The sequence below is a fragment of the Benincasa hispida genome, chromosome 11 (genome assembly GCF_027475165.1).
Source record: "Benincasa hispida cultivar pf3 chromosome 11, pf3_genome.v1.1, whole genome shotgun sequence".
Taxonomy (NCBI): domain Eukaryota; kingdom Viridiplantae; phylum Streptophyta; class Magnoliopsida; order Cucurbitales; family Cucurbitaceae; genus Benincasa; species Benincasa hispida.
The window spans coordinates 66981283-67053371 of record NC_143488.1 but is presented as its reverse complement, the minus strand read 5'-3'; the positions used below and the strand labels follow the sequence as shown (position 1 = coordinate 67053371).

Below are 72089 nucleotides of genomic sequence, written 5' to 3'. Positions count from 1 at the left end.
AATGAGAAAGGAAGAAAAATAAGATCAATTGGTAGAAAAATAATTAGATGTGTGCAACCCACCCAAATATCAAATCATAAGTTGTGGTGTAAAAATTTTTCTTTCTAAAAAAAAAAATATGTTTTAATCATTGATATTCATTTTCTATGATAAAGACATTTTGTTTATAGAATTCCAAATTTTTTGTCAATACTTATTTGGAGAATTAATGAAGATTCTCCTTTCTAAATGGCCATTTTTGTCCTTTTACATGAAGGGAAATTTTCATTATCACAAGTAGAGCAAGAGAAAACTTTACACTATTGCCACATGTATAAAAGTGTATCACCAATAATTTTTTTAAAATGTAGAATTTGTAATTTTGACGTAAGTGAATATAAATAACAATAATATACATACAAAATAACAAAAAATGTATAAGTTAAAAAGTTAATGATGTGAACAATTGACTAAATCATACAATCTATTGTACTATGTCTTAGTTTAGAGGTTGCTTTATGTCTTCCAAATTTTGTTGTAATACAAACCAAAGTGCTTTGTTATGTTATTCCCTTTTTAGTTTGTTTTTAACCCCAAAAAATGATAACTTAAAGTTCAAAACATTATAAAAAACCATCATATTGTCAAATCCAACATGTTTTTTGAAATTGCCACTTGTTGACACAAGAACTATTAAAAGAAAATTGATTGAGACCAAATTTTTCTTCAAAGATTTGGGTTTGACTTAAATGAAAGGTGAAGATTCTCTAATTTAATCCTAATTTTCATTTTTTCTAAAAAAAAAAAAAAAGAAGAAGAACTTGAAATGTATAATCTTCAAACAGATGCAATTCCACAAATTTAAGAAAAAAAACAAATTATTACATGAGAATGTTGCAATTTGATTGCCAATTTTACACCATTGGATTTTTTTCTATTTATTATATACTTTTTACTAATTTTTAAAAAATCAAACTAAATTTTGAAAACTAAAAAAATAGGCTCTACTTAGTAATTATTTTCGGCCAGTTTGGTAATTATTTCGTTTTTTGTTCTGAATGTTTGAAAATTAAGTCTATTTTCTCTTCATTTCTTATCATGATTTATATGTTTCTCAAGTATAATGGTTGACTCTTAGCCAATTTCTAAAAACAAAACAAGTTTGTAAAAGCTATGTTTTTTAATTTTTAAAATTTTGTTAGTTTTTTAAATAGTTGGTAAAAAATAGATTAGATATGAAGAAATTTGGAGGTGGATGTGGTGTCTATAATCTTAATTTTCAAAAACAAAAATTCAAAAACCAAATCGGTACCAAATGGGGCATTCGTTTTTGTTTTCAGTTTTTTAAAAAAATAAGTTTAATTCCTCTCAATTTATTACCATGATTTGCATCTTTCTTAATTACAAAACTCGAATCATTAACAAATTCTAAAATAAAAACAAGTTTTTTAAAATTAATTTTTTTTAGTTTTCAAATTTTGGGTTTGATTTTTAAAGCATTCATAAAAAATAGATAACAAAGTAAGAAATTTAGAATTGGAATGAGTATTTATAGTCTTAAATTTTAAAACAAAAAATAAAATTAAAAAAAAAAAGAAAAACAATAGTTACCAAAAACAGACTTAGTTTTTTTTTTTTTTATTGAAATTTTGATAAGAATGATTCAACTCGTTTACTTTAGAGATATGCGAATTATGATAAGAAATTGGAGAAAATATACTTAATTCTCAAAAATTAAAAATCAAAGTCAAAATGGTTATCAAATAGACATAATTTTTTTTAGAAGGGTATAATATATTTATTTCATAACATATTTCTATTTAATTTTCAAAACAAAATCCAACCTTTCTCTTGACACTATTTTCTCTTTGAGATTTTTTTTTTTCTTTCTTTCTGTTAACTGTTCTCTCTTCAAATTTATCCACTTTTTTCTGTACAAAATTTTCTCCCTGAAGCTTTTATTTCCCTTTTTCGAATTTGTCCTTTTTTTCCCTAAGATAAATTTATCCCATTTTTCATCATTATAATTTAGGTTTCTCTCTTTACTTTTTAACATTTTTTTTATTGCTTTTTTTATCTTTACTCCGTTACACTTATATTATTCTCACTAACGTAAACTAATTCAATTGACATATGTATTTGTTGAAATGCCTTGAATCTGTTTATCTTTTCTCAACATATTTATTTATTTACAGTTATTTACGATTATGACCCTAAGGTTAGAGTAGTGCGCTATATAAACTCTCTAACCCTAGAGACACCGTTTTGATGTAATTTTTGAAAACATTCTCTCTAATAATATTGTTCTCCCTCTACCCGTGAGCATAGCTATCACACTGTTAGTGAACCACGTACATCTTTGTGTCGATCTTCTCTATCTCTACGTTCCTTTTTGTGTTCTTTAATTGTCGATTTCGTAACAATATTTGTTAACAATCAAGAGATCTGTTTTGTTCGAACTCCTCCACCTCTATTGCACTAAGGAAAATCGAATCACTTCCTCTACATTTATTTATCTGTTTGAATTTGCAATTTCTTGTCTTTACATTCTTATCTCTCTTAAACATATCATTGTTTATATCTTTATAATATATTTTTAAATTCGTCCTCAAACATATTTATTTTATGTTCTTTTGAAAATAGAAATAAATTAAGAGACGGACTCGTTTTTTTTTAAGCATATAATAAAAAATTTTTAAAAAATAGAAATACGAGGAAAAAAAATTAATTTCAAATTTATAGTCATGTTTATTAAAATGGAAGTAAATTTTCAAATTTACATCTAACATTTATTTGACTTCTCTCTCAATAATTCTTCCTACCCAACAGCCTATTAATTTTCTTAGTTTCAAAATTTTATTCATACCCACAATGACTTTTCTTAAGCCATTAAATACCAAACAAAGATATTTTATCATCATGATTGTTTTGGTAGTCAATTACTTTATTATTAAAAACGATATAAAAGGCCACAATCTAAAAAAGAGAAATTAAATGAAAAATAAAAAGTGAATCGATAATTTGCTTTTTTAGCAATTGGAGGAAATAAAAACCCATTTAATTAATTAAATTATTTTTCTACAAAATTGTTTTTTTTTTTTTTTATCAAATTTTGAAATGTATGTATTTCTAACATATTCGATAAGTCTTTAAGAATAAGTCCATTTAGTCTTTAAATTTTTAAAATGTATAATTTTTAATCTTCAAATTTTCAAAAAATAGATTTTATAAAAATCTTGAAGTAATTATTATTATTATTATTTTAACTAATTATATGACATTTTAAATCAAATTATCTCATCTCTAAAATTATTATTTTTATTCGAAATTAAGAAGAAATAATAACAATAATTTGTAGACCTATTACACCTATTATAAAAAATTTAGAGAAAAAATATATTTTGAAAACATAGAGATCAAAGAGACAATCTCAAAAACTAAAAGATTTACAGAGACAAAATATACATATTCTTGGACAATACTTGGGTGTATCCTAATATGCATCTATGTTTATATATTCTCTCATCACTCACACCAAAAAATAATTAAAATATATTTTTAAAAAATTAAGAAGAATTTCTTATATAAAAAATTATGATTTAATAAATTTTTGTGAAATATACAAAGATAAGTGATGTCCGAGATGCAACAAAATATTTTTCTACTTACAAACTCATAAATTAAAAATAAAAAAATAAAAAAAAACATTGGAGAGAGAAATTAATATTAGAAGGCGCCAAAACTCAGAAAACGCGGGAAACGTATAGTGAAAGGGAAAAAAAAGGGAAAGGCAACCAAAAGGTAAAAGTAAATTTTGTATTTGAATTATAATTTGGCTTCAAATTTCAAACTTCCCACGTGTCACCGACGTGGATGGGTCCCACAGCTTTCCCTTTGCTTGTCTGGCGGCTCGGTTGATTCACGGGCTGCTTTTTATTAAACTAATATTCCTTTCCTTTGGTTTCCTACCAACACCAGTATGTGTGTCATTTCCAACTCATACTTTTTTTTCGTACCCTTTGAATTTCAATTTTCAACTCACCAACTCTTTTTAGTCTCTCAATTTTCGTAAAAGTACAACTAATCTCTAAATATTAGTTTACTATTATGAATATTGTATTAGAAAATAAATGTCCATTACTTAGTGTCTCAAAGTCTATGTGTCACCATTTATGTTGTTCATGTGTCTTGTAGCTATTCATGCTTCATGTCCATGTAAGTCCATATCCTACTTGTCACTTTGTCTATAAATAGTGACACTTGGTGGATCTTACAATCACATATATTGGTGAGAATTACACCTCCACTAATTTTCATATTATCTAATTTCATGATTAGGTTATTTTATGTTTTTAGTTATTTTATTTTATAATTTTAGTTTTTAATTATTTATTATTATTATTATATTATATTTTTTATATTCGTATTCTCGTTGTGCTCCTCAATTTCATAACATGTTATCAACACGAGTTCTTGTTGTTTTTTCCACTAAAAGTAAGTCCTATAGGTATGCCAATTTTTCCCTCTTCGTTATAATCAATAAATTAAATGTTATTTTGCATATTCAATATCTATTAAATTTCTAACATAAGTACACTATTTTATGATAGTACTGTCATGACAAATCTCAAAAAACTAGAATTTTCTGCCATTGATATTAACGACAATAATATTTGTCATGGGTACTTGCTATGAATCTTGTGGAGACTATTAAAGAAGAAAATACAATATCTAGTCAAGACATAGCAAAAGCTATGATTTTTCTTCATCCTCATATCTATAAATGGTTGAATATGGAGTATCTTACAATAAAATAGCACTGTATCTTGTGGAACATTTTGAAAGAAATGTATGATCATAAAAAAAAAAACAATTATTCTTCCTAAAGTTCGTTATGAGTAGATGCACTTGAGGCTACAAAAATTTCAAATCAGTAAGTGATTACTGTTGGGAATGTCGTCCTAAATCTCCTTGTAAAACTTTATATAAACATATTGTTGTTAATAAAATAAGTATTATTTTATCAACATATACTCAATCCAATAAACTAATATCCGAGATTATTTCATGTAATTTAAACAAGTATGTAGAGACATACAATTAGATCTTGTTTAAATAATAACCTAAATGGTCTGTAGTAGATGGATAAAGTTGGGTACCTTATCCTGGTGACACTACGAATACGACCCGCTTTGTAAGTGTTACAAGTGTTGTAAAGTGCTACAAATGATCTGATCCTGATCATCAATGTGGATCCATGCGAATGGGTGTATCCTATATAAGAATTTGTATAAGACCGAACCACGAAATAATTAGTCTCGTTTATAATGCCTTTAATAATAAAGACTTACATTTCACTAGGATGACCATAGGTGACATGACCTGAATCTTGAGTGAATTGTGAACTCCTGCTCATGAAATCGATCCTTTGATTTGTATGATTGAGAGTAACTAGATTGCAAACTCAACAAGCCTAACATTTTGGGGATTCGTCTTACTGAGGAGTTAGGAATACAGCTACACAAGACAGAATTCACTCCTTCCCGAAGCAAGGGCAAGTAAATAAATTGCTCCCTTAAGGACTGATTGCGAGTCTTGAACATAGTGATCACACCTTCTCTTGGACCGAGAGGGACTTTGTCGTAGTGGGATTATGACTTATTGTTCAATAAACGGATCAATGGTACTTAAAGAGTTAGATGTAACAACAGGGCAAAACGGTATTTTGACGCAGCAGTACTTACGAGCAATTTGTGAAGGGTCATCGTATTCTTGATTGGTTATATCTGATCGACACGAAAATTTATTTGTAGTGCGAAGAGTGTAATTGTGGGTCTTTGGTGGAGTGACCGGCAGTTAACGGATGTTGGGTAATTTAAGTAAATATTTTAATTAATTATTCGAGTAACGAGGGAGTTTCAATCTACATGTCCATAAAGTCTCCACTTTAACTCAACAGGATTTAATCTTTGGATTAATTTGAAGTGTTCAAATAAAGAGAAGGAGTTATAACTTCCTCCTCACATTCTCTCAAGAAATAATTAAAGAAGTTGAATGGATCATCTTCTTCCTCACTTCTCTTGTAGAAACATCCTTCTCATCCTCTTCATCTCCTTCCCTCTTCCAAGGATTAGAGCAAAGCCCAACCTCCTGCTTGAATCCTTTAATTCCAAATAGAATACAGAGGCTTATCGAGTGGTGGTGTTCGTATGTGAAGGAGATACGCAAGGAAGAAGTTCCGTTTGTGGCTTGTACGAGGGATTATTTGAAGAAAAAGTTCTCCAAAGGTAACGGTTTCCGAAACTTTTTGTATTTGTTTTTAAGCATGGTATAATTTTAAGTAAATGCATATCTGCTTGTTGTTTTACTGTAAAACTTTATGTTCAATAAAAATGGAATTTGGAATGATCTTCGCTTCAGCTCCAAGGATTTTTTCCGACAATTTCCTTCAATTACATCTCCACATTATTTAAAATTAGTTCAAAATTCATGTTATGCAGAGAGAAAATATGCTCCTGCGGTAGCAATAACTAAAGAAAGGTTTTAAATAGTATTCTGAATTAATTTCATATCTTTTCGTGGTCGAACAAAATGATGAGTTATTGATGAAAAATCATGAATCTCGACCAACCGGAACAATACATTCTCTGAAGTGAATGTTGTGAATTTTAATAATAATCATGGTCGAGGTCGTGGTCACAGTCAAGGTCGTGATTGTGACAGAGGAAGACATAATTATTATTTTCGTTGTGGTCGTTCTAATCATTTAAATTTCAAAAGAACCACACAAAATGATGATCACAAAGAAAAAGCTCTACAAGATAAAAGTTTAAAGAGTGTTGAAAATAAATGCTTCCGATGCGGAATGACTGGGCATTGGTCAAGTACCTATTGTACGACAAAACACTTAGTTGACTTTTATCAAGCCTTTCTGAAGGAAAAAGAGAAAAATGTAGAATCAAATTTTGGATATGACATATTTGATCAATCTCATATGACAAATTTGGACATGGCGGACTTCTTTGAATCTCCTGAAGAGAAGATTGGCGTAATTGATGAAGAATCGACCAAGATGGGTCCTCAAAGGAGGTTAGAAATATATGTTGGATATGATTTCCTATCCATTATTAAATATCTTGAGCCCCTGACGGGTGATGTATTTACTACACAATTTTCTAATTACCATTTTAATGAGATAAAATTTCCAACATTAGGGGGAGAAATTAAGAAGTTGAAAAATGAAATCACATGAAATGCATCGTTATTATCTCATTTCATACAAATAAATATGAACATGAAGTTCAGAAAATAATTCATTTGCAAAATATAGTAAATCAATTACCAGATGCATTTATAGATGCATAGAAAGTAACTAAGTCACATATACCAACTGAAAATGTTCTATAAAAATTGATATCCCAACGCAACCAGTTACCACTAATGAGTCTAGCACGCTATAAGCGTGGTAGACCAATGGATTCCAAAGATAAAAATCCTCAAAAACGAAAAATAATTAAATATGAAAAAGACTTGGTTGAGGATGTAAATACCCAAAAAAAATCCTCAACATGACTAGTGAGGAAGGTGAAATACCTAAAGATAATAATGAGATTTCAATAAACTATGTCATGAATGGAAAAAATGGAATCGAACTAATGTAATTATTGACAACATTTTTGCGTATAATGTTGCTCTTGATATTATATCTAAAAATGAGGATCCTAAACCAAAATCTGTTGAAGTATGTCGACATAGAAAAAATTGGCTTCAGTGGATTGAAGCAATCGAGGCAAAATTAAACTCACTTTCAAAACGTCAGCCTTTTTAATATGTAGTCTGAACATCAGAAGGTGTTAAACCTGTGGGATGCAAATGGGTATTTGTGAGGAAAAGAAATGAAAATAATGAGGTCGTAAGATATAAAGCAAGACTAATTGCACAAGGTTTTCACAAAAACCTGATATTGATTTTGAAGAGACGTATTCTCCGGTGGTGGATGCAATTACATTAAGATATTTAATTAGCTTGATGTGTATAAAAGTCTGAATATGCATCTTATGGATGTAGTCACAACATATTTATGTTGATCTCTTGATAATTATATTTATATGAGAATCCCAAAAGGATTTAAGGTATCTGAAACATATACATCAAATTTTTGGGAATGGTATTCAATAAAGCTTCAAAGATCACTATATGGATTGAAACAATCAGTACGGATGTAGTACAATCGCCCGAGTGGATATTTATTGAAAGAATGATATCAAAATAATCCAATATGTCCGGGTGTTTTTATAAAGAAACAACAATAAGGATTTTCTATTTTAACTGTATATGTTGATGACTTGAATATAATTGGAACTCCTGAAGAGCTTTCAAAAGAAATAGAATATCTTAAGAAAGAATTTGAGATGAAAGATCTCGGAAAAATAAAGTTTTGCCTTGGTTTGTAAATTGAGCATTTAGCAGATGAAACATTTTTTCATTGGTCAACTTATACAGGAAAAATTTTGAAAAGATTTTTATATGGATAGAGCACATCCATTAAATATTCCAATGGAAGTCTGATCATTGGATATAAAGAAAGAAATATTTTGACATCGAGAAGATAATGAAGAACTTCTTGATCCTAAAGTACCATATCTTGGTGCAATTGGTGCATTTATGTATCTTCCTAATAATACAAGACTAGATATTGTATTTTCAGTAAATTTATTAGCTAGATATAATTCTTCTCTTATAAAAAGATATTGGAACAAAATTAAACATATACTCCGTTATCTCCAAGGAACAATCAATATAGGTTTGTTTTATTCAAATAAATCAAAATTTGATCTCGTTGTATATGCAGATTTTGGATATTTATCTAATCCACACAAAGCTAGATCTCAAACAAGTTATTTGTTCACATGTGGAGGAATTGTTATATCATGGTGATCAGTGAGATAGACTATGACGACAACTTTCTCAAATCATGCTGAAATTCTTGCAATTCATGAGACTAGTCGAGAATGTGTATGTCTAAGGTCAATGACTCAACACATTTGTGAGACTTGTGGTTTGTCTTCTAATAAAAACTTTCCTACAATATTATACGAAGACAACGCAGCTTGCATAACCCAAATCAAAGAATGATATATTAAAGGAGATAGAACAAAACACATTTCACTGAAGCTTTTCTACACTTATGATCTTGAAGAAAGTGGCGACATCACTGTACAACAAATTTGTTCGAATGATAACTTGACAGACTTATTTACAAAGGCATTACCAATCGAAACTTTTGAAAAATTTGTACACAATATTGGAATACGGTGACTCAGAGATCTTAAGTGATGTTTTCATGAGTGAGAATATATATTATATTTTTTTATGAGTATGTATTATATGAAATATGTACTCTTTTTCCTTCACTAGGGTTTTTCTCATTGGGTTTTTCCTAGTATGGTTTTATATATATATAGGCACCTAAGTGGGAGTAATATGAATATTATAATAAAAAATAGATGCCCATTGCTTAGTCTCCCAAAGGTCATGTGTCACCATTTATGTTGTTCATGTGCCTTGTAGTAATTCATGGTTGGTGTCCATGTAAGTCCACATCCTACTTGTCACTTTACCTATAAATAGCAACATTTGGTAGATCTTAACATCACACATACGTTGGTGAGAATTTCACTTCCACTAATTTTCATATTATCCAATTTCATGATTTTGGTTATTTTATGTTTTTAGTTACTTTATTTTATAATTTAAATATTTATTTATTTATTATTATTATAATTAAATACTATGATATTATATTTTTCATATCCGTTTTCCCGTCGTGCTCCTCAATTTCATAATATTTACAATGATTTAATTACGGTATTTTTAAATTTATAACAATGTTATACTTGAATTTTAGTAAATAATAATTTAGGTCACTAATTTGAAAAGTTGGTCCCATTTAATTACGTTTGGTGATGTTTTCTTGTGTTTCGTACATGTACTGACATCTAGAGTCCACTTCCAAATATGTAACAAAAAAATGAAACTGGTTGATGAGCAGAGAGTGTTCAGTCCAATTGCGCTTGAAAATTACGATGATATCATTACCGTTATCATTATTGTTATTATTATTATTACAAATCATTGAGAATTATGAATTTTACACTTTTACTGTTACACTTACCTTTAACTTTATTCAATATATTTACCGTTATCATTATCATTTGACCCTAAAATGTAATGGTAAAGATAAAGGTAACAGTAAATGTGACATATATTCATAATTTTAGGTAAACGCGATCGAAAACAATCTAACTACATTTTCGATTATGGTCCATTACGATTGAGTTTTCAATGAATTCCAATACGATTACACCAATTTTCATTACGAGTTAGTAAACGTGGCTTTAGTTCATGTAGTTTACCATTTGTAACATTTTACTCTTTATTATGAATAATAGTATTAAGATCTAATGAACTTTTTCACCATGTAGTCTAGCATATATACACAAACTTTTTCATCCTAAATTTGGACTAAAAGGTATAACCGATATCATATAAATAAAAGCAATAAGATCAAGAAAATAACAATGCTTTAGCTATGATGCGACCTCGGTAGGTGTCAATCGTCATGCCGGTTGTTCCTGAAGAAGCTGATCAGTGCAACTATAATTTTTAGGTTGAAAAAATTAAACGAATAAGTAATAAAAAGTTGTTTCTTTTTCGCACAAGCGCGGTCACTCGAACTCACCTGCACATCCGATCGAATAGAAGGATGGCGGTGATGCGCTTGTGTGGTGAAAGGATTATACTTCCACCACCAGCACACTTTGTTGTTACCTCTAGCATTCCTTGGTATTTATTCCTTTAAGCAATGCTTAATTCTCCAATGTGAGATTGTTTTAACTTTTGTTATGAACTTAAGCCCAAAAGTCATTTTCAACAATTTTCCTTAAATGACTGCGATAGAAAAATTAAAATAAAATAAATTATTTGAAGAAAATGTTCTAAGCAAAGATAGAAGATCAAATTTAAACATCAATATCTAACGGTTTGAATTAATGCATAGTGTAGAGGGGCAACAACTTCAATAGAGAATGTGAGTTACCTTTTGAACTTTCAATAACATTAGCTGAGACCCCCACAACCCATTTTACTTCAAGTATTTTCCTTGATTCCGCAATATAAAGTGTGTTGATTAAGGTCATGACATAAACCTCGAGTCACTGTGAAAGCCCTAGAAAGAGACCCTTAAACTCTTTCATAGAAGGCAACCACATCTCACTATCACATCAAATGCTTCAAGTCTTTCAGACACAAACCACTCAAAACTGAGCTATGAAGATTTCGTCATCTAGTCCATACCACCAACTTCAACAAGTCTATCAAAGACAAACCACTCAGATACTAAGCTATGAAGATTTCATCACTATACATCAAGTCCATATCAGGACTACCTAGAGAAAAGGCTATGGATCATTTAAAGATTCTTGGTTTATCCAACAAGTCCATACCAGGACCACCCAAATAAAAGGTTATGGATCATCAAATCTATCACAATAAACCTTCCAAAAAAAAAAAAAAAAAAGACTAAAGACCATCAAATCTATTATAATATACCACCCAAATAGAGGGCTATGGACCACTATAATGGTTTAAGTCCCATGTTCCTTAAGGATTCTAAAATTATTTTTCTTGTTAGTCTTTTGGTTAGAGTGCCAGCCAGATTCTTTTTAGACCTCACAAATTGCAAGAGAATAACTCCTCCATTTAAAAACTGTTTCACAACTGCATGTCTAAGACAACATGCCTCTTTTTTCCATTATAATATTATTCTTGGCAATTCATATGGCAGCCTATGAATCACAATGCGAAGAGCCCAGTATAAATTCACACTTCCATGAAGTAATCCCTCTAATAAAAACATGTATCCACTGGTAAAGCTTACTTCGTCATTCTAATTTATCCAGTTTGTATACACTACCCTTCTAATATGGTAAAAAAAAAATATAAAATGCAGACAATAATCTATCGTGCCATTTAGATACCCTAATAAACGATGAAGAGAAATCAAAAGATCTTTATCAGGATTATGTGTATATTTACTCAATATTCTCACAATATATGCAATAATAGTTCCAACATAGTTCATAAAAACATAACACTTTCTATAATCTTTTCATATTCAGATCAAGAAACACTATCTTCCTTTTTTTTTTAAGACTCATACTAGTATCATCAAGTATTCTTACAGGATTGTTATCAAACTATCAAATCTTTTTAACAGTTTTCAATGTGTGACACATAAAGAAAATCTAGTTTCAGTAGCACTAAGCATCGCATTAGTCTCACCTAAATCTTTCATTTCATATTAGGAGAACCTAAATTACTTAGTATCATTAATTACATCTATGTTTATATCAAAGATCAATATGTCATTTGTTGGGCTTTATGCTTATCATTAATAAATAGTAAATGTAAATGTAACATTTGACCAATAATTACTAAAGTGTTATTAATGTTTATTCACTACAAGAAAAACTACATTTCTTAACGTTTGAAATTTTAAATATTTAACGTTTTTATATGAAAAATGTCACAAAATAGGTGATTTTAAAGAAAAACGTCGAAAATTATTTTTAAAAAGTGGGAGGTTGTGCATTTTTTCAAAAATTACAATACTTGAAAAATGAAAAGCGCACACGCCTCACGCAAACAAAATATCCCTTTTCCTTTCCTTGTATTAATATACATTGAGACTCATTTTCAACGAAGTTTTGGTTATGACTATCATGAAAGAGTTATACTTTCACCACCATCGCACTTTGGAGTTTCTTATAGCATGCCTTGGTATTTATACCTTTAAGGCAATGCTTAATTCTCCAATGTGGATTACTTTTACTTTTGCTATGGGCCTAAGCTCAAGAGTTATTTTCAACAACTAATGAGTTCGGCCAAGGTCGAGGTTGAGTTCGAGCCTAGCAAAATAGCTAATCGGGCATGTTCTGCTTTGCATGCCTCGATCCAGAGCATCACTTTAGGACGAAAATGGGTCTAGGGGAAGATGTTCAACCCTGTCAAACACAAAACACAACACATCCAATCGGCCTGGTAAGTTGTATGATTATCCTGAAGGACTCTGAAATCCTATCATAATAATATAGTTTAACTGCCTCTATAAATACATCATTAGCTTCATATAAGGTAACTAGAATCATATGCTCAAACTTCTTAGTTTCCACACTCTTAATCATCGGAGTGTATGTGGCAAGTCCTTATCGATGTGCATAACTTTTTTCTTTTACGGGCTACGTTCTTCTTTTACCTTCAAATAAATTCATGGTTTGCATTACGTAAACGTCCAATGTCCAATGTATTTCTCTTTTGTTGTCTAAATTTTAACATCAACAAAGTATATAATTGAAGAAAGTCATAGACTTTTTGGTTTTTTAAGAATCTAACCTCCTTTTTATTCTTTTATGTTGAATTATTTAGAATTTTGTCGAAAGTCTTGAAATGTGATTTATCATTGTCGAAATGTTTGAACATTTTTAAAATGGGTACTTTTTGGAGTAAAGTTAATTTTCATTATAGGCATTTTTGTTTGGTTCCGGATTGGATTCAACTTTTTAATTAAAATGTCATTTAAAAAGTTGGATTAAATTATCGATTTGACCACAAATTTTGAGAGGGTGTACCAGTCGGTTTATTGTTTTTATAAAGAGTTCTTTTTAAACTTTTATTTTTTCAAAAAAAAAAACCATCAAAATTTGATTGATATTGGGAATTTAAGGAACATAACGAAAACACAAATGTCAATAAAATTTAATATTTAAATAAATAAATATTAAAATAAATTAAGTATATTATATATAAATATATGAAATAAAATAAATAAATAAAGTAAATAAAATAACAAATTATGAATTTCTTCACTTTCTCCGAACTTTTTAGAATTTGTGTCATGTGTGTCTTTCAAAACCCATCAGATGCCACTATTTATATGCAATTTGGCAAGTAGGAGGCGAATTACATGAACACTAATAATGAGTATTTACAAGACACATGGACAACACTTTGGAAAAATGGAGACATGACACATGGTCAATAGACACCAAGCATGAGCATCTATTTTCTATAATCTTTATAATACTCCCCCTTAGATATTCATTATATATGTGAAATATGCTTTGTTAAAACCTTATTAAGAAAAAAATCATTGGGAAAAAAATCTTAGTGAAAGAAAAATAGTACATATTTCATATAATCTAATATTCTTAAAAAGAATATAATATTTACTTCCTCTCATGAAAACATCATTTGAGATCTTCAAATTGCCACATTCTAATGTTGTGCATCAATTTTTCAAATGTTACTGTAGGTAATAACTTTGTAAATAAATCTAATAAGTTATCATTTGAACAAATTTGTTGTACAATGATGTCGTCATTTTCTATAAAATCATGAGTGTATAAAAGTTTTGGTGAAATATGCTTTGTTCCATCTCTTTTAATATATCTTCATTTGATTTGGGATATGCATGCTATGTTGTCTTCGTATAATATTTTTGGGAGATTTTAACTAGAAGACAAACCACGTGTTCCAAATTGTGCTAAGTCATTGATCTTAGCCATACACATTCTCGACTAGCTTCGTGAATTGCAAGAATTTCAGCATGATTCGAGGAAGTAGCTGTTGTGGTCTTTTTCACCAATCGTCATGATATAGCAGTTCCTCCACATGTAAATAAATAACCTATTTGAGATCTAGCTTATTGTGAATCAGATGAATATCTACAATCTGCTTAACCAACCAGATCAAAATTCGATTTATTTGAATAAAATAAACCCATATAAATCATTCATCGAAGATTACAGGGTATATGCTTAATTTCATTCCAATGTCTTTTAGTTGGAAAAACACTATATCTTGCTAATAAATTTATTGAAAATGCAATATCTAGTCTTATATTATTAGCAAGATACATAAGTGTACCAATTGCACTAAGATATGGTACTTCAGGACCAAGAAGTTCTTCATTATCATCTTGAGGACGAAATATATCTTCCCTCACTTCAAATGAACGAACTTCCATTGGAATGTTTAATAAATTTCTTTCAAAACTTTTCCTGTATAAGTTAACTGATGAACAAATATCTCATCTGCTAAAAGCTCAATTTGCAAGCCAAGCCAAAATTTTGTTTTTCTGAGATCTTTCATGTCAAATTCTTTCTTGAGATATTCTATTGTCTTTGAAAACTCTTTAGGAGTTCCAATTATATTTAAGTCGTCAACATATACAGTTATAATAGCAATTCCTGACTGTGGTTTTTTTATAAAAACAGATAGACATATTGGATTGTTTTCATATCATTCTTTCAACAAATATCCACTCAGGCGATTGTACCACATTCGTCCTGATTGTTTCAATTCATATAGCAATCTCTATAACTTTATTAAATACAATTCTCGAGAATTTGATTTATATGCTTCAGATATCTTAAATCCTTATGGGATTCTCATATAAATATCATTATCAAGAGATCCATATAAATATGTCGTTACTACATCCATAAGATGCATGTCTAGACATTCATACACAGTTAGGTCAATTAAATATCTTAATGTAATTGCATCCACCACCAGAGAATACGTCTCCTCATAATCAATATCAGGTCTATATGAAAAATCTTCTGCAACTAGTCTTATTTTGTATCTTCTGACCACATTATTTTCATATATCCCACAGGTTTGACACCTTCTAGTGTTCAGACTACTGGTCTAAAAATCTGACATTTTCAAATTGAGTTTAATTCTGCCTCAATTATTTCTTTCCACTAAAGCCAATCTTTTCTAGGTCGACATTCTTCAACAGATTTTGGTTCAAAATCCTCATTTTCAGATATAATATCAAGAGCAACATTATACGTGAAAAATGTTATCAATAACTACATGAGTTCAGTTCCATCTTTTATTATCATGACATAGTTTATTAAAATGTCATTATTATCTTTAGGTATTTCACCTTCCTCACTAGTCATGACAATGATTTTTTTTTTATGGGTATTTACATTCTTAACCAAGTCTTCTTGACTATTGATTATTTTTCTTTTCCGAGGATTTTTATCTTTGGAACCCACTGATTTATCACGCTTCTAGCGTGTTCTAGAGTCATTAGTGATAATATGCTGTGTTGGGATATCAATTTTTTATGGAACAATTACAACTGGTATATGTGATTTAGTTACTTTCTCTGTATCTATAAATGCATCTGGTAACTGATTTGCTATATTTTACAAACTAATTATCTTCTAAACTTCAAGTTCACAATGATCTTTACGGGGATCTAAATGGGATGATAATAAGGTATTTCATGTAATTTCTTTTTCCAACTTCTTAACTTCTCTCCCTAATGTTGGAAAATTTATCTCATTAAAATGATAATCAGCAAATCGTGCAGTAAATACTTCACCCGTCAGGGGTTCAAGATATTTGATAATGATGGGGAATCATATCCAATATATATTCTTAACCTCCTTTGAGAACTCATCTTAGTACGTTATGGTGGAGCAATTGAAACATATACTGCACATCTAAAAATTCTCATATGGAAAATATTTGGTTCATGGTCATAAGCTAATTGTAATGGCGAGTACTTACGATAAGCTACTGGGCTAATGTGTACAAGTGACGTTGCATGCAAAATAGTATGTCCCTAAAAAAATATAGGAAGGTTAGCTCTCAAAATGAATGGTCTAGCAATTAACTTCAAACATGTTATAAATGATTCTGCTAAACTATTTTGTATATGAACATGAGCTACAAGATGTATAGTTATCCCAATTAACATACAATAATTATCAAAAGTTGGTGAGCTTGGGATGTAAATTTACCAGTAAAATCAATACGAATGTTCTTAATTGTATAATCAAGAAATTGTGCTCTTAATTTAATTATTTGCGGAAGTAATCTTGCAAATGCAAGATTTCGACTTGATAATAAGCATACATGTGACCATCTGCTGGATGCGTCTATTAATACTATAAAATATCTAAATGGTCCATTTGGTGGGTTAATAGGTCCACATATATCATCATAAATTCGTTATAAAAATGCAGGTGATTTAATCGCCACTTTAGCTGGTGATGGTCTAATTATCAATTTTTCTTGAGAGTAAGCATCAAAAATCATCTGGCTCTTCAATGGATGTCCATTTTAATTTTTAATAACTATCCTCATCATTATAGATCCTGGATGACCCATTCCAAATTGTAAATATATCTGGATTCATGAACTTCGGGTTCGTTGTTGCATATGTTTCAATTACTCGTATATGAGTATAATATAATCCAAAAGATAAAGCAGGCAACTCTTCGAGTATATGTTTTTCATTTGAGACAGTAGATATGATATATAGATATTCCACATTATTCTTATTATCATTCTCGATATGATAATCATTTCAACGTATATCTTTAAAACTAAGTAGATTTATCTTTGATTGACTAGAGAACAATTCATTGTCAATTGAAAACTTTGTTCCTCTAGGAAAAATAATATTTGTTTTTTGAAAGCCTTCAATTAGGTTTACAAAACCTGATATCATATTGAGTTTTACTTCCAGCATTGTAAGTTTGGAAAAATATTTTTTACTTGTAAGTATTGTATGTGTAGTTGCACTGACTGCCAGACATAAATCTTATTTACTCATTTTTTAGTCACCCGGTTCTGTAAACTTAATTGAATACGATATCAGGTTCTATAAACCTAATTGAATACGATATCAGGTTCTCTAAGCCTTTAATTAGGTTTACAGAACCTGATTCGTTTCAGGTTTTTAGTCACCCGGTTTACAGAACCTGATATCGTATTTTCTTATTGTAATAAAAACGAACCAGGTTTCTTCACTAAAAGAAAATAATTACAATAAGAAAAACAATATTTTGAATATACAAAGGTTAACATCTACTAAGAGAAGAAAAAAAAACATTAAATCTACATATTTTCAAAGTCAAATGAAACACTTGATGTTCTATCAATTCTGTCGATTTCTCTTCAGGAGATTCAAAAAAATCTACCACATCCAACTTTTTCATATGGGATAGGTCAAATATGTCACTATTATGGTGTGTAAAATTTTGTTCCACATTTTTCTCTTTTTCCTTCAGGGAGACTTGATAGAGATCAATTAAGTGTTTTGATGTATGACAGGTACGTGACCAATGCCTTGTCATTCCGCATCAGAAATAATTATTTTCAACACTTTTTGAACTCTTATCTTGTCGGACTTTTCCTTTATCATCATCATTTTGTGTGGTTCTTTTGAAATTTCAATGATTAGAATGACTACCAATAAAACAATAATTATTTCTTCCTCTGCCATGGTCACGATCTTGATCTCGACCACAATTGTGATTAAAATTCGCAACATTCACATTAGGGAATGGTGTCATCCCTGTTGGTCAAGATTCATGATTTTTCATCAATATCTCATTATTTTGTTCGACCACGAGAAGACATGAAGTTAATTCAGAATATTGTTTAAAACCTTTCTCTCGATATTGCTGATGCAATAGTAGATTTGAGATATGAAATGTAAAAAATGTCTTCTATAACATATCAACATCACTTATTTTCTCTCACATAATAACAGTTTCGAACTAATTTTAAATAATGCGAAGTTGTAATCACTTATCGATTTAATATCTTGTAGCCTCAAGTGCATCCACTCATAAAGAGCTTTAGGAAGAGCACTTGTTTTTTTTTATGATCATACCACTCCTTCAAATTTTTCCACAAGATACATGGATCTTTTATTGTAATAATTTTCATTTTCAATTTCTCGTGGAGATGATGACAAAGGAGAATCATAGCTCTTGCTTTGTCTTGATTGGATGTTGTATTTCCATTTTTAATAGTTTCTCCACGATTCATAGAATCCAGGTGCATTTTGGCATCAAGAACCAATGACAAATAATTATTGTAGTTAATATCAAGGGTAATAAATTCTAATTTTATGAGATTTGTCATGACAATACTATTGTATTAATGTTAGAAATTTAGTAGATATTAAATATGCAAAATAACATTAAATTTATTAATTATAACAAAGAGGAAAAAATCGACATACCTTTAGGACCGACATTTTGCGGGAAAAACGACAAGAGCTCGTGATGATAATGTGTTGTGAATTTGAGGAGTACATCGGGAACACGGATTTCAATAAAATATAATATTAAAATAAACAAATATAACATAAATACAGGGAATAAACAAATATTAAACAAATTAAACATAATATATATATATATATATATATATATATATATAATAATAATAATAATAATAATAATAAAATAAATAACAAAAGTAAATAAATAACAAATTATGGATTTCTCCACTTTGTCCAAACTTTCTGGAATTTGCCCACATGTCTGAAAACCTACCAAATGCCACTATTTTTAGGTAATCTTGTAAGTTGGTGGTGGATTATATAGACATTAATAATGAGTATTTACAAGACACATAGACAACATATTGGAAAAATGGGGACATGACCGTGGTCAATGGACACTAAGCATTGAGCATTTAATGGACATCTGTTTTCTATAATATTTATAATAATGGGAAATATAATATTCATTAATTTTTTTTAAAAAAAATAAACTCATTAGATATTAAATTGAATCTTATAAGTTAATCAAACTTATTCTTTGACCCAAAAAATCTAGATAACAAATCAACGAGGCAAATAAAAATGATAAAAGTTAACCTACTATACATTCAACTAATAATTAGAGATGTCTATGAGCTATGCAAAAATAGATGAGGCTTCGCATTTTTTTCTCTGTCCTCACACCCTATTTAATTCCATTCCCACGAAATTCTCCCTTAAATTTTATAGGGCTCGGATGGAAATTATCCATAGGAAATTCATAGGGATTGAGTTCTATGTGGGAAAGTTTATCCATGTTATGAAATTAAGGAGCACAATGAGAACATGGATATCGTGAAAATATAATATTATAATATATTTATATAATAATATTATATATATAAAATAAAATAACTAAAAGCATAAAATAACTAAAATTGTAAAATTAGATAATATGAAAATTAGTGGAATTTTGAAGTAGACTTCTCATCAATGTATGTGTGATTTTAAAATCTATCAAATGTCACTATTTATAGACAAAGTGGCAAATAGGATGTGGACTTACATGGGCACCAAGCATGAACAATTACAAGGAACTGGACAACATAAAGGGTGATACATGGCTTTGGGACACTAAGAAATGACATCTATTTATTATTATAATATTCATAATATTCCACATTAGATGCTCATATATATTTATTAAATATGTCTCCTTAAAACCTTACTAGAAAAACCCTAGTGAAGGAAAAAAGAGTACATATTTCAAATAATACATACTCCTAAAAGAATATAATATATTTACTCCCCTCACGAAAACATCACTTAAGATCTCTGAGTCGCCGCATTCCAATGTTATGCACCAATTTTTTAAAAGTTGCGATTGGTAATGCCTTTGTAAATAAGTCTATCAGGTTATCCTTCGAAGAAATTTTTTGTAATGTGATGTCGTCATTTTCTTAAAGATCATGAGTGTAGAAAAGCTTCAGTGAAATATGTTTTGTTTTATATCCTTTAATATATCCTCTTTTGATTTAGACTATGCAAACTGTGTTGTCTTCGTATAATATTGTTGGAAGATTTTTATTAGAAGACAAGTCACACGTTTCACGAATGTGCTGAGTAACTAGTCTCGTTAATTGTAAGAATTTTAGCATGATTTGAGGAAGTCGTCATTATAGTCTATTTCACCAATTGCCATGATATAGTAGTTCTTTCACATTTAAACAGATAACCTATTTGAGATCTAGCTTTATGTGAATCTCGCTTTGTGTGGATTAGATAAATATCCAAAATCTGCAAAATTAACTAGATCAAAATTTGTTTTATTTGAACAAAACAAACTTATATCGATTGTTCCTTAGAGATAATAGAGTATATGCTTAATTCCTAATGTCTTTTTGTAGGAGAAGAACTATATCTAGCTAATAAAGTTATTGAAAATGTAATATCTGTTCTTGTATTATTAGCAAAATACATAAGTGCACCAATTGCACTAAGTTATCGTACTTCAAGACCAAGAAGTTCTTCATTACCTTCTCGAGGTCGAAATTTTTCTTGTATAAGTTGACTGATGAATAAATATTCCATTTGCTAAATGCTCAATTTGCAAACCAAGGCAAAATTTTGTTTTTTCGAGATCTTTCATCTCAAGTTCATTCGTAAAATATTCTATTGCCTTTCAAAACTCTTCAGGAGTTCCAATTATATTCAAATCATCAATATATCTAGTTATAGCAAATTCTGATTATGATTTCTTTATAAAAATACACGGACATATTGGATTATTTTGGTATCATTCTTTCAATAAATATCCATTCAGGCATTTGTACCACATCCATCCTGATTGTTTCAATCCATATAGTGATCTCTATAACTTTATTGAATACCATTCCTGAGAATTTGATATATATGTTTCAGGTACCTTAAATATTTTTGGGATTCTCATATAAATATCATTATCAAGATATCCATATAAATATGTTGTGACTACATCTATAAGATGTATATCCAGATTTTTATACATAGTCAAGCCAATTAAATATCTTAATGTAATTTCATCCACCACCAGAGAATACGTCTCCTTAAAATCAATACCAAGTCTTTGTGAAAAATCTTGTGCAACTAGACTTGTTTTATATGTTGTGACCTCATTATTTTCATTTCTTTTCCTCACAAATACCTATTTGTATTCCACAGGTTAAACACCTTCTGGTGTTTGGACTACTGGTCCAGAAACCTGTCATTTTGACAGTGAGTTTAATTCTGCCTCGATTACTTCTTTCCACTGAAACTAATCTTTTCTACGTCAACATTCTTCAACAGATTTTGGTTCAGGATTCTCATTTTCAGATATAATATCAAGAGCAACATTATACGCAAAAATGTTGTCAATAATTACATTAGTTCGATTACATCTTTTTCCTGTCGTGACATAGTTTATTGAAATCTCATTATTATCTTTAGGTATTTCACCTTCCTCACTAGTCATGTCGAAGAATTCTTTATGGGTATTTACATCCTCAACCAAGTATTTTCCACTATTAATTATTTTTCGTTTTCGAGGATTTTGATGTTTGGAACTCACTTGTCTACTACGCTTCTGACGTGTTTTAGACTCATAGTGGCAACTTGTTATGTTGGGATATCAATTTTTGGCAGCTGGTATATGAAACTAGTTACTTTCTTTCCATTTACAAATGCCACTGGTAATTGATTTGCCATAATTTGCAAATGAATCATTTTCTGAACTTCAAGTTCATATTGATCTGTATGGGGATCTAAATGAGACAATAACGATACATTTCATGTCATTTCTTTTTCCAACTTTTTAATTCTTCCCCGTAAGATTAGAAAATTTGTCTTATTATAATGATAATCAGCAAATCGTGCAGTAAATACATCACCTGTCAGGGGCTCAAGATATTTAATAATTAATGGGGAATCATATCCAACATATATTCTGAACCTTCTTTCAGGACCCATCTTAGTGCGTTGCGGTGGAGCAATTGGAACATATATTGCATGTCTAAAAATTCTCAGAAGGAAAATATTTGTCTCATAACCATAAACTAATTGTAATGGCAAGTACTTATGATAAGCTACCGGCCTAATGCGTACAAGTGACACTGCATGCAAAATAGCATGTCCCCATCCAGATGAAGGAAGCTTAGCTCTCATAAGTAATGGTCTTGCAATTAATTGCAAACGTTTTATAAATGATTCTGCTAAACAATTTTGTGTATAAACATGAGCTACAGGATGTTCAACACTTATTCAAATTGATATATAATAATTATAAAAGCCTTGGGATGTAAATTCACCAACATTATCAAGACAAACGATCTTAATTGTATAATCAGCAAATTGTACTCTTAACTTAATTATTTGAGCAAGTAATCTTGTAAATGCAAGATTTCGACTTGATAATAAGTATAGGTGCGACCATCTACTAGTTGCATCGTTGCATCTTTTAATACCATAAAATTTCTAAATGATCCACTTGGTGGGTTAATGGGTCCACATATATCACCATGAATTCATTCTAAAATTGCATGTGATTCAATCCCCACTTTAGCTGGTGATGGTCTAATTATCAATTTTTCTTGACAACAAGCATCACATGATAATTCATTAGATTGAAGAATCTTTTATTCTTCAGCAGGTGTCATTTTGAATTCTCAATAATTCTCCTCATCATTATAGATCTTAGATGACCCAATCGGTCATGCCAAATTGTAAATATGTCGATTCATAAACTTCAGGTTCATTGTTGCATAAGTTTCAATTACTCGTATATGAGTATAATACAATCCAGAAGATAAAGCAAACAACTCTTCCAATATACGTTTTTCATTTGAGACTCTGCATATGATATATAGATATTCCACATTATTCTTATTATCGGTCTCAATATGATAAGCATTATAATGTATATCTTTAAAACTTATAAGATTTCTCTCTAATTCACTAGAGAACAATGCATTGTCAATTGTAAATTTTGTTCCTCTAGGCAAAATAATATTTTCTTTTCCAAAACCATCGATTAAGTTTGCAGAACCTGATACTGTATTTATGAAGCTTTCAGCATTGTCAATTTGAAAAAGTATTTTTTATTTGTATGTATTGTGTGTTTAGTTACACTGTCTGCCAGGTATAGATCTTCTTTGCTCTCTTTTGAAACACCCAACATATGAAAATGATCCATGTTTCTTCATTAATAGAAAATAATTACAATAAAAAAACAACACTTAAAATATACAAAAGTTACTAAAAGAAATATGAAGATAGATAAAAGAAAACAATAACATTAAGTCTAGATATTCTCAAAATAAAAAATAATAAAAAAAAACATGTGATGTTCCATCAACAACGTCAATCTTCTCTTTATATGATTCAAAGAAATCAGCCACATCCAAATTTGTCATATGGGATTGGTCAAATATGTCATTATCCTGATACGCAAAATTTGCTTCCACATTTTTCTCTTTTTCCTTCTGAGAGGCTTGATAGAGGTCAACTAAGTGTTTTTACGTATGACACCTACATGACCAATGCCCAGTCATTCGGCATATAAAGCATTTATTTTCCACACTTTTTGAACTCTTATCATGTGGTTTTTTATCATCATTTTATGTGGTCTTTTTGAAATTTGAATGATTAAAACGACCACCACGAAAATAATAATTATTTATTCCTCTGTCACGGTCACGACCACGACCTCAACCACGATTATTATTAAAATTCACAACATTTACTTCAGGTAATGGTGTCGTTCCAGTTGGCCGAGATACATGATTTTTTATCAATAACTCGTTATTTTGTTCGGCCACAAGAAGACATGAAATTAATTCAGAATACTGTTTAAAACCTCTCTTTCATATTGTTGTTGCAGGAGCATATTCGAGACATAAAATGTAGAAAATGTCTTCACTAACATATCAGTATCAGTAATTTTCTCTCCGCATAACAAAAATTTCGTATTGATTTTAAATAATGCAGAGTTATAATCACGGACTAATTTAAAATCTTGTTGTCTCAAATGCATTAACTGATGAGATGTTCGCGGATCACTTAAAGCGCGCGCACTAGACGATCGTTTAGGTCAGCAAGCTTCATCGCTTAGTAACCGACTAAAGGATCGTTTAGCATCGTAAGGTAAATCATTTACCAGGTTGCACACATCGGTTAAACGATGAGACGCTCGTGTATCGTTTAAAGCACGTGCGCTAAACGATTGTTTAGGTCAACAAGCTTCATCGCTTAGTAACTGACTAAAAAATCGCTTAGTAACGTGAGGTAAATCATTTATCTATCATTGCGCTACACAATTGCATAGATGATCAGGCTTTGCAGCCTCGTCGTCGTCTACGCGATCGTTTTCTTATGCTTCTATCGTCTAGTTCGCGCATAACAAGCTTTAGGAAGAATAACTGTCTTTTGATGATCATACATTTCTTTTAAATTTTGTCACAAGATACAAGGATCTTTTATTGTAAGATATTCCATTTTCAATCCCTCGTGGAGATGATGATGAAGGAAAATCATAGATCTTGCTTTGTCCGGATGTCATATTTCCTTCTTTAATTGTCTCCATAAGATTCATAGCATCCAGGTGGATTTCGGCATCAAGTACCCATGATAAATAATTATTGTTGTTAATATCAAGGGCGGTAAATTCTAATTTTGTGACATTTGTCATGGCAGCATTATCATAAAATATTGTACTTATGTTAGAAATTTAATAGATATTAAATATGCAGAATAACATTAAATTTATTAATTATAACGAAAAGGGAAAAAGTGACATACCTTTAAGACCTACCTTTAGCGGGAAAAAGGATAGAAGCTCGTGCTGATAACGTGTTGTGAAATTGAGAAGCACAACAGGAACACATATATGAAAAAATAAAATATAACAATATATTTATATAGTAATATTAAATATATAAAATAAAATAACTAAAAACATAAAATGAATAAAATTGTAAAATTGGATAATATGAAAATTAGTGGAATTTTGAAGTGGACTTCTCACCAATATATGTGTGATTTTAAGTGACCGGTTCCATGTTTCCCCCAAATTTCATCAGTTCCCCATCGAATGCCACTATTTATAGGCAAAGTAACATGTAGGATGTGGACTTACATAGACAACATGAAGGATGATACATGGTTTTAAGACACTAAGCCATGAGCATCTATTTATTATTATAATATTCATAATAATCCATCCACTTTCAATTTAATCTTCTTTCTTTTAGTAATTTTTCATTTTCTTTCAACCAAATAGGTTTTTTAAAATTTTAAATTCTTTAAATGGAACTCTTTCAATATAATTTTCATTTAAATAAAATATAGTGAAATTTTAAACCAAAAACTATAATATTATATGTGGAAATATGCAACTAAAATGTAAAAAGTCTCCATGTATAAGTCTTAAAATTTAAATATTATAAAATTATAGTTTTTTCAACTTAATTATTATAACATACATGGTCTAGGGACTAGAACGAGGTAAGTGATTATCTAATGTTGGATATATATATATATATAGTGAAAGAAAGTGAAACGATTGAATAGTGAAACAAAAAATTGAGTTTAATTGTGTAGATTAAATTCATTGTTTAAAAACTTTCAAATTAGATTAAAACTTCAAATTAAAATGATGTATCATGTATAAATTTAACATGTATGAATGTTAATTTTGTAGTTTCTTCAATTTGAATGAGTTATGTTAGATTTTTGTCAAATATCAATTCAATTGAGTTAAAATTGATAAATGTTTCAATTTTTATATATACTTGATTTTGTTTGCTACTTTGGAGAGTTACTAAGTTGTTAGTCTACATATAGCAACTTGGTTCTTCATTTGTAGCATCTCATTCCAAAGTGAAGCATTTTCTCTTTTCATTCATTCTTTATTTCGTCTTTTTGGTCTTGAGTTGAGGTGAGAGCAAGTACCAAAGAATTCTGCTAGATCCGAGTAGTTCGAGGTTGCAGTTCTATCGAAGTTAGTCATTGTATCCTGCTGAGATGATCGCTATAGTCCGTTTGCAGTCCGTGTACATCGAATAATTTTCTTCAAGACAATGCTTATCAGAAACATGTCTCGACTACATTTTGAGTCTCTAAAGGTTTTAAGATTCTTTAAGTCTTTGATTATTTTCATATTTAAGTCTTGTTATATCAGTTGACTTACGTTTGAGTTTGAAAACTATGCATTAAGTATATTGTTTCTAGTTGAGGTGTAATTAGTTCAAATATATTCCATTTTCCCCCAACATCTAAAATTTTAAGAACTAAACAAAATTTAAAATCTCAATGTTAACAAAAATGTTTAAGTCTCAATTTTAAGAAAACATCATGTAAATATTGATAAATTGTTGATGTCGATGAATGTTTATTGAATAATTTATAAGAAAAATTCTAATAAATATTTAAATTAATTATACATTTTACACTTTTTTTCTAAAGAGAAGATTGTACCATTTTCAAAATAGTTGACATATTTATTATTCATATCATATTTACATTAATGACATTTTATTATTTATTTTTATTTTCATGGATATTTTTACAAAATAATAGAACAATCAATTAACTCCTCATGCGTAAATATCTACGAAAATATGATATGTCGATAAAGAAAATTAATAACATGGAACAAATCATGTATGCGCACTATATATGTTGATAATACGTGGAAAAGAGAACCATACATTTAGAGGCTCTTTGGCCTACCAAATTATAAACAATTCACTTCAATAGTAAACACCATTAAAATTTGCACATTAATCGAGGATCTCAATCTTTCTATTTTTTTACTTTTTTTTATATTTATCAAGTAATTCAAATTGTCTGCTATATCTATTTTTACATTTATAGAGTAACTTTATATTTTCATTTTAATCTAAATTTCTTTTTATAATTCTACCTCTAAATAAAAACTTACAAACTCCAATGTATTAACTCAACTCTGTCAACTGGCCCTTAGATTTTGAGTGGATGATACAAACTTTGTTGATTCTCCTTTGGCAACCATGTAGCCATTATTTTGTCTACCAAAAATAGGATGAATATAAATAAAATTCATATTTTTAATATATTAAAACCTTAAAGCAAAAAAAGAAAAGAAAAAAAAAAAGAATTTCAAATTCAAACTTTACATCATCATAAAGGCGTGGCCCACTCATGGCCATGGGATTGACAGCCTGACAAAATGACATCATATCCATCCATCCCATACCATACATGTATATGATGGACATGATCTAGAAGTTGCCAACATTTTCATAGTCTTAGTCATCAATGACTCAGAAACTGGGTCCCACTTAATGATATGACTCACCATCCTCTTTCATGATTTTTTTAATTTGTCATATTTTAATAAAAAACCTTATTATTATTCCAATCTCTTAATTAATTTCTAAATCATTATCTTTATATTATTGCTAAATTAGGTTGTCCCATTCATTCCTAATTCTTCAAATCTATTTTTTTTAAATATTAATTTCTTATTTTACAGCAAAATAATTTATTATTATTTTAATAAATTTTGTAATTGTATAATTTGGAATCTACCTAATAATACATTTGGATTTATAGTTTTAATACTTAAACCAACAATTTTTCTAAAATTATTTTATTGTTTCTTAAAGTCACTATATAAAAAATTAGAAAGTTTGAAATTTGATCTTGTTGGTTGATTAAATACCGATGTTGACATCCAATAATTTGCAAATTCATTAAATTCCCTTAAAAAAAGAAATTAAATAAATTCCAACTTCGCCTCTATTTAAGTTTACAATTTTAATTTCTCAAAAATTCATTCTTGATTTATAAACGTGAAGGGATTTAATGAAAACATGAGGATTTAAACAGAGTTTTGAAATTAAATTATATCAGCATGAAATATAATCTAAAAGAAAATCGTAAATAATAAAGGAGATTTTTTTAAAAAAATAGAAAAATAAAGAAAATTATTTACATAAAAGTAAAATTTAATCCTTTTTTATACAGGTTGATAGAGGCAAATAAAAATTAGACAAAAATTCATCATTGATACTATGTGATAGATGTTGATAGACTTCTATCAATATCTATATATGTGTAGACTATTTCTATAAATATTTTGATATTTTTTCTATTTTTAAAAATTTTCCATTAATAAATGAGTTTAAAGATCAAATTAGAAAACGAATAAAAGTGGAAAGGACAAAAAAAAAACATATTTAATTATAAGTATTGTAGAGGTGGATAAACATTAAAATAGAATAAAAGTGAAAAGGTGGTACTCCAATTAAGACGAAATAACCGTAATTTAATTGAATTATAATTTTTTAAAACAAAAAAAAATGCAATATCCCGTATCCGTAGAAATAAACAAATAAAAAACTTATATTAAGAAAATAAAACAAGGACTATTTGCAATGTCACGCCGGATTGAGTTGGTGACCCGCTTAACACATCATACATGTGGACTTATTTTAAAATAAAAAATTAAATTCCTCGTGAACATAGAAACTTCTGATCACAAGAATGTGCCTTGCGTATTTATTTTCTCTTATTATAATAGTAATTTGTATATTAGTTTGGTTTTAATTTTTATATCGTCATTTTAATGGGAAGGGGATGGATGTCTGTGCGGTTGAAAGAGTCGGTCTTGAAAACCGAAGTATTGATAGGAATACCGGGAACCCAACCTTTCAGGTGCACAAATTCGCTCTTCAAAACTGGATTAGCTTAGAGTGAAGTTTACCGTAGTAGAAAAGATGTTGGTGGAACCAGTACAGAAAGAAAAAGGTAGAACCATAAATAAAAAGTTTAGGTACTTAAAATATATGAAGAATTTGTATCAAAATTATTAATTATAAAATAGTTAGATGAAGCAACAATTAAATATATGTTACGGTCTTGTTTGAGTGTTTTTTTTTTCAATCCAATCTCTTATAAAATTATTTTATAAGAGTCTGGATTGAGAAAATTACCTAAACACAAACGATTATAACCTAAACACTAAATCGTAAACTATTTATTGAAGGTTAAAACTAGATATATGATAAATTTATAGATTGACCAAAAAAAAATAATTAAATAAATAAAATACTACCAAAGAAAGAGAAAGGTACTAAGGCTCCCTTTGTAATTGTAACCATTTAGACATTTTTAGTAACCATTTGATTTTTTATTTTTGTTTTTAGAAATTAAACCAATTTCATCCACATTTCTTATAATGATTTACAAGTACAACAATTGAATGCTTAGTTAAATTTAAAAAAAAAAAAAAAATTGAAAGCTACGTTTTTTTAGTTCTCAAATTTTGATTTGATTTTTTAAATTGTTGGTGAAAAGTAGATAACAAAAGAGAAAATTTAGAGGTGTAAGTAGTGTCCGCAGACTTAATTTTCAAAAACAAAAATAAAAAATAAAATGGTTATCAAATGGGGTCTATCATAATTAAATTCTTAGTCAAATTCTAAAAACAAAAACAAATTCTTTTTAGTTTTGAAAATTTGGCTTGTTTTTTAAAACATGGAAAAAAAAAAGTAGATATCATATTAACAAATTTAGAGATAGAATGAGTGTTTATAGACTTGATTTTTAAAAACTAAAAAACAATACTATCAAACGGGCTTTAATTCTCTATTAATTTTTAAAATTGAGTTTGATTTTCTAAATTTATAACAATTCTAGGTATCATACCATGAAAACACCTAACATATATATGGCAAGAGACATAACTAAGTAGTACTAAGAAAACTAAGACCTCATTCGATAATCATTTGATTTTTTTATTTTTAGTTATTGAAAATTAATCTTATAAACTGCTTTCTCTAAATTTCTTGCATTATTATCTGTACTTTTTACCATTACTTTATAAAATCAAGTCAAATTTTTTAAAAGTAAAAAAAAAATGTTTTTATTTTTGGAATTTGGTAAAAAAAATTTAACAATTTTAATTAAGAAGGATGCAAATCATTTTAAGTAATTGGGAGAAAATAGGTTTAATGTTCAAAAATAAAAAATCAAAGGATTGTCAAATGGGGCCTAGGTTATGGTTTTTTATTTTTAAAAATTAAATACAAAAACATCTCTTCCACCTCTAATCTCTAGGTTTGTTATCTATTTTGTACCAACATGTTCAAAAACTAGCCAAATTTTGAATTTTTTTTTTTTTTTAAAAAAAATACTTGTTTTTATCTTTAAAATTTCATTAAGAATTCAACTCTTATATTTAAGAAAAATACAAGCTTAAAAAAAATGAGAGAAAATTAAGTAAACTTAAATTTTAAAAATCAAAAATAAAAAATGAAGGTCCCGTTTGGAAACCATTTAGTTTTTTGTTTTTGTTTTTGAAAATTAAATCTATAAATACTACTTTCACCTCCAAATTTCTTCCTTCATTGTCTACTTTTTACCACTGGTTTGAAAAACCAAGCCAAATTTTTAAAATTAAAAAAAAATAGCTTTTAAAAGTTTGTTTTTGCTTTTGGAATTTGACTAAGGATTTAATAATCGTACTTAAGAAAGATGTAAATCATTATAACAAATGAGGAGAAAATAGGTTTAACTTTAAAAAATAAATAATAATAATAAAATAGTTATCGAATAGAACCGAAATGATTATCGAATAAGACCTAAATTAAGAGAATATTAAGAATAAATTAAAATGATATGGAGCCAAGTTTATAATGTTTCCCACTTTATTTGATCCTCGTGAGTAAACTTCCTGCAATGTTAAAGCATTTACGGTAATTATTTTAAATGAATAAAATTATTAAAAATATTTTCAAGTATAATAAAATATAGGTATGTGATAATTCACGATAGACTTCTATTATTGACATTGATAGATATTTATAGATGTTTATCACAGTCTATCTGGTGAAATTTTGTTATATTTATAAATAAATTAACTCTTTTCTTTTTATTTGAAACATTTACCAAGGTATAAATTTTTTTCTTTTTTTAAATAGCTTTGTGTCAATTAAGATATTGTTTCATTACCTTTAATATTATTAAATTGATAGTTTTCAGAAGAGATTCTCAACATGTATCTCTTCTTCCACCTTTGTATATAATTAAACTGTTTATTAATGTTAATCAAATTCACTAATTAATAATGTGGTGTACCTAATCCCATTTTTCGACCCAACAAAACCCACAGATCGGAAGAAGAAAAAAAAAAGCCTTGATTGTATATGGTATGATGATGTGATTCCAAATTAATTAGTTTGGAATAATTAAAAAAGAGACGAAATAAGTAAAAATGCAAAATATGGTAATATATTTAGAGATAGCAAATTTACAAATTTACAAAAAAAAAAAAAAAAGAAAAAAATCAAAATTTAAAAGTTAAAATTAATTCAAACATCTTAACTAGTAATATTATTGCACATTATATATTTATTGTACTCTATTTATCCCAACATTAGAATTTATAGGGTAATATGCTAGCATTATATTTTAAGAAATGTATAATTGAGTCACTTAGATATCACATGATAATTGATAAGGTATGATCTAATTCCATGTATGTGGCAAATGATTGCAAACAAATATTTTAGTTATATTATAAATTACTCTTTGGCGTGAAAAAGAAAAATATTAAAAGGATTAAGATAGGTTTAGGTTATATAATTAACTTAGATGTATAATTTCTTTTTAGATCATTAGGATTTTGACAAGTAAACTTTTTATTTAATAGATTCACACCCTTTCGATTTTGTATGTGATAGATTAATGATATGTTCAAGTTTTAAAATTATTGGATCTATCAAACATGAAATTAAATTTGTATCTAATTTGACCGTTTGATTTTTATGTCATGTTGAATATATAAGTAGGTAAATTTAAAAAAACATATATATCATATAGGTAAAAGAATGTAGAAAAAATATCAATTTAATATCCCTAAAATTTAGAAGTTGTATCAATTTTAAATTTTGAATTCTTGATATACTTTTTATTATATTTCATTTGAGAAAAGCTCCAGTGACTCTAATTATATTTGTGTGAATTAATCTCTTAAACGACTTTCATAGATGAATTAATTTAGATTATTAGTCAAAATTTCCTTTAAGAATCTTCTGTACATCTACTTTAATCTTCTATTTTGTAAAACTAACATTTAAAAAAGTATACATATGTTTTTGAATTATTATTAATGCATCGTTGATTTTTAAAAGTAATTGCAACGAATGATGCAATTTGATTGGTTTATGAAAATTTAGGAGTTTAATTGATTCAAAAGATAAATTAATTTTCCATTGTTTTGGTTGATCCAAAATTGGAGGAGAACGTAAATTGATACATTTACAAAAACTTAGGGTTTAAATTGATATAATGATAAGTTCAAGATTTTAATAGGCCACATTTACTTTACTTAAATTGATATAATGATAAGTTCAAGATTTTAATAGACCACGTTTACTTTACTTTAAAGTGAGAGTCCCTCAAATACGTTATAGAAAGCTAGTTAATAATATTATGTGAATTATGAATAAAAAAAATTCTATTATGATTGTAGCAATTTTGATTACGAAACGATAAACATAGCTTTAATAAACCCCAAATTGATATTTGCTCAAAAATTTATTAGACATCATTCATGAATCTATCAAAGAAAAGATTCAAAAAGTTAAAAAGTTTATTGAACATTTTTTAAAATTTCTAATAAAAACGAAATAACTAAGATCACATTTAGTAATCATATGTTTTTTTTTTTATTTTGTATTTTTGAAAAGTAAGCATATTTTATTCACATTTCTTATAATAATTTGCATTTTTGTTAAGTACAATGATGGAATTCTTTAATCAAATTTCAAAAACAAAAACAACTTTTTGAATGTTAATTTTTTTAGTTCTCAAAATTTGAAAAAAAAAAAAAAAAATAGAGATACAAGTAGTATCCATAGATTTAATTTTTAAAATAAAAACAAAAAATAAAATAATTATCAAATACGGCCTAAATTTTAAATTAAATATATAAGTTTCTTTGTTTCATAATTTACTTTTCACTAATGTTCTGAAAATGGATGCAATTTTGAAAACTGAAAAACAGGTTTTAAAAACTTATTTTTAGTTTATAAGTTTGATTAAAATTTAAAGTATTTATTGCAGAAATTTTAAAACAGTAGTATAAAATTAGAAACAAACGTAAATTTAAAACAACAGATGACTACGAACGGAGAATTAGGAATTAAAATTTTAATTTAACCTAATATTTATAATGGTTTTTAAAAATTAAAAAGGGGGGGTTTCGAAGATGTTCGAAAAAGTAAACCACGTTTGGCTATAGAAAGCAGAAGATAATTTATGGATTAAAAAGAAAATGAAAGTGATAATCAATAAAGAAATAAAGTGATAATATTAAAATAAACCATAGTGCTTAATGGATATAAAGGTAACGAATGGGCGTAATACACGTGGAGATCAGATAGATTATGCATGTAGATCACGTGGCAGCTGAGGATAGTGATTAGTGTATTGATGAAGAGTGCGTGTACGTATAAGGTATAGATAAAGTGGAGTTTCATTCCCATTTACGCCTCCGGATATTTTAAATGTGCACCTCCAACTAAAATATATATTTATCCATACCAAAAGAAACACAACGTTTATCAAAATGCTATTTAATAGAATTAAATAGTAAAACTTGATTATGATCACAAATTTTTCAAGTAAAAGTGATCTTCGTTTAAAATTAGAAAGATAGAAGTTAAGAAGGAGTCTCACACTTAGAGGAACCTAAGTTTTATTAAGAAGGAGTATCATACTTGAGAGGAGCTTAAGTAATTTTTTATTAATATTCTCACGTCTAAGGCTATTGGTGTCCTTATCAATTTCTAAAAAATAGAAGAAAATTAAAGGGAAGGGCTAAAGTGATATATTTTTTTAAGAGATTATAAACTAAAATATATACCAAAGGGAGTTGGTCCAATGAGATATTTAGTGACGTAGGTTAAATTGTTTAGTTGTATATTGTTGTGGACACCTTTGCAATTCCCATTCTCATGGGGGTCTTTTTGAAGAATAATAATGTATATATTTTTAAGAGAAAGATATTGATTCCTAATTTTCCATTTAGGCAAGAAGCATGCATTTAAAAAAAAAAAAAAAAGAGAGAGAGAGAGAGAAAAAAGAAAAAATGCAAGTGTGTTCATTTGGTTCATTTCTTGCATTTTCACATGAAAAAGGCAATTTAAATGGTTTTTCTTGCCAACAATTACAAAAAGGAGAATACTTTCACGCCATTTCAATCTTTTTCTTTTTCAATATATTTGAGAAATATATTTATTTGATGACATGTTTTGTTTTTGTAGATATTTTTATTCAAATTGTGAATGTAATCTGATGCTGATAAGAAATAAAACAATTCATATGAGATTTTTAGACTCTCTTAGAATCAAAACGTGGTTCGAAAATAAACAATAAAACAAATAAATTTATAAGCAAAGGAGTGATCATAAATTTAATTTTTAAAAATTAAAAAGAAATAATTGATGATTATCAAATAAAATTTTAATATTTCAAATTATTATTTTAATAAAAGATTATATTAAATCACTGGCCTAATAACGTTGTCGAGGCCGCCCAACTTATACTATTGCAATATTGCAACTAACATAGTATGTGAATGAATAATATATATATATATGGGAAAGATATTTTTTGTCCTAAATTTTAGGTCTAGTTTCTATTTGACCACTAGATTTAAAAAAGTTACACTTTTAATCCATAAGTCATGAGTTTGATTTTTCTAAGTATTCTATAGATTTCAAAATGTTACAATTTTACCTTAAAGTTTAACTTTTATTTCAATTTAATTGATAGGATTTCAAGATTTACATTTTCTCATTAAATAATCTCTATATATTTCAATATTTAGTATTAATGTCTATTATTAATTTAAAATAATTTTTTAAAAAATGATTTAATTTTCATTATTTTTATCATTATTAAAATTAATTTTTAATTCATAATTATTAAATTTATTGATAGGCGTTAACACCTGTGACTAAAGTGAGTATTATATGGAAATTTTGAGTTCCAAACGGTAAAATTTGAAATCTAAGGACTTAGAGATTGAAATAGAATTTAAAATTTGAGAATCAAAAGTATAATATTTCGAAATGTAGAACTAAATTGTAATCAAACTCAAAACTCAAAAATAGTGGTGTGCATGAGTTGGGTTGAGGATTTTTTTTTATTTTTTTTTACCAACTAGAAAATTCGGATTGATTGACTTGACAATTCTAAAGACCTAAATAAAGCCTCCAACCTAATCCAATTCAATCATTAAAATTTGGGTTGTGTTGGATTGGGTCGTCGGGTTATAACTTTTTTTTAATTAAAAATATGTAAATTTATATACAACACATGACTAATAACTAAATTTTCATAAAATTAAAATGCTAAATACTTGTGATACTTATGACAAATTTAATTAAAGACAAATATCATAACAATTTTAAAAGAAAAATGTTAAAAAATCACAAATTAATCAATACAAAGTAATCAAACTTTAAAGAATGAGAATATATATATATATAATTCGGGTTAGGCTGGGTCAACCCAATATTTTTTTTAGTCAATCCACGACCCAACCCAACCCAAGAACAAAATTAACTCAATCTAATTGTTATATTTTGGGTTGGGTAGTCTGGGTTGTTAACTCAATCTAATTGTTATATTTTGGGTTGGGTAGTCTGGGGTGTTAGATTATTTAAACAATCCTACTTAAGAACTAAAATGTAATATTTTAAAATATATGAACTAGATGAAAACTAAATCCAAAAACTTAGGAAAAAATATACTTTTCAGAATGACATTGGATGTTATGACAATGTTAGATTAATTATTAGGCTAGTGTAGTTGTTATTTATAAATTAATTAGTCCCTAATTCATATTTTAAATTTAATTAGTTCTCCCAGTTCAAATAGCCTCTCTTTAAAATTGTAAGAAGTATATTGTTTTTAACAAATATCATTTGAAATAGAATTTTGTTTTCAATACTCTCCATTATTTTACATGATTTTTTTATTTGAATCACGAAATGTGTTATATACGATTTTATTATTCGATATTATATAGCTTCATGGGAATGTTAAAAGAATTAAATCAATTTATTTTTAGAAATAAATCGTTATCAAAGTTGAAAAGAAACCACAAAACACATTAGATTTGTAGTCAAAAAGAGAAAAGGAAAAAAAAAAAACATTAAATTTGTACAAGGCATTGAGATGTGCAGTGACGTCATTTCAAGTCACTTTCAGTTTTAACTTTTAATCATGTATGTTCTCTAAATTCCCTTTTGTCAATAGAATTTTGAATTTTCTAACCTCGTTTAATTATCTAATGTCATATTTTTTTATTAGACATAATAATAATAGTAATAATAAAAGAAAAAAAAAGTCAAGCGTTTAATTTTATTTAGTCAATAAAAATCTTAAAAGTTGAATAAATATCTATTTTCTTTTAATTTTTATAGCTTATATTTATGCTTGATAATAGTATAATATTATACTCAAATTTGCATCTAAATTTATTATTTAATATAACATAAACTAGTACCTTATAAAAATGATAATATCTTTGTTGATCATGTAAAAGTTGAACGCTATGATTGTAATTTTAGGTGAAGCAAAAGGGAAGTAGGCTTTTTATATAAAACAAATAAGATTGAGTCTATGGTGGTGAAAGTTAAATATGAGTGACTTTTGGACACAAACATTAGTGTATTCACATCAAGAATAATAAAGAACGCATATTACTTTTTTATTAATTAATTTTTTTAATAGTAAATCAAAGGAATGTAATTCACATATCTATTATATTAGATGCAAATATAAAAAATAAAATCTAATGTTTTTATTTTCAATTTTCTTCACCTTTAATAAATAGAATTTGTTCATTTATCTAATGTCTTAGCCAAACCCATGTATGTTTCTTTAAAGTGAATTATTAAAAAAATCGCTTTTATTTGTTCTTTTATATTCAACTTCGTATGTAATGTGTATGTATTGGAAGTGATTTTATTTATTTTTTAAATTTAAAGGCTCAAATTAATTAGTAGTAAATCCTAAAATTTAGAGACAAAAATAAACCTGATAAAAAGTTGTTCAAGATGGAATTGTATTGTTCAATCTAGCCTAGCATCTAGATCTATGTAAAATAACCATCACCTTTTTTGTTACCCATGTAAAAGTAGAGTTCTATAATTGTTTTGGTAGAAGAAAAAGCCAACTAGGCTTTTATAAAACAAATAAAAGTTAATCAAATGAGGATGAAAAAGGGAATGGGAGTATAGCGACCAAAATGACATTTTAATCTAAATATCACAATCAAGGACTAGGACCAGAATTAGTATGGGTCTAGGGAGCTCGATCTCCCTCTACTTTATGCTCTTTATATACATTTATATATATCAAAATTTCTCTAACTAGTCCAATGGTAAATTTACTTTCCAACTCCTTCTAGATCTAGGTTTAAGTCTCATTCATTACATTAAAGTATGAGGTGGGAATTGAACCTCAGGTTAATAGTATAAATACTATATCAGTTACACTAACAATATTAACAATAAAATCTACAAACCTATTTTAAAAAGTAAAAATAACTTAATTATTTATTTTATTAAGAAAAAAATCAACAGTATTTGATACTAGAAAGTACTGTCCGTGATAACAATATTTGATATAGTACAAACACTATATCAACTCTTGAAAAATGGTGTCCTTGATAAATTTTTATTGAGTTTTAGTGTCACGAATATGAAAAATATATAAATACTATTATTCAAAATTTCAAATCTTTTTTGTAAGACTCGGGAGAAAAAAATACCTTTATTAAAAGTTTTGAAATGTATTTTCTTTGGGTCCTGGACTTCACATGACATTTTAAATAAAAAAAATTAAAATTAAAATAGAAGAGAGAGAATACGATGGAGGGTGAGAAAAGATGAGATAATATGACTTCGATAAATATATGTTTGATAGACAATTTGATTTATATTTTTTTAAAGGATTTCAGTGATCTAAATAGCAACATACTTTGAATGTTTCAATTTTTTATTTTTCAAAGATTAAAATGTAGAATTATATTTTATAAAAAAAGATTAAAGTATTTTAAAATCTAGGATTTTAGGTTATAAACTCAATTTATTTGTTTAACAAAATATGTATTATAGATTATATGATATTACAAAATAATAATTACGTAAAATTTTTAATCTAAGACACGTTGATAGTTTAATTAATATATTTTATGTTCAACCTAATGTTTGGTAGTTATTTTTATCAACATATTATCAAACATATTTAGGAGTTGTTTAGGAGGTAATCAAGATTACTAAAATTTAGAAGAGTGTTAGAAATGCATGAAAAATCAAGGACATAATAGAAATTGGATCATGAAGCACGAAAATAATGGAAAAGAAAATTAGGTGAAAAATTGTGGGGACAAAATGAGTTTGGTATTACAAATCGAGCTCAAAATACTCCATTTAAACATAGGTTTTGAATTACATTACATTACAAACTCATTTCATTATGGATTAATCCCTTAGAACGTTTAGAAAATATATATTTAAAAATATGGAATATTCTAGTTTTGAAATTTTTTGAGAAATAATTTTCTAAGGTGGAATGAAAAATAAAACCAATGAAAAATGTCAATGTCTAGATGACGAAGAGGGGTGGAAATGGCTTTACTTGTGAAGGCAGGTTTGTTCAGTTGTCGCCTTCGAAAATGGAGAATTTAAAACGCATATTTCATGGCTGTACGTCAGCTTTCCAACTCTATAGCAAAAAATTCTTTTTTAAAATAAAATATAAAAAAATTAATTTAAAATTTTAGGAAAAAAAAATATGATGTAAAAATTTTAGGTAAGGGGAAGATGAGACAAAAAGAAAATAGAAAGAAAGATAAGGTGGTACTAAAAATGTAAGGCAGTGGAAAATACGTAAGATATGCAATAATATTGTATTATTATTTTCCTCTAGCTAATATGCCTTCATGCATGCATCAAAGGCTGGGGTCACATCTTCCTCCTTATTTCATATAAACTCAATTTAATTTTCAGAAAAAAAAACACCGAAGATTTTATTCAATGGCCACTAAATTCAAAAGTTGTACGTCTCAATTTGAGGTTGTATTTGAACTGTTATTCTAAAGAAAGAATTGTGATAACATCTAGTTATAAACACATGTGACCTTCCTAACTTTATATGCTACGTAGATCTGAACAAGTTAGGTTGATCATATCGCACTCGAGTTCAATTCCTAGCTAGTAAATGTGACCTATAAGGCAATGCTGCACTAGTAGTAGGCTCGAGCCTATACACTCCAAATTTTAAGTTAATGTTCAAACTCGAGTTAGTATCAAGATGAGTTGGGGTATGATATGTATCTTCTGAACATGGGATGGATTAAACTAGATACTTTCTTTGAAGAAAATAAAGGACGCTCATTTTAAATTTATAGGTAACTAAATATTGTTACAGTAAAAAACGAGTAAGTAAAAGATTGACTCTTAACAATGTTATCCCAAGTTTAGGTCAATCGAATGACTGAGCTCGAGTCTAGTTGGAGATAACCTTGGCATTGTTGAATGTCACCTCAATGTTCTTTAAGATGAGCCCCAACATGAGACGACTCCGGTGACTTAGCATACATGGGGAGCTTCGTTTTTACTATGTATTTTTGGTATATCATCTCTTTCATAAGAAGTAGCTTAGACACAATTCAATCATGGCATAAGAAAATTGTTTTCGAATTTGTTAAGTATAGGATTTATTTAATGTATAAGATATTAAATAATGTACGGACTATCATTATATTTTGGATAAATTATAGCTATTTATTTAATTATATGATTTTATATAAAAATTTAAATCACCTTAGGTTGGATAAAATTTTGGAACTCTTGTAAGATTTTAAAAGTTAGGTATTCGTTCGAGGCCAAGTTTAAGATGACCTCTTTCCATATGTCTTTCAATTATTACAACTCATCCCTTGCATTGGAGTTCCAGTTTCCAAGCACATGTATTTTCAATTTTTTTTTTCTTCCCTTTTTAATAATCCCATTGCTCATTATTACTTTATTCTATAATTTCATTTTGAAACCAATCTTCAGATGAAAAAAGTATTTATTTGATTACTTGCTTAAGGTAAGCATCCTATATAATTTAGGTTCAAATTTAGATTAAATAAGTGTTTGATAACCATTTGATTTTTTATTTTAATTTATTTAAATTAAATGTATAAACATTATTTTTAGTATGTTAGATTCTTAAATATTTAATTTAAAAAATTATTTAAATAAAAATGAATTTCTTTGAAAAAAACATTTTTTTCTCAAGCTAATCCTAAATTTATTGTTTCGTCATCCATTTGTTACTAACATTAATAAAAATTAAACCAAATTTTAAATAATAAAAATATTAATTTTTAAAAACTCGTTTTAGTTTTAGAACTTATCAAATAGTTATCCAATAGTAAGTTTATTGTGTTTAGTTAATTGTTAAGTTCAATAAGTTCCAAAATTTTCAGAAAATTGATTTTATATTTAAATTTGATTTTTTATATAATTTCAAATTTAAGTGTCCAAAATATTACAAATAAATAAATACATTAAAACATTGGCAAGTGCCTTAGCCTAGCTACCGATGTAATGCTACACTTGAAACTCTATAACTAATTTAATATTATATAATAGGCAGACAGTTAGTCTAGAATCATTAATTAACGAAGGTTAAACAAGTCAACCATCCCTAAGCTACTTTCACACTTCCCAAAACAGGCTTCGGATTCTCCACATCATTTTGTCTCCTTTGTTTGCATTCAGTCATTTCACTTTCACCAATTCTGATAAAATATATATTTAATACTTAACATCTCATTAAACTAAGAGCCCTATTATACCATGAATACATAGTATACATATTCATCTTAATTACTCTATCTTTTTCTTTTTGAAGCAATGTTAATTACTATCTTCAACTTTAATCTCCATTAATTAAAAATCATATCAACTTTAAGAAAAAAGAAAATTAAAGCTTCCATAAGTAATGATGGAAATAAAATGAGAGGAGCGCCATCATTTCGATACAATACCTTTAATCATTTGCCCTTTAAATCAAAAATTAAACATTTTACACCAAAATTATCGTCTATTTTATTATTTGTCAATATTTATTAATTCCATAAATTACAAACAAAAATTCCTGAGCTTGAAACGAAACAACGAAAATGACCAACCACCCACCAACCCCACCCCAACCAAACAACACATACAAAACCGAACCGAACCGGTCGAACCAGACCCCAAAAATCCATCTTTTTTTCCCCCTTTCCTTTGTTTTGCTAGTGAGCTCATTTTGATTTTACATATATATGTCTCTATTTACAGATTATGGACTTTTTTAAAGATGAAATCTCAACCGTTGATCGGAGTCTTACATGACGGAACAGGCGTTGGGATTCTCGTCGCTGAACATCTGCGGCTGATCATGTTGCATGTGGTGAGGGTAATGGTGGTCCATTGGAACGACGCCGTATCTATGGTCTGTGTAACCAAGGTTATTGTAACCATAGTTGGGGTTATAGTAACTCGGGTTAGCTTCCATTGAGTAGCTATGGTATTGCATCGGTGCCTCGTAGTATAGTGGTTCGTACGGATAGCCACCGTAATATTCCAACTTGTTCACTACATCCGCCGGCTTTGCTCCGCCGCCCTCGGCTGCGGGCAGTGGTGCCGGTTTCGATTCACCATCCTTTTTTTCACCCCCACCCCCACCGCCACCGCCTTCCTTCTCTTTCTTTTCGCCCCCACCGCCTTCCTTTTCCTTCTTCTCACCACCACCACCGGCTTCTTCCTTCTTCTTTTCACCGACACCAGGGGCGGCTGCGGCCGGAGCAGGGGATTCTTCCTTTTTCTTTTCTCCGGCAGGTTCTTCCTTTTTGGGTGGGATAATTTCGACGCTTCTTTTGAGTTTGTCTTTGAGATACGGCTCGAGTTGCTTCACATCCATTGTTCCTTTAACGGTGACCAAATCTTTTGCTCCGTCCAAATCCACCGATTGAACTCCTGTAGAGGAAATGAAATGAAATTTAATTTTGATTTGGGGTTCTGATTTATTGAGTTAAAATTATGAAATTGGGTTCTTACCGTTGATTTTCGAGATTATTCTGCGGATTTTTTGAATGCAACCATCACAATGTAGTCGGATCTTCAAGACGACAGTGCTCTGCTTCAATTGAATAAAAAACAGAGTACATACACAAATTAATAAAGTAGATTATCAATTGATTTAAATTTAAAACTCGGGTATAATTCCTTTCTACTCTTTAATTAATGAAGATTTGAGAGATGAATTAAGAAATAAGAAAACTAGAACGTGGGTGTCATGTGGGTAGTATTTGATTGTGCCCTTTTTTTAATTGTGTAAAGAAAAAAATTTACCTCTTTGGGTTTTTCTTCAGGAGCTTTTTTCTCTTCAGGCTTCTTCTCATCAGCCTTCTTCTCAGCGGCGGCGGGAGCGGCGGCGGCATCCTTTTTGGGCTGAGGGGAAATAAGCTCCACTTTCTTTTTGGTTTTAAGCTCCAATTTCTGTTTTACAGCAACAACGTCCATTTTACCAATCACAGTTAACTGATTAGCCCCACAATCCGCCTTCACACTCTCCACGTCTGTAACAAATTTTAATTTCGAAAATTAAATAAAACATTGGAATATACAAATCAAAGACAAAAAAAAATAAAAAAAAAGGATTGAGTTCGAAGAAAAAGTTATTGATTATGAAATTTGGACTTACCTTTGACATGTCGGACAGCTCGTTTAATCTTCTTTGCACACCCTTCGCAATGCATGTCGATTTTGTATATGGCGGTGATTGCTCCGCCGTCTTCTTTCTTAGCTCCACCGTCCGTGGCTACCGGAACCGCTGCCGGAGCCGGCGCAGGAGTCGCCGGCTTCTTCTCGGCTTCATTTTTAGCGGGTGATTCTTCCACCTTTTGCTGCAGAACCCACCAATATTAATTCATTAGAAAGAAACAAAATTTCTAAATTCTAATTCAAAATTTCAAATATTAAAAAAAACAAAAAAGAAGGAAGAGAGAGGAGAGAGGAGAGAGAAACCCACCTCTACCATTTCTTTGAAGATTTCTCTAAGAATCAGTAATTGGGAGTTGGAATGAAGGGAGGATTTGAATATATAGAAATGAGTTTGAATGGCTATGCATGTATGGATGTATGGGATGATGATGATGATGGTGAGGTAATGGATGGTCAGGATGGAGCGGGCGTCGGCATTGCCGTCCGATTAGACTGAGATGGCTTTTTTTCAATCAAATCGGCTGTATCTGTATCCAATCACCTGATTTTAAGTGGATATGACGTGGCCTGGTCATTAAATGTCAATAATACCCCTTTTGTAATTCTCTGTTTAAATCTTATTTTATTTTCTAAACTTTTAATATAATGTTCTACTTTAATTCTTAAATTTTTAAAAATATTTATTTTAGTCTTGAATTTTGAATTTTATTTTAATTCTTAAATTTTTTAAAATGATGATTTTAATCTCTTAAATCTTTTAAAAAGTACTTATCTTAAATCCTAATATATTAAGATTTTGTTAATTCTTTAACAAAATGGTAAGATGATTTGTATTTTTGGATGAGTAGACTCTCAAATAAGTTAGTTACGCTAAAAAATCTAGAATTTTAATTTTAGAGGTAACAAAACAGAAGAATTTAAAAGACATTTTTATTTCAAAATTTTGGTCATTCATTATTTTGGCTTCATCTTACTCCATACATCTAAAGCTAAATTATCTAAAAATACAAGCTTCTTCAAATGTTTGTTGAAGAGTTAATATAATTTTAATAATAAGGATGAAAATAAATACTTTTTAAAAGTTTAAAGATTAAAACGAACATTTTTTTAATTTAGAGACCAAAATAGAATAAAATTCAAAATTTATGGACTAAAATAGGATTTAAACCTTTTCTTTAAGTTAATTTCTTTTAAATGTAAGTGGTGTTTTTTTAATTATTTTGAAATAGTTAATATATATATATATATACACGTTTTGAAATCATACTTTGAAATCCAGCTTTAAATTTTAATTATTGGAAGTCAATAATAATTTTAAAATCACTTTAAAACATGTTTACTTTTAAGTAGTCGTTTTTTATGGTTGTATGTTTTTTTTTTTTAACTCGACTTTTATTATTATTATTTTTTTCAAGTAGAGATATCTTAAAGATAGGTAGACTAAAATAGATATTGGCAAAGGGATAAGAACTATAACGGCCAAGACGTTGGAAGTTCCAAACCAAAATAAGGATTAATTATATATATATATATATATAGATAATAAAATAAATGTTTAAATTCTATATTGATCCTGAATCATAAATTTTATTCTATTTTTTCTTCTTAAACTTTTAAAAAAAATTGTTTTAGTTTTAAACTTTAATAAAGTCATTGTTTTGATTTCAATCGTTAAGATTCTATTAACTCTAATAAAATTGTGAGGCCGCTTCTATTTTCAGATGATTTATATCTAAATGGTTTGGTTAATGTTAAGTTAAAAATGGTTGAATTTTGAGGTCCATTGTCAAGTCTCATGTAATTCACCACCACCTCGTTTGTTCCTTAGCAGCTTTATCCTCGCCAGACTATTTTCATTGTCATTATGTTGTCATCAAAACTCCACCAAAACAAAAAGAAAAATAAAAAACCAATCAATTAATCCCTATTCCTATTATAAGGAATTAACAAAAATTGATGAATAAATAAAACTTCATTTCTCACAAGCTTACGCCCCAAAATCGATGGTTCCCATTTACCAACATTTTGACGTAAAATGGGGGTGGATCAAAAAACAAAATTTTGAAATCCATTTATGAAAAATAAAATTAGTACCATTTGGAGGAGTTGTAGCCACGTCAAAGGAGGGTGATGAGATTGCTTGACGATCTTGATGGAACAAGCACCGACTTTATTGACAGTGCTCATGACCGGAGAAAAAAAAAGAGGTAACGATTTACGAAGAAGAAGAACGATGTCGAGGGAGTGGGTAAAAACTACAAGTTACCTCACAATTATGTTTTTGTTAACATAATCTTAATAACATATACCAAAATAAGCATTTTTCAAAAAAAAAAAAGTTTAAGGACTAAAACGAATGGTTTTAAAAGTTGGACCAAAATAGGATTTAAACCTAAAAGAAATTATCTCGATAAGTTATTCTAATGGAAAAAAAGTAGGGGTGTTCAAAAAACCCGATAACCAGACCAACCCGGACTACCCAACCCAAACCGCAAAGATTGTTGGGTTAGATTTTATTTTGGATTGAGTTGGGTTAAAAATATTTAAAAAAATACTAAATTCAGGTTGGATCAAAGATTACCCCATTTCAGAGTCGACCCGGCCCGAATATATATATATAAGTAACGGAAAAAACAATCAAATTGAAAAAAAAAAAAAGAACCGGTGACCTAACTCGGAAATTTGGGTTGGGTTGACCCTCCAAAAAAGAATTAATAGGGTCATTATTAGCCAATCCGAATTTTTGGATTGGTGCACACAAATCTTCCACCCGTCCCCTTTTATTTATGACTTCGTTTTGAATTTAGTTTTAATGAAACACATAAATTTCAAAATATTATTATTTTTAAGTTTGAGTTTTGTTTTTATTCGATTTTATATTTTAAGATCTTTCACATTTATATTCGAGTTTTTACTTAATATTACTAATCTCACTTATGATCACTTGTGTAATCTTTTATTACCATATTCTAAAGAATCAAATCAATTTTCACGATGTTCTTTGGCAACACTCAATTTAATTGAAAATTTTCAGCTCATAATTACCTTATGCTCAATTTAATTGAAAATTTTCAGCTCATAATTACCTTATGTGGATTAAATAAAGGAGCATTAGTGAGAATTCTAGAGAATAAAATCGATAAACTCGGTAACCAAATTGAACTAGACGCATAATACAATAGTGAAATTATAATCTTTTTAAATTTAAGAATCAAATAAAAGTTGAACTAAAGTATCAAATTCTAGAGGTTTGATGCTGATATCTCTCCCTTATATGGGCCAAACCCGACTCCAAAATTATTTAAAATCTCTTGATAAGAAGATAGATATATGAATGAAGTTCAGATCTTCACTAAAGTGATTCGGGAGATTAGCTCTATACTTTACTTTCTATGGACAAATCGCCGATGTAATTCAGCTGGCTATACTTTAACATTTCATGCTCGCATGCATCGACATTCTATTATGTGATTAGAAGAGACCACACTTTCATGAGTAAAATATGTTATTCGATATGATTTCCATTATCTTTGTGCTTTTTTTTCTTTTGTTGTACTAAAAAAATCGTCAGTATTTAATGATAAAAACATAGCATTTTAAATTTTAAAAACCATATAATGTTAGGACTATTTTCAAATATAGAAATAAACCAAAATATTTACAAATATAACAAAATTACTATCACATAGACTACTATCATTTATCACTAATAGACATTACTAGACACTGATAAATATATCTATTAGTATTAGTGTCTATAAGTGACTTTGACATTTTTTTATATTTGAAAATATTTTCAATAATTTTGTCATTTAAAACAATTTTTCTAAAAATTATAATGAAGAAGCTATTTTTCTTCTGATACCAAATTACTATAATATCCTTGTGATGCTAACTTCGTTATTATCCATCGAATTTGGTAAAAATAAAAACAAACAAATAAATAAAGGGTAAATTGGCCCCTCTAAACTTTTGAATACCGCAGCTCGGTGTATTTTTAATTTTTTTTACTATTTAAATATTAAGCCTTTTTTCTTTTTCTTTTTCTTTTTTATATATATTTATTTTCGAATTTTGCGTTGGTTTCTTTTTATCGATTAGTCATTGGAATTATTGAATAATGATATATTTAGGTTATTATAAATATTATAAAAATAAATAGATATTCATTGTTTAGTATCCTAAAAATCATGTATCAATTTTCATTGTTGTTTACGTGCATCCTAGTTATGTATGGTTTGTATCCATATAAAACAATATTCCACCTGCCACTTTACCTATAAATAGTGACATTTGATGGATCTTAAAAACACATACATTTGGTGAGAAATCAACTTCAAAATTCCACTAAAATTTCATATTATCAATTTCCATAAGTTTAGTTATTTTATTTCCACTAAAATTTCATATTATCAATTTTCATAAGTTTAGTTATTTTATTTATTATTATATTATATTTATCTATTTGTTATTATATTTGTATGTTATTCTATTATATTTTCTCCATATTCGCTGTACTCCCAAGTTTCACAACACGTTATTAGCACGAACTCCTGTCACTTCCATCACTGAAGATAGATCCTAAAGGTAGGTTTATTTTTTTTTCTTTATTGTAATTAACAAATTAAATATTATTTTGCATATTTAGTACATATTAAATTTATAATACAAATATAATATTTTGTGATAGTGTTGTCATGACGAACATTATAAAATTAGAATTCGCAACCCTTGACATTAATGACAATATTTATTTGTCATGGTACTCAATGCCCAAATCTACTGGATGATATGAACACGGGAGAAAAAATTAAAGATGGAAATAAGACATCCAATCAGGACAAAGAAAAAACTGTGATTTTCCTTCGTCATCATCTCCACGAGGGATTAAAAATAGAGTATCTTACAATAAAAATCCTTGTATCTTGTGAAATTTTTTTAAAGAAAGATATGATCATAAAAAAACAGTTATTCTTCCTAAAGCTCGTTATGAGTTGATGCATTTAAGGTTACAAGATTTTAAATCAGTAAGTGATTACAATTCTGCATTATTTAAAAGCAGTTCAAAATTGTTGTTATATGGAGAAAAAATTACTGATGTTGATATGTTAGAGAATACATTTTCTACATTTCATGCCTCGAATATGCTCCTGTAGCAGCAATATCGGGAGAAAGATTTTAAACAATATTCTAAACTAATTTCATATCTTCTTGTGGCAAAACAAAATAACGAGTTATTGATGAAAACTATGAATCTCAACCAATTGGAACAACATCATTCCCTAAAGTAAATGGTGTGAATGTTAATAATCGTGGTCGTGACTGTGGTAGAGGAATAAATAATTATTATATTTATGATGGTCGTTCTAATCATTCAAATTTTAAAAGAACCACACAAAATGATGATCACAGAGGAAAAACTCCACAATAAAAGAGTTCAAGGAGTGTTGAAAAATAAATGCTTCCGACGCAGAATTACTAGGTATTGGTCACGTACCTGTCATGATTGTGAATATTAATTATTATTAATATTATTGTTATTATTTATTTATTTATTTATTATTATTATCATCATCATCATCATCTAACCAAATTTGATAAAAATTCAAAGTTAAAGTTAAAAATACTTTTACTCCTTAAACTTTCATGAAGGTAATAAATAATTATGGTTATCTATTCATGGTTATGATTACAAATAATAAAAAACGACTATAGCATATAGTGCATGATCATGGTTACAAATTTTCATTTTTATTGGTGTTTCGTTTTTTATGTATATATATACGAGATTTATTTTAAATATATATAAAGATTATTCCAAATACATTTAGTAATTCCATATTTTAATTATAGTCTCGTTTTTATTAAGATATATATTTCACATAATTTGTCATATATATACATGTATATTTAATTATTTTACAAATATATATTTTATATTATATAATAATAATGTTAACACGATAAATTAGGATATAAACTATTATTTGAAATAACTCTTATATTTTTTAACCTAAACGTAGAGAGAATGAGGCAGGTGTTGTAGGTGGTGGGCAAGGGAGAGAAAAAAAATGAGGGAGTGAGAAAAATAAACAATTTTGGGGGGAAAAACCAATTTAATTCACACCATTTCCATATTTATATATTTTCAAAATTTTCTTTTTTGTTTTTTTAATGATCATAAATTATTGAGGTGTTATGGATTTTTGTAATATTGTAATCCATTAGACGATTTATGAAAAATTTGTGGATTTAAGATATTTTTGTAAGTTAACCTATTTAATTAGATTATTAATGTAGAAAATTATTTAAAATATATAGACTAAAATCAAACCAATCCTAAAATAAAGAGGTTAAAATAATATATTCTAACTAATGAAATTTTTAGAATCTTCCTAGAAGAGAAAATAATGTTTTCCAACCCTATGCATGTGCAGTTTCAAAATTTTCATAACTAATCATTGTGTTTAGTACAAATGTGATTTAAACCTCCGATTTCATAGAGTTATGCTCATGTTGATATAATTAAAAAATACTTCAAATAATTATACAAATAAGTATAATATAAATGTTAGATAATATATAATTAAATTCGTCTTCATCTATCGATTTAAGTTTTTGGATCAATTAGTGATTTAAGATGTTATCAGAGTTTATGGTTTGTAATGTTGTTTCCTCCCCAGTTAATATTCATTTCCATTTGTTGGACATTCTCTATATTTCAAGCCCAAAAGTGAGAGGGAGTGTTAATGATGTATAATTAAATTTATCGTTACCCACCAGCCATCAAAGTAGGTTGGTTTAAGAATGTTTTATGTTCAAGCCTTTTCAATATTGATTTAAGAGTAAGTAATACGTATTTTTTAAAAGTATTAGTAAAATGAAACGGTTAACTTGTGTTTTTAGTTGAATAAACTATGGAGTGATATGATTTGAACTATTTAACTAAGTCTGCTAATGTATATATCTTAATTAATTAAGTTATATTATGGTTGGTTGATGTGAAGAACATTTGGAATCGTGATAATTATTATTAATATATTGTGGAGAAACGTCTCGTATTTGCTTACTCTATTTCTAGCTCTCTCTTTAGCTTTTATTGGGCCAACTGGTTTCATGTTTAGCCTTTTATAAATTTTGAGTGTGTTTTTCTTTTCCTTGCTAAAAGTCTCGTATGATGTTTTACTTACTCGGCCAACTGGTTTGTGTAATATGGAATTCCAGAAAGATCCCCTTTGATAGTAATTTTAAATAGAACAAAGATACTTCTTTTATTACCAATTCAATTTTAGATGAAACTTTAGTATATTTAATACTTTAATTTTTTTTTTTTTTATGTTTTTAATTTTGATTTGAAATTTATAAACATTTCTTCAAAGATTGATAAACAAATCAAAGAAATTTCGATGTGAGCATAGTGTATTTATCTTTATAAATTCAATGTTAAAAAATACCTTAAGATGCCAAGGACATCCCCATTTTACTCTTGTCCTTCATTTTTTCTTATACATATGTGTGTATATATGACTTTTTTTTTTTTTTAGTTATATCACAGTTGTTGTTATTTTTTTTAACAATATATTTAAATTCAAATTCAAATTAATATTTATTTTATAAAAATTCTTATATATTATTTTATTGAGAAAAATAATATAAAAGTGTGTTAATTTAAAAAGAATTTCAAATTGATAAAAAGAAGTACATTATATAATTTCAAATTATATTTAATCAATTATAAACTAATAAATAGTCATAAGAGTATTTTTGGACATTATGTAAATTTAAAATAATTGCGAGTAGAAATCTTACAAAACAAATACACTTATCAAAATATTTTCAGATATCTGTAAAAATATTCTCACAAAAACAAATATGGTTGTTTAAAGATACCAGAGATATATTTTTTGACATCTAAATATTCTAGTTATCTATATTCAAAAAAAAAAATAAAAAGAGGCAAACCACCTTAAAGTTTAATAGACACACTTACATTTAAAAAAACAACAATTACCATTTTGTTAAAAAAAAATTAAATGTCATTTTAGTCCATGTATTTCTGATTTATTTCATTTTAGTTTTTACTCTTTTAATAAATCTTAAAATTAGTTTATGTAATTAATTTATTATTTATTTATTTTCAAATTAAATCAATATTTTTTTACATCCTCTTAATAAACTGTATTCACGTAACGTAATATCTTTTCTTATAAGAGAGTTATTATTGGACCTATTTTCATTACTTTTAAAATACTAAAGTTAAAAAATATTGAAAAATAAGAAATTACATCTCCCTGAACTAAACTTAAATAATGGAAAGTAAAGTAACAAAAATATATGGAACACAAAGTATAAGATGATATTAAAAAAATTAATAAATGCTGAGATAAAAAAAAAATCTAATATTTAGGAACTAAATAAATAATTTAAAAGTTCCAAAAGAAAATTGAGATTTTTTTTAAAAGTATATTGATATAGGAGATGAGAAATTCAATTGAGTTATGCTAATATGTTGACAAAGAAAAATAAGATTCAAACCAACATTTATTATAAAAAATGAGTTTGAACTTTGAACGATCTAGATTTCTTGGGTGCGACGGCGGCGAAGCGCCGCCATATAAGGAAAATTACGGCGGCGAAGGGAGGGGTCCTGAAAAGGAAATCTATTTGACTTTTGCCGATGCCCTTATTTATCGGACAATACAAAAGGCGCGATTTGAGATGGCGTTTTGTAGGTGACGATGTTTGTGGACCGGTGGTTCATATTGAAAGGTGAATGAGGATAACGTGTCAACATCTTAATGAGCTGTGACGAAACTTCGCCCACTAGCGGGGTGAGTTTGACACCCATTCTTTAGTTTTTTTTGTACTGTTCTCGGTTCGGGTGGGGGGACCGGGCTAATTATCGGAGTTAAAAAAAAAAATAGAACCCATTCCTTAATTGGACCATTTTATTTTCTTTTTGTCATTTTCCTTCCACTGCAAAGATACTTTCATAATATAATATAGTGAAAATTTTAAAAAAGTATGGCCATAAAAATAAAAAGATATTGATCAGAAAGTGGGAATTTAAACTTCTGATCTTCTGGTAACAAATATAATATTTTAACTATTTGAGTTATTTATAAATTGGTTGTAAATTCACCGTTCAAAAATATATTGAAGAATTTTAAAAACTAAAACGAGATTTTTTTTTTCTAACTTAGTAATGTGAGATCGGAGATTATTGACTTTCGATCACGAATACATATTTTATGCCTAATGAATCGAATAAGTTAAATTTATCCATATTAATCTTTTATTAAATCGAACTTATCATATATAATAATCATGACTCCAAACATAATAGTAGGACCTCTCATTTAATTTACCATAAGTATAAAACTACTTGTAAACTATCCTCATTTTACTCAAGCATATGATTAACTAAAAACATAATAAGTATCTAAAAACAAATCAAAACAAAACAAACAATAAGGAAAGTAATAGGTGTTTTCTAAAAGAGAAAACTTTTTTTTTTTAAACATGTATTTTCAAGCCTAGCCAATATGTCAGAAAAATGTATTTTCCAAACCAGTAATTCTGATCTTCTACCATTGAACTAAGAAAACTTTTAATTATTCAAAATCATATTTAAAAGGGTTGTTTAAAACTTTTTAAAAGGGTACCTAATTAATTTGTGTTTTTTTTTAAAAAAAAAAAAAATTGAAAGTTGTACTACATTTTAGAAGCTTTATTTGTTAATAAACGTAACAAAATTTAAGGTAGATTTGAAGTTGATTTTGAAACAATTAAAAGTGAATAGGAAAATGTTCAATAAAATCAATCGTGATTAAATCTATTAAAATTATCTACTAGTGTTTAGATCTCTTAAAATTATATGTCACTTTGTGATCAATTTTAGAATTTAAATTTTATTCTTTAAAACTAAGATTTATTTTATTTATCTATATCAATCTCACATAACAAAATTTATTTCCTAAATTTTTATAAGTTAATATATCTATTTAAAAAAAAAAAGAATTATACCATATTAATTTATTATAAAAAAAGGAAAAACAAAAATAACATTTTAAACCGGTATTTAAAACACAACAATTTAATATTTATTTACCAAACACTAAATGAAATTTACAATTATATAATTTATATTACAGCTAGTAAACTAAGCACATTGTTATCACCAAACAAGACTTGATTAATGTAATGGATTTATTAGTTTAAGTTTTGGTTGAGACAATGCAAAGATTATTTATTGCTATGTGTTATATTTTCTGCTATATTTATTTACGTGTCCTTATTGAATTTGTATTAAATTGAGCCATTTTCATGATATTCCATTTACGAGTCCTAAACTTCATGATTGCAAAAAGCTTTAATTTTCACATGTATTAAACCCTAGCTCGTGTTTCTTATTTTTTTGGGTCCCGAGATAATATTATTTTTATTCAGTCACAAATTATTCCTATCATGTATACCAAAGTTGCACATGTGAACTTGTAGTTTGAAACTTTACTGAAAACTGAAAGAGGTTAAAAAAAAGATTCTCACACGAAAAAATTATTTCTACACCATATATTTCATAAATATCTTAGATTTTAAATTATTTCGTTAGAAGTTTTAACTTTAATTTTGGATCAATTTTACATTTTCACCGTTATTTCTAAACCGCTTTTTTTATTAAAAAAAAAAGAAATGACAAAATTTGTTATTGGTTTTTTAATTTAGAAACTCAAATGGATTTTTCTTAGAAAACAAAAAAATTTAAAATAATATTACCTTTTTTTCCCCTTAACTTTGAGGTACAAAACTTCATCATAAACTGGCATTTAAAAAAAAAAAAAAGAAATATCATGTCATTCTTTTGGCATATTATATGTAAAATAATTAAATTGACAATGAGTGATAAAGAAAAAAACCATTCTTTTAAAAAATGGATAGGTGGGAGGAGGCAAAGTTCAAAGAACTAATAATTAAGGTAAGAAAAAGTAAAAATTACCCAGTAATAAAGAGCACATAGAAAAGTATGATATAAATATAGACTAACCACATTTTTTACCTTCGTCTTCTAAGATCCGAACCTTCAATTTTTTTTTTTAAAAAAAGAAAATTCCATATTAATTATATTACCATTGAATTATGTTTACTTTATTATCATGCTAATTTTTTTAATAATTGAAATAAATGTAACAATCTATATTTCAAATTTTCTATTATTTAGTAATGAGGAAGGATATAAAAAAAGAAAATGAAATGAAAATGAAAGAAAATTAGAAATATAGGCATGATTAAGAAAAAAATAGATTTTTTTAGTATAATAAAAATGGGAGGAATTCGTTTACCGACGTCTTGATAATTAAGACATATTATATGATAGTTGAATTATGTTTGGTTTGACGGAAAAAAAAAACTTTTGTAAACAGTTGATTTGTTGGGATACTTTGTCATATTATATTTATGAGTTAAAATTTCATAATCAATAATCGTTCAAGCGGTCAAGTCTCAACAAACAAATTGGTTAAAAAAGCAATAATAATAAGTGGACTCTTTCTATTCACCCAACAATTCACTTTGCAATTAATCAAATGATTCCTTTCCCTCTTTTACTTTATTGGTCATATCTATGACATGAAACCACAAAATAATAATAATAATAATAAAAAAAAATTAAAAATTTCCATAATTATTAAATAGTCTGTAAAGAATTGAAAATTTTATATCTCATGCATGGTTAGATCAAAATCATTGGGGCAAAAAAGCCCCCCCTCTAGAAAAGGTTTTTTTATGAGATTTATGACTCATTTTGTTTACTAATACTTTGGAATATAAATTAGTTTGAATAAAATGTGGGATATTCATCTTTAAAATGATATAAAAAGGACAAATATGTCTTTTAAATTTAATTTTTTTTCGTTTCTTGGACAATATGAAATAGAAGAAATTGAATCTTTGACCTTGAAGTTAATAGCAAAATTTTATGTTTAATTTAATGTAGAAGTTTGAGTGTTAGTTTCAATTTGATCTTATAACTATTGATTTTTGTGCTTAAGTAATTTAGTTCAACGTAATTGGTATGACCTTTCATTCTTAAAGTAGGAGGTTCAATTATTGTACTAAAATAAAACTCCTTAAAATCACTAATATTAGAAAAATAATGCTATATATGACCTTAATAATAATTGTTGAAGAGCTCACACTTGTATGAAATATTTTAATGAGTTAATTTTTTATGACAGCAATGGTAAATCACTAGGTACTCATTATTCATAAGAAATTAGTAAGATTTAAATTAAAAGTAGATCACTTTTGAGATTATTAATATTTTTTAAATACTTATGGTCCCATAGGTTGAGTAAAGTAAGAAAGTTAACTAACTTTAATTTGTAATATTTAGTTCTTATATTTTTAATTTAGTAAGAATTTTGTCTTTATAATTAATTTGCAATAATTCTAGTCTTTGTCATGAAAGATTTCATCAAAATTAAATATCATTTTTATCATATAATAAATTGATCTATGTAATTTACAAACACATTTGGATTCCCAATCAGTTTGTATAATTTTATATATAAGAAGTCTAATTAAATCTTAACAATTTTAAAATATGAATTAAATCATTAGAATTGTTAAACTAAGGACTGCATTAGTTTGTGTATGTATATACATAAATATTTTATGCAAACCAAATACAAACTAAACCAAGAGTGTTTTTAACCATTAATTACTTTTTAACCCACTTTAAAAGGTATATTTTGACATTACATCATTCTATTTTATTAATTTATTTTAATATTTAATAACTTGGCAACATTAGAAATAAAAGTGATTCTTTTAAAAATAATAAGAAACAAAACATATATTTAGTCTAAAAAGGAAGTTCGAAAAAAGTGAGAGACGTTAAAACTTCCATATGATAACCCTTTGATTTTGTGAAAATCTTATTTCTTTTTCTCACAAATTTTTACGATGATTTTTTAACAAACCGTTTGAATTCTTAGTGAAATTATAAAAGCAAAAATAAGTTTTAAAATTTTTTTATCCTTTCAAAACATGATTTGAATTTGAAAATATTTGCAAACAAAGAAATTCATTGGTGGTAGAGTTTATAAACTTAACTTTAAAAAAACTAAAACCTTGTTTGATGACAATTTTGTTTTTGAAATTTATGTCAATTTTCTCCAAAAAATTTCATACTATGATGTCCCACATTTCGTGAAGAAAGACTTGAACTCTTAATCAAGTTCTACAAATATAAGTTTTTGAAAACTATTTTTTTTTATAGTTTTCAAAATGTTACGAAATCGACAATTAAAGAATACAAAAAATAAACGTAGAGATAGAGAAGATCGATAAAGATATACATGATTCACTAACAGTGTGTTAGCTACATCCATGAGCAGAGGGAGAACATTATTATTAGAGAGAATATTTTTAGAAAAATTACATCATAACGACGCCTCTAGAGTTAGAGAGTTTATATAGCGCACTGCTCTAAACCCTAGACCCCCGTACTTGGTTACGCCGACAAACAGATTCAAGGCAGAAAAACGAATAAAAAAAAGAAATTTATAGGTGAAATTAATATTCATAGACGATTTGTTTTTTTTAAAAAAAAAAAACAAATCTGTCAGTTAAAATCAATAATTTCATTTTAAAATTTCACGCATAATATATAAGTCGTGAATCACGGATATGGTGGAGAAAATAATTTTCATGTATTACTTTCTAAAAATACATATTAGATGGGATAGAACCCTCTAATTAAGATTAATTGTATGAATGTGCAAAGGTAAGTATAAAGATATTTAGAGAGAAATAATTGTTAGAATTAAATTGAATTGAAATGGAATGGATGGCTTCATTGTAATGTATTTGGTCAAATAGTGATAGTGGAATAAAATGCCCGCAATCTAAGATTCATTTACCCTTTTTTGTTAGAGCTTAGAGCTTTCGTATATAATATTTTCTAATATTAAATGCAATTTTATTTTCAACGTGATTTTATTTTTTGATGTTTACAATATTTTCAATGCCGCCTTCAGTACCGGCTGTTGCCCGTCTTTTGTTTTGACCTCCTAAATTCATTTCCGGTTTAAATTCATTTTTCTGTCCTTATACTTTTATAAAATTACAATTCAGTACTTCAATTCTAATTTCCAAACATTTAATTTATGTTATTTTTAATTTATAATAATTTACTCCCATTACAATATTTTACATCAAATTTACTTGTCAATCGTAAAAAAACTTTCACTAATTCTTAATATTATTTTCATGATAGAGCCCAAATCATTATAAATAATAAAATGTCAGACAGTAATTAAAATTTAGAGATCAATTTGTTATAAATTTTAGAATATACGAATAAAAACCTTTTTTTTTTTATATTAAATACTATTTTGATTTATTATTTGAGAGAATTTGAAGCCAGAGTGAAATTATTTAATGTAAATTGTTTAGTCTAGGAAGAGTTATAAGATTGGGAAATTGGAATGTATGTCAGATTTTAAGATCTGATTTTGAAAAATGGCAAAATCGGCAAATAACAAGATCTATGGCAACTCACACGTGACCACAAATTTTCAAATCCCTATTTTACTTGTGTGTAGTTCATAGCTTCTATTATTGATGAAACTACAAATACATGATAAATATAGAATCATAAACAATGACAGGTTGTATATACAAGGCAATTACTGATGTCTTAGTTCTCCACTTTGACTCTAATCGGTTCATTTGAAAAATTAAAAATAACCGTCTCTGATTTTTCTCATGTAGTTAAGTTTTCAATGCACATTTTATTATTAATTTAGATTATGTTTACCACTTTTCATATTAATCTAAGTTGAATTAAATATACAGATTTTTCTACCGAAATTATATTTTAAATATCCATCTATCACCAAATTTCATTGATCTAATCAAATTTTAAATCTATTCAAATGTTTGAATTATTTTTCATTATTTTATACATATTTCTAATAAATTAATCAGATGTTTTTCCATATTTTTAAGTTTTAAATTATTTTATGTGTTATTAGATTCAATTATACATATTATTTCATATTTGGTCACTATGTTAGCTGTTATTTTGATAGTACTTGACTTGAGTTGGTTCGCATGTCCGAAATATTAAATATAATGTGAGTGTAAAGCTTTATTAATAATCAATATATATATATATATATATATAGAGTGTAAGTGGAGAGCTTGATTAATAACGGTATATAAATACAATATAATTGGAGAGTTTGATTAACAATCAAATTAATCATATTATAATCTAACAAATTCAATTTTAAAACTGAAAAATGATCGTAATTCCGTAATTTTTGCCCTCTTTTGGAATTTAAATTTATTTTTAATATTAAAATTAGATCTTGATAACTACTTCACGAATTGATTTAAAATAAACCAATCTCTTCTTCATTTTTCTCCCCTAGTTGATTGAGATGAGCTATTTATTTTGATTTGATTTAATCACTTTTCGAAAATATTCAGAATTAATCAATATTTAATTTATTTATCACCATTTGGATTTTAATTTATAATAAATTTTTAGATTTTACATTATTTTATTCATTTTTATTATTCTAAATTTGGATTATTTTTTTTAATTAGGATTTTACGGAATATTTTATACATATTATCATCTAATAAACTGTATATTTTATTTAAATTTGATCGTTTTTTTTATTTTTTAATTACTTTTTACATTAACATCTTATTATATTATTATATCATTAGTTTGTCTTTTTGAAAAACAAATAAGTTTTCACATTTGCAATCTTGTTATTTTATGAAAATGGAATTATGAATACAGTGTATTGTAAATAAACGAATCCCTTACTGATTTTTCTTCCCAAATTATATTTGAATTTATATTTTATTATCAAATTATATTTTATCTAACTACTTATCGAATTCTTTTAATTAGAATAAACAAAAATTTACTATTTTTCTCTCTAATTTATATTTGAATTTATATTTTATTATCAAATTTGATTTTATACAACTAACTTTTGATTTGTTTATATGTTTGTTAAAAATTTAATTATATCTAAATATATATAATTTGATTATATATATATATATATATATATATATATATATAAATTTGATGTTTTCAAATTTTTTGTTGATTCAACGACTCTTTCTTGAATTTCATCATCTTGGCTAGCTTTTAACAACCACACTCAAGTTACCGATGATTTTTTGTTTCTACTCTGAATATCATTTTCAACAATGACGTTCTAGAATTGATAGTGTGGAATGAAGATGATGAGACTCCCTACAATTGGTTTGATGTCAAATGCAATCATACTTTGAATGGTCACATCATCCTGGAGCATTTTCTTCTAGTCACAACAACTTTTTTGTTGTTTTAGGTTAATTTTGTCATTTATTGATTGGTATTTTTTATTATATAAATTTATTTTGCTATTTTTATAATTTTAATTTTTTTTCTATTATTTCAAATTTAGTTAACATGGAGGGATTAATTTACTAAAAAAAATAAAAATGGAGATATTAAAGTATGGATTTTTGTTCGTTGATTTTTTAGTTGTCGTGTTTATACTATACAATTAGCATATTTTAATATTTATTTTTTTTTTAAAAAAAAAAACTATTAAGAAATTGTTTCCATCCATTCTAAAATTGAGACTTTACTAAAGTTATTTTCTTTTGCATGACGTAAGATTTTGATTTTTCTTAATATATAATAAAATGATATTTCTACTTTTTTTTTTTAAAAAAAAATTAAATATATTGTGCAACATTTTAAAATATAAACAACCAAGTTAAAAAATAACATTAAGTTCTATATATATGTTATTTATTATGCTCATTTTATTTTATTAAGTTACACTAAAAAAAGGAAGAAAAATAAAGTACATTTATTTGTAATGCTCCATTAATTTGAAAATGTTTTTAGTATACTAATTACTTAAATTATATTATAAGTTAGTCTAAAATAAAGGGAATCGGATAAACCGTAAAGTTTAGAGAGTTGTTTGATGTGATGCTATCTATTATATTTGTCACAGACGTAATAGACATGCCCATGATACTCTTTTGCATCCTCCTCACGTGGTTAGTTTGGATATTCGGATTGTAACTTTTATGTGTTGTTCTAAGTGATTGGGGACTTTTCCCGTGGGAAACCATGTGGAATGTTCTTTTTTGAATCTTTTTCCTTTATGTTGTGTATCGTGTTATTTCCCTTTTGGGGTTGCATTGCATTTTAGTTGTTTTGTTGGATGAGTTTTTATGTTTTGTTTGTGTCTTGATCTCAATAAGATCATTTTTTCCTTTTTAATAATACATTACCTTTGCAAAAAATAAATACCGATAAGTAAATAAACAATTTTTTTTTAAAAATAATTTTTTCATTAATTTGTTACAAATAATAGAGTAAAAATCAAATTTGACCTCTATATTTAATCAATTTGTATCTACTTAATTTCAAATTTTTAATTTTATCAAATTGTACACCTCAAATTTAGATAAATAAGGGATGACAATTTTAACCCTTTCATACATTTTCCTCCAATTATTGTTAAGAAAAAACATATTGTGCACTTGATGAATTATAAAATAAACATAAAATAAGAAACTGATAAGTTTTAGAAATTGGTTATTTGTGTGTTGGTCATTTTTTTTTATGCAAAACTCTATTTTATGGAAATTAATGAATCATGAAAATTTTCATTTGTTTTCTATAAAAGTTATTTATTATTATTTTTAAACAAATAACACAACCCAACCACGGACCAATCTCACTCTTTCAAGGATAAGGAGAAGAACATGAAGGGATGAAATTTCGATGGAAGCGAATTATCTCATTTGCTTTGAATTTTAATTAGTTAGATAAAATTAGATAAATAAAATATAACTAAATTACACAATAATCACATGCCGAATTATAATGGTTAGACATAAAAGAGGAAAAGAATACAATACCATTGAAGAAATATAACTTTTTTCTATGTATTTTTCTTGTGTTATCTCGGAGAGAGAAAGTTGTTTAAAACTTCAAAAAGCAAGAATATAGAATTGAATTGGGTTGGATTGAGAGTATTTTCAGACTAATCGAAAAATTCGGGTTGATTTGATTGACAACCCAAATGACCAAAATAAAGTTTCCAATCCAACCTTTAAATTTCGAGTTGGGTTGGGTTGAGTTGTCGGGTTATTACTTTTTTTTTATTATTATTTTTAATGAAAAATATGTAAATTTATAAACAACACATGACTTATAACTAAATCTCATGAAATTAAGATGTTAAATACTAAATATCTAAATTTAAACAAAGATAAATATCATAATAATTTTAAAAGAAAAATATTAAAAATTAATAAATTAATAAATACAAATAAACCAAACTTTAAACAAAAAGAAATATATATATAATTTGGGTTGGGTTTGGTTAACAAAAATTTTTTTTAGCCAACCCACAACCCAACCCAATAAAAATAGAAAAATTCAACTCAACCCAACTCATGAACAAAACTGACCAAACCCAACCTTTATAAAAGAGTTTAATTAATTAAAATAAATTTTAATTAATTAAAGCAATACCAATTATTTAATTAAATAAATATTTGAATCATATTCAAATACAAATTTCACTCTTAGCCTATAGTTATTAACTTTCATGGAATAGTTTTAATTTGAATGTCATTCATATTAATTTGTTATCTGAATCACATTCAAATTCATTAATTCTCCCATATCATATAGTTTAAATTTGCATCATATTCATAATTAATTATATAATAATTTATTTATATACATTACATTTTATAATTATTATAATTTATACAATAAATATACTTTTCTTTAAATTAATTTAAATATTTCGAATTATTCTTTCGTGAGTGAAAATTATTTTTCCTTAAATTAATTTCAACATTTCAAACGATTCTTTCGCGAGTGAAAATTGCTAGTTAAATAACTAAAATTAAATAGTCCAACTTGAAAACGGGATAAAACTATCAAATATTAGAAATACGGCTAAATGTATAATTTTAACAAAATCTTCAAATTTCATTATGGCTAGAGAGACTTTAATTAGAGATTTATTTACCTCAATTTGAAGGAGGAAGAGATATGTATTTTTTTTTTCCTGTTTCTTTCTTTCTTTTCTGGAGCATCTAATATCCTTCTACAAATTCTAAAATACTAAAACATTTAAGCTCTCTTAGGTAACTCTTTTATTTTTTTTTTAATTTTTTGTTTTTCAAAATTAAACCTACTTCCTTTCTATTCTTACAATGACTTGTATTTTTCTTAAATACAATAATTGATTTTTTAGCTAAATTCTGAAAACAAAAACAATATTTTAAAAAATTACTTTTTTAGTTTTCAAAATATTACTAGTTTTTTAAATCATTGATAAAAAGTAACTAACAAAGGAAGAAATTTGGATATGGAAATAATGTATATAAACTTTATTTTTTAAAAGCAAAAAAAAAAATAAAAACCAAATGAAACCTTAGGATTCAACTAAATTCAAAATAAATAGCTAAGGTCTTGTTTGGTCACCATTTTGTTTTTGGTTTTTGGTTTTTGAAAATTAAATCTATTTCCTCTTAATTTCTTACCATGATTTGTATATTTCTTAGTTAAATCTAAAAAAAAAAAAAAAAAAAAAATGAAAGCTGTTTTTGTTTTGTTTTTGTTTTTTTTTTTTTTTTTTTTTTAAAAAAAATTTCAAATTTGGCTTAATTTTTCAAATCATTCGTAAAAAGTAGATAATAAAAAGAAGACTTAATTTAAAAAATAAAAAATAAAAAACCAAATACTTACGAAAGAGTGCTAAATCAAGAAGGTGTTTTCAAAAAATAGCTAAGTGACTTTTGTTTGGTAGAAATAGCTAAACTTAAAAATTAAGGTTTTTTTTTTTTACTATAATTATAGAAAAAGAACTCTCTTTAGTTTAATTTTTAAAAAATACATTTAAAACAAATATAATCTACCCAAAAATCTAGCTAACATTTTTTTTTTTTAATCTAGATATAAAAACAAAATAACAAAATATAGTTTTTCAAAATCTGTAGCTGAAAAATTTTCCTACACAAAATACCAAAAATTTAAAACACGAATTCTAAATATGACAGATCTCAAAAGCATTATTGGAATTTAGCCAAATTCTCAAACTTTTATGACATTTTTAATAGCATTTGTTTTCTAAAATTACATATTGCGGAGTCTCTAATTTAATACCTGATCCAAAATGACTAATGGACACATCATACATCCTTCCCAGCTAAAGACCGTGGGCTTAGGAACAAAATAATAGCCCACGGGCTTGTAATACCAATGAATGCCCAGGCCCAGGCCCAGGCCCAAGTCCAAGCCCAGAGAAGTCATTTTTCTGATGGAAAAAACTTGGTTTCAGTTCGGCCGGCCATGACCCGAAACAGCTAACTTGCATTTTTATATTCAGGTGTGTTTCGTTTAACTTCTTTTTAAGTATTTTATTTTGAAAATAAACTATTTTGGATAATAAAAATAGTTTTAAAAATACTAGTCAAATAAAAATGAGTTTTATGAAAAAAATAAATTTTTTTCTGTAAGTGATTCTGCTTCGTATACGACAATTCCTCTGGTAGATTTCAAGTTAAAACGATGAAGAGAAACCCTACCAGTTAACGGCGTACTCTCCTTTTCATTTTTTGAGTTTGGAAACAAGAACAACCATGTAAGAATAAATTGGAAGAATTTAGAGTAAAGCAAGAAATGTATGAGATTAGCTAAGACATCTTTTCATATATTCTAAGATTGAGCATTGCTCCTTTATATTCTCTTAGAAGTCGTTTGTATTTTGAAATGTAGACAATCTTTGAATGCCTGATGTCGGGCATCTTTAGACAACTATTATAGGAATAGTTGGCAATGGGTCGGGTCAGAGTCGGGCGGCGCGCTTTCCCCATCCACGTCCCCACGGGAGTTTGTTACCCCATCCCTGCAAGAACTCATTTCCCGGCGATTCCCTTGCTAATTCTCTGACAACGGCAATAAGCAGTAGCGGACGAAGCCGTTGGCAATAGTAGACAACCTAGGCCGCGAAACCTCATATCGACAATGAGTAGAGCAATATTTGATCTGATGAGTTAGATTCCTTGAAGACTGAAGTTGAAAGTGGGAGGAAGAGAAGAGAAAAGATATGGAGAATGTGAGATTGAGAAGAGATACTTTAAAATACTAGGGTTTCAAGCAATTAAGCTTGGGGCTTTTGGGCTTTCTTATTGGACATGGGTCGAACCAAATAAATATTTAATAAATTAGGTGGGCTCTTGGATGCGTTAAAATCTAGGGTTTATTGGTTTGGGCTTTGGGCCTTAAATGGGCTCCTCAGCATGCTTATTTTTTACATATATAAATAGGACAGGAACGGGACGGGATACCCTCATAGGATATATGGCACCTTAGAAATGAGGTGAATATGGCTTTTGGCTAATAAATAATTTAAACAAAAATTTCATATAAATTATCTCACCTTGAATTACACAATAAATTAATACAACACTTTAGAGTACCTTATTTAATTTTAAGAACAAGATTGATATAAGATATAGAAATTTAAGAACTATCAACCAAAATAAACCGTAATCAATTGTAAGAATAAAATTTGTAGTTAATTTCAACTAATCAATTAAAATATAAACAAATTAATTGTAAAATAAAATAGGAGACGGATAGAGAAATTTATATTGGGAATTTTATAGTGATTCGACGCAGCCGATCTACATCAATTTCTCAAACTCCTTGTGGGTATGTCACTACAAACTTCGACTCTTTCCACGGCTTACAAACGGTGCAACGTTTTTTGTTTGGACACAAAGAACAAATCCGATCCTTTCCACGATTGAGAATCAAATCGTTACAACGACTCTTCTTCCAAGATCAAAAGCAACCCTTATAATAATTTGAAAAAATAAAGAGCACACGTGACAAATTGCCTACAATAGTGAATTTACAAATTTTAGCCCAGAACAAATTAATCCTCATAATACATAAAATATATCTTTAAAAAATTAGATGAAAAGAAGAAAATTGAAGTTTATAGAGAGAATAACAATGGTGAATTTGAGTTATGGAGGATTGAAAAATAATGTAAAATTTTGTTGTTGAAATGTGGAGAAGAAGAGTTTAAAAAGAGAGATAAGTCGGTAAAATCTCATTCAATTTGGGCCACTAAATGTTGTAAAAGAAAATTGAATGGTGCAGATTTAAACTCTTTCACATCAAATTAAATGTTAGTAGTACAAGAATAGTTTTCTTAGCTATATATGTTGTCAAGAAAATTCCAAATATCATATGTATAATTAAATTGTGCAATTTTATCATATACTTTACTATCCAAAGCATTAGATATGATACTTATGGCTTAGGCATTAAAACGATCCATTTATGATACTTATGACTAGGGCATTAAAAAAGATCCATTTATTATTCAATTTTAGTTTTAACAAATTATGTTCACATACCTACAAGATATTAAAATCAATAGCAAACAAAAATATTTTTATTTTCTTTTTTTCAAATATCAAAACCTTTACCATTAAAGAAATGAGATGCATCAACACATTGACCTTCTAAAGTTGTCATAGCTCCAGTAATTAAGTTTTTCAAATAATTTTTCAAAATATTAATAAGATACTTTATGTATCAAAATAATATTCGAAAGATAATTTACGTATAAGAGCTCCTCTGATACAAAAGGTAGGATTGGTATGGCAACTCTAAGAGGGTGAATAGGGTTTCTTAAAACTAATTAAAACTTTTTGGGCCCAATTAAGCAAATTAATAAACATTTTAAAAGTAATTTAATTAAACAATAGTTTCATACCTATGCAATGACTTTAAATGATTAATTAAGTGAAATCAACAAATTCAAGCATCCGATTTAATTTTCATACAAGGTTGATAATATAAATATGCAAAGATAAATTCAACCAACCTAAATATTCAAATGTGAACAACTGATTTCAAAAATAAATTATGACAATTAATTTCATGTAAATAAAATATAATAATAAATTAATTACAAAATTAAATAAGAGAGGGATATAGAAAATGATACCAAAAATTTATAGTGGTTCAATACAATCGGCCTAAATCCATTCCCCAAACTCCTCTTGGTATGTGATTAAAAAACTCACGACTCTTTCTATGGATTAAAGCCTAATCGCTACATTTTTTTCCCGAGTTCAAGAGCAAACTGAATCTTTTCCACAGATAACGATCAAACCGTTACAGACCGCTCTTTTTTGGGATCAAAAGCAACTCCTTACACTAGATTTTAGAGATGAAGAACAAGATGAGAAAAACTCTCTTAAAGAATATGTTTACAAATTCAAGCACTCGGTGAATCAATCATCAGAATATAAAATATCTCTCTCAAGAAGAAGATGAAAAGAAGAAAATTAAACCTTGGAGAGGGCAATAATGGTGGCCTTGTGTTTTTAGAGAGGATTGAAAAAAAGTAATGAAAAATAGTATCTAATTTTAGAGAAGAAGATGAGTTTAAAAAGAGAAGTAAGATGAGAAAACTAAATTCAATTTGGAGCTTTTGATCTCGTTCAAAAAGAAAAATCAATGGTGGATATTTTTTTCTTTTTGAAATAACTAGCCGTTAGATATAAACAAAAAAAAACATTAAATTTATTTTATTTTTTAAAACCCAACAAAAAACAAAAGTCCATCTTGTGTCAAAACTAGTCATTAGACACAAATATAAAATAATATTAAATTCATTTTTTTTTTTAAAAAACCAATCTAAAAATCAAAACTCCATCATGTGTCACCCCTCCATTGCTCCAAGCGGTACCTTTCAATTTGGATGAAAAAAATTATGCCACGTCATCAACTTGAGATTTTTCTGGTAAGCTTGTTTCGATTATATCTTCTTTGTTTGAACTCTGACTTAAGTGATTCAAATTGGTTGGAATCGTTGTTTTGAGCTTTACTCAATAGACATTTTAAAACACTCTAATCGTTAATAAATAAAAGTAAGTTTATTATCATCAAAATATTAATTAATTAATTAATTTGAGATTAAGGACTAAAAAGCCAACGACCCCCAATCCGCGTCCCGTCCCCGATGGGGGACCCATCTATAATCTCTAGTTTGACCCCATCTGTAGTCGAACCGAGGATTTCTCACCCCGGTCGGGGCGGAGGACTCGACCCCATGAAAATTTTTGCCAACTCTGATTTTGAAAATGTATAGAATTTACATAATATTTCAAGAATGCCCTTCATTAATTTATAATTAATTTAATATAATTTGAACTTATATAAATTATAAAATATATTCTTTTATTGATTTGAATTTCATTTTGAATTAATATGGTTTATATTATTGATTATATGTTATTTTTCTGGATGAAATAATATATATTAATTTTATATTTTTTATACAATAAATAATTTTACATTTAAATTTGAATACCTTTCTTTTAAAAAAATAAAAACAACTACGATATAACTAAAAAAGAGTGACATATATTTGACAATATTTATCTTAATTATAAAATACAAGAGATAAATATATATATATATATTATAATAATATATATTATATATATATATATATGAAGGATAAAAAAGTAAAAATGGAATGCCTTCAACTTGAGAATCTAAAAAATCCATGTTTTAGCAGGGCATCCAAAACTTTTAAGATGCTTGAGAATATCTAGATGCCAAGGTATCTTACATATAGGTAGATCACTATCTCTCCGAATAGATCGATCAAGCTTCCCTCTTATAATATCGTTCCAAACATTAGTATTCGAGCCATCCCCGATGATGGATCTGATATACCTTTTCAGAATGTCTCTAATCGATAGTATTGATCTCCAAATGTTGGAGGTGTAGTAGGATGGACGTACATCCCAGAAGGTGTTCCCGCGAATGTAGTGTAGTGTTCTCGGATTCAATTGACCCATAAGAAAGGTTTGTTAGAAACTTTTTTCCATCCATGCTAAAGTATCACAACTGATAGCAAGAAGATAAGAGAAGAAAGAAGAAAAAAATAGATATTTCTTGTTCAACGAGTTTTAAAGAACATCTATTGTTAGCTCGGGAAATCATTGTTTCATATCACATTTCGTAATATATGAAGGTTTGTGAAAATCCTAGACGGAAGCGAGATCGTTTCTCAATTTTAATTTATATAGAATCATAAAATTTAGTAACCTAAATATGCATTATACAAAGAAAATTTACAGCATGCTTCAAACTGCAGAGAAGATGAGAAAATGTTTAAGAAAAATATTAACCCTAGAAGTAAATAAACTTCACGAAATTCTCTCCAAACAGTCACAATCTCTTTTTGGATCAACACCAAATCACAAAAATTCCACTGAAATAATTCATTGGGCACTACCATAAGAGAAACCTTTGTATTCTCCTCAAGGTTGAGAATCGAAGAGAGAGTTGTGGGTTTTTCTTAATCTTTCAGGGAGAGAGTTAGAGATGAGAGGAATTTTTGCCAGAGCAAAATGGTTTGTGTAACTCATAAACTGTTCTGCGTACAGAATGAGGAAGAAGCAGTTCATATTACATCAAATATAATATAACCTATAGTTTGAAAATCTCTCAATATCTTATGGTATTTAATGTGAATCAAATTCATATTAAATTTAATTGTATGAATTCAATTCATATAATTAATATTTGACTCATATTCAAATATTTATTTCCTCTCATATATTATAATGTATCAAATACATTATATTAATTATATCACATATAATTAATTCCCTTAATTAATTTGAACAATTCAAATTAATCCCAAATTAACTTGATTCTTAATAATCTCAGTTGAGCTCCAGAAGGGATCTTATAAACCTATATATTGAAATTCCAATGGTACTTGAATAATTAATTAAACTCATTTAGTTAAATTACCCAACATCCATTAACTATCGGTTACTTCACTAGAAAACGATAGTTGCACTTTACACACTACATATATATTTCTGTGTCCATTGGATATAACTATTCAACAATGTGATGACCCTTCACAAATTGCTCGTAAGTACAACGGGACCAAAATTACCGTTTTGTCTCTGTAGTTACATTTAACTCTTTAAGTGCCACCGATCCATCTAATGAATAATAAGTCATAGTCCAATTATGATCAAACTCCTCGGCCTAAAAAAGGGTGTGGCGCCATATTGTTCAAGATCCAAAATTAGCCCTTAAGGAAGCATTTATCTACTTACACTGACAGTAGGGAATTGGTGAATTCCGTCTTGTGTAACTGTGTTCATAGCTCCCCAATCAGACGAATCCTCAAAATGCTAAGCATATTGAGTCGACGAAATGGCTACTCTCACCCATGCAGATCAAAGGACCGCCTTCATATGCAGGAGTTCACAACTCACTCAGAATTCAGGTCATGACACCTATGGTCATCCTGGTGAAATGTAAGTCTCTACTATTGATGGTGTTATATAATTAGACTATTCATTTTGTGGTTTGATCTTCTACAGATCCTTTTGTATAGAAAATTCGGTCACATGTCTCTACATGAATGATCGGGATCAGATCATTTGTAGAAATTTACAACAATTGTAACATCTACAAAACGGACTACATTCGTAGTGTCACCAGGATAAGGTACATAGCCTTACCCATCTACTACAGACCATTCAAGTTATCACTTAAACACAATCTACCTGTATGTCTCTACATACATGTTTAAGCTATAGAAGATAACCTTGGATGTTTGTTTATTATTTTTGTGGGAGAATACTATTGAATGTCGAATAAAATACCTCAGATTTTATTAAATAAATAAACAGTTTATACGACACAATTACAAGGCATCAATCCCAATAATGTTGTCTAAAAAACTAAGATATATACGTTGAAGATACGTTATTATATATGTGTGTGTGTGTGTATACATATATGATAGTGCCCAATTAATTGTTATAACACTTATTTTAAGTCAGATTAAATAGATTTAAGAAGAGAATGAAAATTTGAAAAAAAAAATCCAATAACGTTGAGTGGTGATTGAGCAACTAGAGCAGACGGTAAGAGTATGAAGATTGAAGAATGAAGTTGAGGATGAAGGGGAGGGGGGGAGGGGTGTAAATCATGATTTAGATAGTGAGAGAGAAGAGAAGAATGATGGTTTAGTTACGTTTCAGTTTTTTCTTTTTAACTTTTTAACTTTTTATGTTTTTATCATTTTTAATTTACTTTGTTTTAGATTTCTTTATTTAAGTGGACTTTTATGTTTGGGAGTGATTTTAAAATGGTTAAAATTATTTTTGTCATTTTCAAAGTCATCGTGAAACATGTTTAATCCTTCAAAACTAATTTTGATGATATGAAAATTACATTTAAAAGTGTAAAATTGAAAACTAAATTAATTTTGAGTAATTAAACATGTGTTTTCGAGTGATTTTAAAAATGAAAAAAGTGATTTTAATAATTCTAAAATCATTGCGAAACACGCACTCAAATAAAATGGGTTGTGGGTTGGGCTTAAATTTGAAAAAAAAATGTTCCAGTGTATCTCTTTCACGTATTTGGAAGCAGATACGCGTATCTGAAAATTTTAAAAAAATTTAAAAAATCAGATTCTTCAAATCACGTGTCAGATACGTATCTGCCATGTATCTAGATGTATCCATATCTGATACCGATTCTTAGGATAATTAGAAGTAACTGTGCTTCTTAGATAACATAACATCTTCATTCTCGGTATTTGTAATACTATTTAATAGAAAAAAGAGGGGACCAACCTCATCGTAGTAATCAGAGGTCAGATTTGATTGTTCACATCTAATGTGATACGTTCCCTCTGAAGGAACCCCGAGGTCCATAGTGGAAGCGAATAGTACCAATTTTAGATTTTTCTCAGAATTAGAAATTTATAATACAGGAAAATTATGCATTAACAATGAAATTTACAGCATGCTAATTAATAGAGGAAAAGTTTAGATCATGCTTACCCTTGAAGAAATCAAAACCCTTTTCACGAAATCCTTCTTTCCAAATTGATCTACCACGAACCAAGAGGTCATCAATAAGGACACTACAATAAATGTTTCCTCTATATTCTCTGTAAGTGAAGAGAATTCTCAGAAGGTGTGGGCTCTGAGATCTTTTTGGGAAGAGGGAAGAAAGATTAGAGAGAAAATGTAGTTCTTGGACAAGGAGATCTTGAAGAACATGCACATAGAACCTCTCTGTGAAGAAGAAGACGATAAAGATGGATCTCCTTTCAAATTGCCCACTCACCACATAATTGATTGAGAAAATTTTAAGGGGAGGAAAGTCATTTCCCTCCCTTCAATTTTGAAATAAAATAAAAATTAAATTAAATTAAAATTAATTTTATTTAAATAATAATTATAATTATTTATAATAACTAACTTATTATATGTATGTATAACTATATGTTATATCATATATAACACATAATCTATAGTTTTTATATTGTATCAAATACAATATAACTTATAGTTTGTTTCTCTCTCAATAATGCATGACATTTAATATAAATCACATTTATACTAAATTTAATTATATGAATCCCATCTATATAATTAGTATTTGAATCATGTTCAAATATTTAATTCCTCTCAACATA

At 27.6% G+C, this 72089-nt stretch overlaps 1 protein-coding gene across 1 annotated transcript; it reads right to left on the bottom strand.

Moving 5' to 3' along the window:
- Window positions 1–41780: 41780 nt before the first annotated feature.
- Window positions 41781–43983, bottom strand: LOC120091767 (Heavy metal transport/detoxification superfamily protein). Its single transcript, XM_039049889.2, has 5 exons — window positions 43772–43983; window positions 43445–43646; window positions 43093–43319; window positions 42799–42877; window positions 41781–42717 (listed from the first exon to the last, which is right to left on the bottom strand). The coding sequence occupies exons 1-5, from the start codon at window positions 43778–43780 to the stop codon at window positions 42086–42088; spliced, it is 1149 nt and encodes a 382-aa protein (XP_038905817.1). The 5' UTR covers window positions 43781–43983; the 3' UTR covers window positions 41781–42085.
- Between the last annotated feature and the right edge of the window lie 28106 nt (window positions 43984–72089).

Coding starts and splice junctions, on each gene's coding strand:
- LOC120091767 (XM_039049889.2), bottom strand. Junction 43,320..43,444: donor AGCTGTCCGACATGTCAAAG/GTAAGTCCAAAT, acceptor AATTTGTTACAG/ACGTGGAGAGTGTGAAGGCG. Junction 42,878..43,092: donor CTGAAGAAAAACCCAAAGAG/GTAAATTTTTTT, acceptor CAATTGAAGCAG/AGCACTGTCGTCTTGAAGAT.